Source organism: Notolepis coatsorum (assembly GCF_963971535.1).
Source record: "Notolepis coatsorum genome assembly, chromosome: 19".
NCBI lineage: Eukaryota > Metazoa > Chordata > Actinopteri > Aulopiformes > Paralepididae > Notolepis > Notolepis coatsorum.
The window spans coordinates 77,413,774-77,485,862 of NC_140183.1; the positions used below are offsets into that span (position 1 = coordinate 77,413,774).

General features: G+C 42.3%; 2 protein-coding genes across 3 annotated transcripts; both read right to left on the minus strand.

The window, feature by feature from the left end:
- Nucleotides 1-5,080: 5,080 nt before the first annotated feature.
- Nucleotides 5,081-50,080, minus strand: LOC311246082 (casein kinase II subunit alpha-like). 2 transcript variants are annotated; one of them, XM_084336155.1, is made up of 15 exons: nt 50,025-50,080; nt 48,937-49,028; nt 48,535-48,611; nt 47,832-47,958; nt 46,975-47,086; nt 45,422-45,523; nt 42,695-42,745; nt 42,531-42,590; nt 39,245-39,328; nt 32,383-32,493; nt 32,022-32,123; nt 9,046-9,146; nt 8,176-8,324; nt 7,198-7,287; nt 5,081-5,973 (listed from the first exon to the last, which is right to left on the minus strand). In XM_084336155.1, exons 4-15 carry the CDS (start codon nt 47,930-47,932, stop codon nt 5,858-5,860), a joined length of 1,179 nt encoding a protein of 392 aa, XP_084192281.1. In that variant the 5' UTR covers nt 47,933-47,958; nt 48,535-48,611; nt 48,937-49,028; nt 50,025-50,080; the 3' UTR covers nt 5,081-5,857. The 2 variants fall into 2 exon arrangements, with proteins under 2 accessions (XP_084192281.1, XP_084192282.1); XM_084336156.1 differs by lacking the exon at nt 50,025-50,080 and having other exon boundaries at nt 48,963-49,006.
- A 9,743-nt stretch (nt 50,081-59,823) lies between these two features.
- tyrobp (transmembrane immune signaling adaptor TYROBP) lies at nt 59,824-62,221 on the minus strand. Its single transcript, XM_084336919.1, has 5 exons — nt 62,121-62,221; nt 61,171-61,191; nt 60,903-61,046; nt 60,509-60,594; nt 59,824-60,407 (listed from the first exon to the last, which is right to left on the minus strand). The coding sequence occupies exons 1-5, from the start codon at nt 62,155-62,157 to the stop codon at nt 60,351-60,353; spliced, it is 345 nt and encodes a 114-aa protein (XP_084193045.1). The 5' UTR covers nt 62,158-62,221; the 3' UTR covers nt 59,824-60,350.
- Nucleotides 62,222-72,089: the final 9,868 nt, after the last annotated feature.

Sequence of the window (72,089 nt, forward strand, 5' to 3'; positions counted from 1 at the left end):
ACCCCCACCAATGTACAGTAAATGTCCTAACCCAATAATACACGAGACCCTCTTCTTGGGACGGACCAAGTAAGGTTTAGTCGATAATCCGATGTACAGTTACCCGCCTACCCAACCCCCTCCCCCCACGTCCAATCTACAGTTCCCCCTCCACCCCACATACCCAACCTCCTCCAATGTACAGTTTCTTCGTCAAATGTATATACTCTTTTTTAGACTCTTTTTGTATCACAAACAATACTGTATTTGTAAATCTGGTATGTCATAAATGTATAGATGTAGCAGTATTGTCTATTGGTATGTCATATATGTTATGATGAATTGAAAATGGGGGACCCTGATGTAAACAAGACGAAAGTCTTTCTCTGGTCTGCATCCCATTAACAATTGTGTGTATTGAGCCGTACTATATTGTACCCATTCTGCAATCTGTTAATACAATTTTCAATCAATCAATCAATCAATACAGATATACAGTACTGTTACATCCAGACATTTATGACATACAAGATATACAAATATACAGTACTGTTTATTAACAGACAGAGTTTCTAAAAGAGAATATATACATTTGAGGGGGAAGAAACTGTACATTGGAGGGGGTTGGGACATTTACCAGGTTCAGTTTCGAATTGCAGCCTCCCGTAGGTGCTCTTTGAGAGCGGTTTTGAAGGTGGGTAGGGATTCACATTATTTTACGGCTGTGGGTAGGGCGTTCCACATTGTTGTGGCATAATTGCAAAGCGCGTTTAGTCCCTTGTTTGAGCCGGCCGAATCTGGGTTTAACATGATTTGTGGAGCTCCCTCTGGTGTTGTGATCGTGGTATTCACTGACCTTTGGGAAGTATTTCGACATGTACATTTAGTGGTGTAGTGTATCTGGTAGACCAGACCCATTGCAAGTTGCTGTACTCTGTCGTCTACTCTAAGCCATCAGGTTGTCAAAATGGGCGGGGTGAGGTGGGTTCTAGGGGTAAGGTCAAGCAGTAGTCTGACCAGTTTGTTTTGTGATGTTTGTAATCTTGTTTTTAGTGCCTTTGATGTGCTTTTGTACCATGAGGTGCAAGCATAGTCATAGTACCCTTGAATGAGTGCTCCTGTTAGAGTCTTCAGGGTATTCTTGTTTAACAGAGAGGAGATCCGGTACAAGAATCTTGTTCGTTGGTTGACTTTTTTGATTACATTGGATGCCATCTTGTCACAGGAAAGATTTGCCTCTAGGATGGAACCCAGGTATGTAATTTCGTCTTTCCTTGTGACAAGGAAAGCATACTAGGACCGCTACTGTTCCTAATTTATGCAAATGACATGTCATCAGCTTGTGACTGCAACTTGTTCCTGTTTGCGGACGACTCAGCCCTGCTGGTCTCTGACAAGAACAAGTTGCAGGTTGAAAAAACCCTCAGCTCGGAACTAGGCAAAATCTGCATATGGCTCGCTGATAACAAACTATCATTACACATGGGCAAAACAGAGTCCATTCTCTTCGGTTCAAATAACAAACTCAGCAAGACCGACGGCTTCTCATTTACAGTGGGTGAAAATATTGTCACAAGGAAAGATGAAATTACCTACCTGGGTTCCATCCTAGAGGCAAATCTTTCCTGTGACAAAATGGCATCCAATGTAATAAATAAAGTCAACCAACGAACTAGATTCTTGTACCGGATCTCCTCTCTGTCTCTGGTAAACAAGAACACCCTGAAGACTCTGGCAGGAGCACTCATTCAAGGGTACTATGACTATGCTTGCACCTCATGGTACCAAAGCACCTCAAAGGCGCTAAAAACAAGATTACAAACATCACAAAATAAACTGGTCAGACTACTACTTGACCTTACCCCTAGAACCCACCTCACCCCTGCCCACTTTGACAACCTAGGATGGCTTAGAGTAGACGACAGAGTACAGCAACTTGCAATGGGCCTGGTCTACAAGATACACTATACGACTAAGGTACCCATGTACATGTCAAAATACTTCCCAAAGGTCAGTGAATACCACGACCACAACACCAGAGGAAGCTCAACAAATCATGTTAAACCCAGATTCGGCTCAAACAAGGGACTAAACACGTTTCGCAATTATGCCACATCAATGTGGAACGCCCTACCCAAAGCTGTAAAGGAATGTGAATCCCTACCCACATTCAAAACCGCTCTTAAAGAGCACCTACGGGAGGCTGCAATTCAAAACTGGCCACCGTAAATGTCCAAACCCCCCACCCCCTCCTAATAGACAGTCTCCTCCCCGCCGTATGTATATTTCTCTCCCACCCACCCCCTCCAAATGTACAGTCTCCTCCCCACCGTATGTATATTTCTCTCCCACCCACCCCCTCCTAATGTACAGTCCCCTCCCCATCATATGTATATACTCTGTCAGGATCTATGAGTAACAGTACTGTATATTTGAATACCGTTTATGTCACAAATGTATCAGTACTAAATACCTGTATGTCCCTATGCCATAAATGTCATGTATGTTGTGTATGTCATAAATGTCAATATGAATTGAAAATGGGGGACCCTGATGTAAACAAGACAAACGTCTTTCTCTGGTCTGCATCCCCTTAACAATTGTGTGTATTGAGTCGTACTGTATTGTACCCATTCTGCAATCTGTTAAATAAAGTTTTCATTCATTCACAATATTGTCACCCACTGTAACAGAGAAGCTGTTGGCTTTGCTGAGTTTGTTATTTGATCCAAAGAGAATGGACTGTTTTACCCAGGTCACGTGTAAAGATAGTCTGTTATCAGCGAGCCAGATGCAGATTCTGCCGAGTTCAGGGCTGAGGGCTTTTTCAACCTGCAACTTGTCCATGTCAGAGACCAGCAGGGCTGAGTCATCTGCGAACAGGAACAAGTTGCAGTCAAAAGCTGATGATAAGTTAGGAACAGTAACGGTCCTAGTATGCTTCCTTGTGGAACACCACAGCTCACTGGAAGGGGGTAGTGTACTGTTTACCTCCACCATCTGTTCTCTCCCCTCCAGGTAGGATTGCATCCAGCTCACTGATGAACTATCAAAACCAATGGCTTTTAGCTTGTCAATCAGAAAAATCCCACAATTAACTCTGTCTTGCTTTTCTCTATCAAAACGCTCGTCGTACAAGTATCGCAGAGACATTTCAAAGGTACTCACAGTTGCACAAGGGTTTCGGACAGACAAACGCTAGGGTTTGAAAGCTTGGCGTTGCTAATAAAGATTTTAAATAATTTTTATAAACTGGTCAACACGGCTCAAAACGGATTTATTTCCGGCTTTGGGTGCCTGATGCGCCTGCTCTGTGCTCTGGCGTGTTGACCTGTCCGAAACCCTCATGCAACTGTGAGTACCTTTGACTACACTGCTCAGACATTTGACAAGTTGGTATGCAGTGGCGTATACGAGAACACTGCGGTGAATGGTGGCTTACAGTAAACTGATGTTGCGTTCGAAGTAGGGAAAAGCAGACACATTAAATGTGTCTGGATCACTGCAGCGAGTGTGGGCATACAGTGGCGGGTAGTTTCGCCTGGGCAAGGCAAGGTTGGGACAGTGGCTGTCCCAATCCATTCAAGCGCTAGTCATGGATGACAAAACCATCGACACGCCCATGGTGGGTTAGGGCTCGGCAAGCAGGCGAGCTAGTCATCTGTGACGCCAAGGGAGTCGTCCGAGCCTGCTTCCCACCAATAGTGGGTTAGTAAATGCTCGTGACTTACACTCCGTCTCGACAGCAGAGTATAAAATGGCCAAAGGGCCGCGTCTATACTTTTACCAACCATTTCCAATTCCGCGATCTGATTGGCCACTGATGTTTCTGGTCATGTCACGTGACATGTGCGCCAATCGCGTGAGGCCTTTTTCTGCGCCTATTTCCGCCTCGAACAGCCTGCAAACTACCTAATGCCTAGTTTATCACTGGTTAAGCTTAGGTGACTCTTTCGAAGTTGGTTAAGGTTAGAATCAGGGCTGGTGTTCTATCCCCCTGCTCTAAGACAAACTCTAACCAACTTCGAAAGAGTGCCTAAGCTTAACCGGTGATAGAAACGTCAGTGGCCAATCAGATCGCAGAACTGGAAATGGCCACTGCATGCTAGGCAGGGGAGTGGTGCAAATAATCGAAGCTGGCTTAAATATCAACCCCGTACGGAAATGGTCCCACGTGGGGAGACTTAAAGGTCTCCCCCGTACGGATACCATCCCAGTGGCGGCTGGACCATAGAGGGCGCTCGGGCGCCGCCCCCTGGTGGAGAGAGAAGAACGTTTTTTTTTATATTTGATTTTGGACCCCTAAAATTATAATAAACATGTTTAATATAAATAATAATTACTCATTTTAAGTATATTTGTGTTTAAAAGAGCCCACCCCCCCTTTCCCCTCCTACTTCACATGTCACCGGTCGTCACTGGCCTCCGGTTATGTCTCACAAGGGAAATGGTCCGACGCAGGGTGGCTAAATGTCAGCCCCGTCCGGATACGGTCCCATGCGGGGCAACCGCCCTTGGCGGTCACCTAAGGGGGGGATTTAAAAAAAAATAATAATAATTTAAATAAAAACTGCACTTCCGCGTTACATGGAGCTCGTGAAGGTGAGGGGGGGGGAAGAGAATGCGGGGGGGGATCAAATTAATGAAGATTAGAGCTCAACATACCGTAAGTGTTGCGCACGCTTAAAAGTCACACCCACTTAAGACAACTGTTTGAGATAATGCAGTTATCTTCCTTTAGAGCGTTTGGTGATCATAATAACCTAAGTTATCAGAGTTGATGTTTCCCGCACAAACACATTATGCATTCTATACACGTTGGACATTCCAACCGCCTACTAGGAACAGCACTACGTGGGAGAGCAGCGACATATCTGAAACAGCAGATGTACCCATATCACCAAAAAATACTCTTACAGCACCGTCTGCAAGTCATTCTCAATGGAGGTGTAACCTACACCAGTGCCATCACAATACATTCCCATTCATCATACCAACATACATTTATAACCTTTTGGCTTTTGGAGGGCAACCTCCTAAGAACCAAATGAATGAAGCCACAATTTAGTTCGTCATCATCAGTAATAACACGTCCAGGATATACCTCTTTAAATTGTTTATTTTTGAAGTTGTTTTTTGCAAGTGATAAGACTCCTCCCAACATAAAAACGAAAGGTTACAAAATCTTCTATGTAATCAAAATCATGTGTAAGAGACTTGATAAAAAAACAAACATGAACACATACATACACGTACAGAAGTGAAAGTAACGTAAAATTGGCAAACTATTGACCCTGTGATACTCAGCATTGGGTGCATGCAACCTGACAGTAACTGTAGAATATCTACAAAAGTCCAATTAAAGAATGATAGCGTCTAACAACTTCAAAACACCAATGACTCCTGCACATGACAGTAGTGTGTGTGTGCAACCATCAATCACTGCTAAGTGGGGAACATCTTAGTACTGTCTCGTTTTTGTGAAGTCGTGTAAAGGTTCACAGTGTAATACAACAGCAGGATCCCCCAACAAACAGTTTCAAGCAAGACTGTATATTTGGAACATACAAAATAAAGTTTTTATTATCCATTCTCTTCATGTCTACATTGTATTAGAATTTCTAGACACTTGGCATTATGAAGTAACACCCAAAATTAATTCTAATAATCCCGACAGGTGCGACGATACATTTCTGTCAAGTCCAGATTTCAAAATATAACCGAACGTGAAAAGCAATTCAATTCGTCATGTTCTTTGTTATCTTTCAACGTAATAAAAAGGAGAACCCCGGCCCCGGCCGTCACAGAGAGCTGGGTAGGGCGTGGCCGCGGGCACACACAAACACAGAGTGAGGAAGTGCCACAAGGAGGCGGGGCTTCAGGGTTGGGCCCCAGTGGCTGCTGGGACTTGTGCGGCCAGAGCGTTGGGGGTAGAGATGACGGGCGATCCAGCGATGTTAGCCAGTGGCTGTGTGGAGGACATGGAGGTGATGCCTGCGGGATGACGGAGGGAAGTAATCCATCAATTCCAAAGAATTATGTATAATTGCACATCACACAAGACCGGTTGTGGACCAGTAGTAGAAGGGGGAAAAGTCTGCATTAGAGCTGAACAATTAATCAAAGTTTTATCGAAATGTGGCTACCTAGTGCGGTATCCATTTTATTGCACTGCATCATTTTACTCTGTCTATTCTATTTGACTGTATTTTAAAACTGAATCAAAGCGAAACAGAGGCCTATTGGGATGTTAGATCCTAATGTGAAAAACTATGTGATTTGCCTTACCATGGCTTATGCATTGATCTGCCAATTTTGTGCACATTTTATGCCACTTTTTTTTTTTTTTTTTTTTTACTGCTGTGAAGCACTTTGAGCTGCAATTCTTGTGCAGTATCCAAATCGCAGGCGGTGCAATATTAGTTAAAAGGGTGAAACGTGTGTCAAATGACCATTCTAAACAGAGTACTGTGGCGCTGCAGTGATGTCCTGGGCCTACTATTCATATCCTAAATACTTAAGAAAACATCTTTGTTTGAGACAGAATTCTGCTAAATCCATGCCATCATCATTTTAATATGTTTTTCATTGAAAACTATTCCCTCTAACATACATATTGAATCATATTACAATATCAGTAAAAATAATCAATTTTAGATATTTCCCCCCAAATTGTTCATCCCTAGTCTGCATACTGTAAAATTCCTATTCAATTCCTTTATTTTAGCATCAAGTGATATTTCATGCATAAATCGCACTTCTTCAGACTTAATACAGTATTAATAATAAAATATAATTAATACAGTGCTCAAAACTTCACTTCATGCAAAAATAAAGGAATTGAACGGGAAATCCACAGTCAGCAGCCTTTTCTCTACAACCAAATGTATAATTTGGCACATCATCAATATCTCAATTTGAAGAATGAAAGCTTTTTCACTATAAGGCTGGCTTTACATGGTTCAATTCCAATGCAACCTTCCTTTCAACCAAGCAAAAGTGGTGAAAACAGCCAATGGAAATATGGAATTTATATAATCATTCGAAATATTCAGGATGAGTTCAGCGTCACGGCAAGAATAAACATTCCATTTCTAACCGGCAAATAACGGCACAAAAGGTTGCATTGTCTAAAAAGCCAACCAAGACAGTGGTTAGACCTTTAATAGGATCATGTGAAATTCCCTTAAATCAATGAGGATCATACAGAGTACAGACCTGCCATCATACTCGAGGAGCTGACCGGTGTGGAGCTGACAGCCATTCCTCCGGGGGTGGCTCCCCTGCCCTGGTCTTTAACGATGGGGTCTGAGAACAGAAGAAGAACAATTGAACATCTCGGACAAACAGGTAGACAACGAGTTAACACCATCATCCACTGGGGACTAATCATTAAAGGAACACGCAAACATTTGGGGAAATTAGCTTACAGTCTTCTCCAGAGAGAGACAAGAAGATAGATACCAGTTTCCTCTCTGTGCGTTTAGAGAAAGCCATCTGGCTGCATGTTAGCCTAGCTTAGCACAATGAATGGAAGCGGACATGACCGGTTAGCCTAGGCATTGTCCAACTAACACCTCTCCCGAAGGCTAACCGGTCATGTCCGCTTCCATTCATTGTGCTAAGCTAGGCTAACATGCAGCCAGATTGTGTGTTGTAAACACAGAGAGGAAACTGGTATCTATCTCGTCTCTCTGGAGAAGAAGATAAGCTAATTTCCCAAAATGTTGGCGTGCTCTTTTAAGACACATTTCCCTTCGAATTCAATCATGGGTTAAGAGAGTAGGGATGGGCGCGAGTAATCGATTACTTGAGTACTCGCCATTTCAACTGAACTAGAGTAGTTTTTGAGGGCGTTTAAAAATTGTATTTAATTAATTAATGTTTTATATATATACTAAATACGTTTGTACCAATGAAATCCCGCTCTGAAATCCTGCGAAGCGTGAGCTGTTGCAGGAAGCTGGGGAGCATGGATAGTCAGTCCACTTAATATTGCCACAGAAAGTTTGTTAGCGTTATCTAAAAGATGTGTTCTAAAAATGTATTTCCCTAAAGGCCTAAACAATTGCTTGTGTAATTCAAGAGTGTGCTCCATCTGGGAAAACATTACTTGTGTCCATCCCTGGTTAAGATACATCCAAGTTAACAAGAGAAATGAATATAAAGAAAATGTAAAGTGAAAGGTGCACTCACAGAAGTATGGATGCTCCATGGCCTCTCGAGCTGTGAGGCGGGCTTGGTGGTCGTAACGTAGGAGCTTGTCCAGGAAGTCCAGAGCCTCCGTACTGACCAGGTGCTGGTTCTCACTGTGCACAAACCGCTCCCACCGCTTACGAGAGTGTCTAAAAGACGGCGCAGGAGATGTCAATATGTATCACAACTAGGGATGCTCGATATTGGCTTTTTTACCGATACCGATATTCCGATATTGTCCAACTCTTAATTTCCGATACCGATATCAACCGATATATGCAGGGTTTCCCCCCCCCCCAAAAACTGAATAATTTCAGGTAACTAATAATTTCACTGGATATATATATAACAAATATTGTTATTGTTTTTTTCTTTTTTTAAACAGATACCGATATTTTCCGATATCACATTTTACTGCCGACATCGGCCGATAATATCGGACATCCCTAATCACAACTCAAGATACTACATGGGGTAGGATTTAGCATTTCGGTTTTTTATCATTATATATTAGATTCGATTATATATTGTAACTATATTTATTGTAGGGCAAAATAACAGATGGCTACATACCCTCATCTCGCACCTTGTTGCCCATGTCCAGAGTTAATTATACTGTATAGTTTACACTGCCTTTTTATTCTATTTTTATTTGTACTTTACTACTGTACTATAATTCTGTGACCTGTAACTGTAGGTCTTCTACTACCTGTACCCCCGCCCCCCCCCCCCCCCCCCCCCCCCCCCCCATGCTGCTATGATACCTGAATTTCCCCAAGGGGATCAATAAAGGAATATCTTATCTTATAGAGAGGCAGAAATGTTAAATTCTACTTTCCCGAGATCAAAACAGTGTTCGGATATCCTTACCTGCCCAGGATGTCATTGAATCGTGGATCTAATTCAATGTTGTACTTGTCAATGTAGTCGTACAGGTCTTCTGTGCCAAGAACCTTTGCGATTCGCACAAGCTGCAAAATGGGAGGGAGAGACAAGAGTCAGAGGGCGCACAAGGGAATGGAGTAACCTTTTTGCCAGGAAAACTGTAGATCTGGTTTAGCCTAGTCGTCTGCCATGGAAATTAGGGATGTGTATCCCTTTCCCTCTCAGAGAATACACGTATTGATACATAGTCTGAGATACCATACAAAAGCAATACATTTTTTTTTTTTTTTTTATATTGGTCTTTCCCCCTCCATTTTCCTCCGATTTTCTCCCATCCCAATGTTAGTCGTATGCCAATTCCCAGTCCCTTCCTGGTCGCTGCGCTTTACCCCCCACAGTCAGATCATTTTGGGAGAGTGGAGGCTACCACGTGCTTCCTCCGACACACGTCCAGCCAATCACCGCTTCTTTTCACCTGGCAGCGCGGATTCTCATTGAGAGGGCGTAGCGTGTGGGAGGACCACACTATCCCCCTCACGTCCAATCCGCGCTTAGCAGGCGCCCCGACCGAATTGTAGGAGTCGCTGTTTACAACGACCCGGACCCACCCCGCCAGCTTCTCCCACCCTCTGATACAGCCAATTGTATCAGTGCAGACGGCCAGCCAAGCTGGTGACAACCCCGGAGCTGTGAGCTGGATTCGAACAGGCGAACCAAGCTCACAGCTCCGGGGCTGGTGACGAACGCAATCTCCGCTCGACCACCTAACCGCCCTAAAAGCAATACAGTTTTAACATTTAACAAAACAACTTCATACTGCACTGATTCTTTACACTTTGTTACAGGTAAGCTTGAGATTTGATTCACCTCTGACTCGATATGATTCCGTTTACAGGGTATCTGCAGGCTTCAACAAATTAAATGTACAGGTAAGACTTTTCTTTTAATACCACTTAGACCAAAATCGTATACCAATCAATTACACAACCATACTAGCAGCACACAAAAAAAACACAACACATAGAGACACTGAACTGGCGGTTGCACTTGCCAATTTAAATCCAGCATAAACAATAACTGACCTTTGCACCAATCATGAATCATTCATTTAGATATAATAATGTATTTTAATTATTAATCACATTACAAAAATAAAATAAAATAAATTTTAATTTGATATCTTATTGAAACAGAGGTAGAGTTGTTGAGGCAAACGCATGTGCTACTCCTCGCCAAACAGCTGAATATTGCACAATAATGCCAATTCTCGTCTGGTCATTTCTATATTTCTGACATTTGTGCAACATATATTTCTGTCTGCGCTGTGTCTGGCGACTGTCCCGTCATTGCAGTTGTTAAATCATTTGAGACAAGAAGCTCCTCAAGCAAACACCTGCTTCCTCTTAACACATTAACTGCCACGGAGTTTGATCAGCTTATACCATTCTCTGCCAGCACTGTAAGTCTATGGAGATGTTCACCTTCTTTGCAGGGCTATAACTTTTTAAATTGTATTGCTAAATTGACATTACTATGGCCCATTCAACATCGATTATCTATCGCTCAGGATGTAGGAACGTTTTACTTTTTCATTCACACATTCATACGAAAATACCGTCTAGAGTATAAATATGTTTTTATAGTTTTCTGCAGTAATTCCTAGAACGTGAGATATAGGCATAAATGCATATATAGATTATCAAATGCTGTTTGGTTCCGATCCACCCTATATACAAAATTTCAACTGTACATGGTCCTAAACGTTATGACTGATCATGGGCGGGTGAACGGGGGGGGGGGCGTTTATAATTCTGTGATCGTCGTTAAATGCTTCATGTAGTATGGGTGAAATATAGATCAGAGCAGTTTGTATGGATAATAATAAGCACTCACGCTGAAAATAACGTCAGCCTCCTCTTACCGTTGGGCGATGACACTGGAGCAAAAAGATCCCAGTTATTTGATGGGGATCGAGTAGATCCATTTCCAGTTTGTATAATACTAATACACGCCCAAATCATGTCGATTATTGAGTTATGGCAGCGATCCATATCCACGGTGTGTGTCTCGAGTCCCGCGACGATATGCGAGTGGCCGGACGGATTTAGGAGACGCACCGATATCCAATCAGCCACTTCCGGTTTGGCAACTCGCCGCTCATCCACCAGGTGGCAGTATTGAAGCGTTGCAGAGTTGTGCCGAGTCCCACAGCATCAGACACGGCTCCGTGAGGGTAATATGAATACCATAGCGAAAATATGAAATATTATCAAAATAACGTTGTACGCCGTGATCTGGCAGAATTCGTATGAACTTGAAACCCGTTGTACGACGTTTTTGGCGCAGGAAGTGTTAATGCACTTGTTGTAACAAACACCCCTGGCTACAGACTGCAGCCACCCTGAAGTTCACACCAGCAGGAATACATCATTATGTTGCTCTGCAATAAAAAAAAAAAGAAAAAAAGAGAAGGAGGTCAAAGCTCCATTTCAGCATCTATTTCGAGTACCCAGGTAATCATGCCCATCCCTAATAACGGGACCTGAAACAGAGTACCCTCGTCGTTTGGATTCTTAATTAATAACTGTCCTACGTCGACTTGTAATTAATTGCCTTCTCTGATGTGATATTGCAGGTGAGCCGTATTTATTTCCGACTGTTTTATTGCGTGTATTTTGTAATCTCATATGCCATGTACACTCATTGATGATTGAAATTAAATAAATAAAAATAAGGCGGAAAACTAGACCGTTTTAGTAAAAGCTGAATCCGAAATGTAGCCTAACCATCAGCAAGCAAACGTTAGATGAGTTAGATAAAGATGCTGGAGCACCTTTTATCGCTATAGCCAGCCAAATGCTTTCCTTTTCAACAGAGCTACCAATAGCTATGCCAAAAGTACAGCAGAGCTCTATGGAGAAACCATGACACTCCCCTGACTAAAAGTTGTTTAAAACAAAAACGGCTGGATGTCATTTAGCCAAATCAGCTGAGAGTGTGAGTCTTTCACATTTTACATATCTAGCTTTATATTGTAGTCTGCCCCGTTGTTCTGACCAGGATTACGTTCCTTTCTGCTTCGGTCTGCTCGCGCATATTTGGCATGACGTCGTCGGCGAACAGGTCTATAGACTGCAGCTTGGTCTCCGGCATATGGTACAAAACAATTATCAGACATATTTTAATACCACATGCACATATTTTTGTGACTCTTGTCGTGGCTCGTTAGTAGGGCTGCCCATCTTGTTAATTGGTAGCTTTGGTCTTATTATCTTAGTCGACCAAGACTGTTAATTGATTATTAATTTTTTTATAAACCTGGACTCTAATCTTCTCTCATTTGTAGTCAGACTGACAGAACGTCCACCAAAATAACTAACTTTTGGCACAAACAGGCTTAGACTGTTATAATAGGAGTGTAAAGAATTTCTTTTTTTTATCCACTTTTTCTCCTCTTTAAATTTTTTCCTCCCATCCCAATTTGCCGTTTCCAATTCTCCCCTCCCCTGTCTTGAACGTTGCTCGCATATCTGGTCGGTTGTAGGGAGGTTGTAGGGAGGGAGGAGGGAGGATAGAAGCCTTGCATCACATGTCCCCTCCGATACATGTGGAGGCAGCCTGTCGCATCTTTTCACCTGCCAGCGCGGACTCTCATTGGCGAGGTGTAACGTGTGGGAGGCTCACACTAGGGCTGGACGGTATGGTCTAAAATTTATATCACGGTATAATTTGAAGCATAGACGGTAACGGTATATATCACGGTATATTAACTTATCTTAAAATGTCTATATAAATGCTTCTGAAGGGGTAAAACACTGGTATGGCAGCTATTACTGTACTCTTGTATTACTAGGACATATTTCACATAGTACAGAGGTATTTTAAGAAAATGTATTGTGCAAAACTGCAATAGAAAAATGCAAAACCTTTTCTCAAGTGTCTGCAGGCAGGTAACGTAACGCGTAACGTAAATAATCAAAAATAATACAATTATTCTGTTACAGCTGCTGAGCTATACTATAGCTAATGAATGGCAATCAATATCTTCCTTTTTAATGAAATAGGTTTAAGAATCGAATCAGGATTGTTAGCAGAGAGAGAGAGAGAGAGAGAGAGAGAGAGAGAGGGGGATGGGGGAGAGGTAGGGAGGGGGCTGCTGCTAGAGTGGAGCTAACGTTGGCTTGCTGAATCTACATCAACAGGCTGCTAGGAGTGGAGCTAACGTTAGTTTTCTGAAGGCTACACCAACAGTTAACATTACCTAAGGTTTTAGCGCGACGTAGGCATTCCATAATAGCGAGGATGCAAAGCATGTTAGACGATTGGACCCGTCGCAGAGTTTACATTACACATAGAAACTGCGCGACTCGTGAGAGAAGTTGTCACACAGCTGTGTACAACGCAGGGCTAGTTCGCTTCTAGAATTGAAGGTCCGCTCTGTTCTGTGTCTATTATGAGATGACAATTGCGCGTTGACACGCCCACTACGCAAAGCCTCTGTGCTCCTAAATAATTTTTCCAGTTGGCACATATCTATTTTGCGAATGAAATAGTCACTGTAGAGCCCTGCCTCAGCAAGCTAACGTTAGCTACACTTAGCAGCCCCCTCCCTCCACACTGTGGTTACGTCATTGCCACTTTAGAGTTGCTCTACCGGTCACAAGGTATAGTCAAAATCCATATCGTAGCGCAAATTCATACCGTTTATACCGTATATACCGTCCACCCCTAGCTCACACTACCCCGCCATTTCCTTTCTCTGCTGTGCACGCGTCCCCCAACCGACCTGTAGGAGTCGCTGTCCACAACGTCCAGATTACCACCCATCGACTTCCACCCGCTAACTCTGCCAATGAGTTAGTATGACGGCCGGGCCAAGCCGGAGGCAACGCAGACAGCCGGAGTCGAACCTGGTGTCTCTTGCGTTGGTGACAAGCGCAATGTCCGCTGCGCCACCCAGCCACCCTACGGTATTCTACTTAGTAGTTGTAGTCTATCGTGCGATTAAAGACCATTTCCCCGTCTGCGTAGGAACACCAACACAAAATCCCATAATTCCTAGCAAACAATCTAAATGAAACTCTGTGAAGTGAAGATGAAAATTAATGTGGCCTATTGCATCGCCAAAGAAGAACTTCCTTTCAATAAGTTTAAGCTCCTAATTTTGCTCTGCAAGAAGAACGGAGCGGATATCAGTCCATCTTATGACAACCACGTCCGATGTGGAGAGATGATAGAGAGCATAGCTGATGAAATTAAGTCGGACCTGGCAGTGATGATCGACGGGGACACAGACACTTCTAACAAATAATGTGAAATGGCCTACGTTCGAATCATTATAATGAGCTTGTTCGTTGGCTTTCCATTTAAAATGTATTTATAAATGGAAAGCCAACGAACAAGCTGATGGGTAGGGCTGTACCGAATGTCATTTTTTTTTAAATTCGAAGCTTCTATTGAAGTATTCAAACGAAGCTTTGAATGTCTAAAAGATAATAATAATTACTTCATAATCTTTTTTAATTTAAAATAAAAAATTAGAATGTTGATTTAGAATTAGAATGTCAACATTATGATCGAAGCTTCGAAGCATTCGGTACAGCCCTACTGATCGGGCAACAGGAACTAGAGCACAGCCATGCATAGGTGAGTAGCCCACTATTTAGGACGTTTTTCAATACTTACTGGCTACTTAAATTTCCCTCCGGGGATCAATAAAGTATCAATCTATCTAATAATAATGAGACTATATGCAAATAAGGTAATACTAATACTCTTCTAGAAACAATCAAAGTCCCACCGTAAGAGCTATGGCCTCATACGGGTCCATTAAACCTTTTTGATAGCGTCTTTAGGGCTGCACGATTTTGGGAAATAATCTAAGGGTGCTTTCACATATAGTTTTGGTGGACTCGGTGCGGTTCTGGTGGTGAAGTTGCAACATTGTTGCATTCGTCATTTGGTTCGTCTGCATTCACATTGGAATTTGTCAAGCGCACCAAACTTTCTGAACAATGTCACACGGTCGAAAAGGGCGCTCGTCTATTGGACACAATGGAGAGTGGAAATCCCTCCCCTTCAGGAAGTGAAATCCGCGAAAACAGAAACAGCGCAAGAAGCGTGATAGTAGCAGAGACGTGGCATTGATCCATCGTTCGATTATAACCCATTACCGCCATCCTCTCGCTAAACAACTTGTACACCTCGTTGTTTTTGTGAGTGCCCACAAGCAGTGTTTTATTTGGTCTTCTGCCCATATGTCGATCAGGGCTTTCACTTCATTCGCCCAAGTCTGTCCACGAGACATGTTTACAGTGTGCTTGTTTTGCAGTGAATGCCGCGCGCCGCGGTAATAATAATAATAATAAGCCGCTGTGTTTTTTCTTCCTTCTACCCAAGATGCAGTTTATCAGGAGACATGTTTACAGTGTGCTTGTTTTGCAGTGAATGCCACGCACCGCGGTAATAATAATAATAAGCCGCTGTGTTTTTTTCTTCCTTCTATTCAAGATGCAGTTTATCAGGTGACTTCCTATTATTTGGTCCGTGTTTGGTCCGATGAAGCGAACCAAGACCTATGTTTTTTGGCGGACCAGAGTTTGCGTGTTTGGTCCGCACTAGAGTTCGACTGCGCATTCACACAAACCCAAAAAAGCAGACTATCGAATTCTGGTCCGATAATCCGGACCAAACAGCTCCGGTGTGAAAGCGACCTAATTGCGATTTTTCTGACAGATATTGCGATTGCGATAAAATTTGCGATTATAATAATTTGTTTTAAGCAGCCCCACAGAGGTTTATTGTAAAATGCGGCTTGCATCTGGCCTACGCAGTGGGTCTTTTCGGGACACCGAGCCTGAAAATGTTTCTTTTTACCTGGGAATCGATACCGGTACCCAACGGTACATTTTTTTCTGTACTTTACTCTCCCTCTCTGAAGTCTAAACTTCACAACACACAATCTAAAACCCCTTACCTCCCTCTCCCAAACCGATCTTGTATCTCAACGGGACTTCCTGGTTAAAAAAAAATTATAATTGCATCATTCCAAATCGCGATTTCGATTAAATCGATTAATCGTGCAGCCCTAGCGTCTTTCCTTCGAGCTAAGTTGAACCGAACATTTCACTGTCAAAAGCACAAACGTAAACACGGTTGCGTCGCAACACGGTTTTCAAAATAAAGGTCACATATACACATACCGTAGTAGGCCTCTATCAATTTTTTTTTATCCACTTTTTCTCCTTATTTTTCTCCCATCCCAATTTTCATGTATCCAATTCTCCCCTCCCCTGTCTTGAACGTTGCTCAACTATGCCCCCCACTGGTCGGTTGTAGAGAGGATAGAAGCCTTGTATCACTTGTTCCCTCCGGCACACGAGGAGGCAGCCTGTCACATATTTTCGTCTGCCAGCGCGGACTCTCATTGGCGAGGTCTAACGCATGGGAGGCTCACACTACCCTCGCCACTTCCTGTCTCTGCTGTGCAGGCGTCTCCCAACCGACCTGTAGGGGTCGCTGTCCACAACGGCCAATCCCCACCCATTGACTTCCACCCGCTGACTCTGCCAAATGAGCCAGTACGACGGCCGGCCCAAGCCGAAGGCAATGCTGAGACTGGGATTCGATACCGGAGTCTCTTGCATTGGTGACGAGCACAATCTCCGCTACGCCACCCAGCCGCCTGGCCTCTATCAATTCTTATAATAAAAGTCCCGGATATTAGGGGTGGGAATCACCAGAGGCCTCACGATACGATACTATCACGATACTTGAGTCACGATACAATAGTAATGCGATACTAAATATATTGCGATATGCTGAGTATTGCGATATTAATATTGCGATTTATTACCTTTTTTCAACTGCAAAGTAAAACGTTGTCAACATGTTTTATCTAATAAAATAAAGTTCAGTCTGTTCATCTCATTTCAATCATTTTTATTGCAGAACATGGTATTTTCTCAAGCAGACATGTAAACACAGTAATCTGTGTTGCATGTACCTGACAAACTGAACTGTTTGTATTACAGTCATATTCCAACTTAACTGAATGCACATGTGTGCGGACTACTGTACTATTACAGGTATTGAAATGAACAATGCAACTTCCTTATACAATTTTTTTTTTTTTTAATAATTTTTTTTAATATCGATACTCGCCGTCCCTGTATCGATACAGCAAAGTATCACGATACTACTACTAGGGCTGACCTTCGATTTTCTTTTTGGCAATCGAAGCTTCGGGCCCGAGCTTCGATTTTAATTCGAAGCTTCGAATAATTTTTTTTTTTTTTTTAATCTTATGTTGTGGGACTTGTACAGCACTTGGTAAACTTTGTTGTTTTTAAATGTGCTCTATAAATAAAGTGGATTGGATTAATGAATTAAGTAGCCCCTTTCGTGACTGTGACGGTGTGACGCAGCCAACACAGTGTGATTTAATTCAAGGTGGATCACTGTTGTCGTTTGAACAACTTCAGATTTCATGGGAACTACCAATCCCCCAAATCAAGAATGTTTAAGATGAATGAAGTAAGATTTCGATTATTTGAAATATGGCCTGTGTAGACTAAACTATGCACAGAATTATGTCAGTCTACAAGGTCCGGATTCTACATGGTCCGGCAATGTAGACCTTGTAGACTCCACTACAGACCAATTATCAGTGAATGTTCATGCATTTTTAAGAAGGGCTACTTCCACAAAAAAACAAAGAACTCACCAAAACATCTCAGTAGCACCTTATCTAAATGTTCTATTTCATATATGAAGATTCATATTTATTTATGTATTGCATGCATTTCTACATTTTATTTCCTATTTTGTTTATTCATCCCAGTATCTTTCTTTCTTATGTGTGGAATTCTACAATGCATTTACATTCACATTTACATTTAGTCATTTAGCTGACGCTTTTATCCAAAGCGACTTACAAGTTCTGTACGACAGGTCATCAGGAAGGATACAACTCTTATCAGCTGAGTAACAATATTCATCAAAGTGTTGCGTGTTACAGTGTAGGTTCGTTTATTAGGACAAGTGCATGACAGTAAGGTTAGTTAGGGTTAGATTTTTTATTTTTTTGTTTTTTTAATTTTATTTCAGATAATGGTGCGTCTTTAGTCGACGGCGAAAGATTGGATGGGATTCGGCTGTCCTAACTGGGGTGGGTAGTTCATTCCACCATTGTGGGGCAAGGACTGAGAATAGGCGTGTAGGTGGTGTATATGTGTTTGAGGATGATATCCTTAAAACAGGCAAGTTTGTTTGTTTGTTTTGTTTGTTTATTAACACAGTTAAACAGAAGTAAAAACAATACATAATAAGTTATAACGATTGTGAAGGAGAAGTTAGAAGCCTAGAGGCTTATCAAGAACGTCCCCCGTTTTATAAAATCAAACATACAAAAATATGCATATTATAAAATACCAGAATACATTAAAAGATTTGTGTTAATACAAACATACATACACACAGTACATACATGCATATACTGTGTACATAATAATATATAACAACCCACCCACCTGCCTACAAACCTACCCACCCACATAACCAAATACATACCTACATGTATGACCTGTTATCTATCTACTACTTTTGGATGAGAATTTTTTTGTAGTTTGCTTTAAAAATAAGCAGAGATGGAGATTTCCTCAGCATAGGATCAGCTGCATTCCAAAGATTGGCCCCACCCAATGGCCCCATGCACACACACACACACCGAAGTAAAAATAAAATCTTTGATTTTTTTTTTTTAACTTTGATTTTTTTTTTATGTTCGAAGCTTGTGCCATCGAACGAAGCTTCGAAGTATTTAAGACAGCCCTAACTACTACGCATCGATTTTTCCCCCCACCCCTACCGGATATACATAAACATTAATTGGCATAGATCTATATAAACCGCCCAACACATTGATCACTTTAGGCACACACTGAAACCAGTAACACTGGTGGACTTCAGGAGGTCGGGGGTCAAGGACTACAGCCCCCTCAGCATCGACGGGGCACCGGTTGAGAGAGTCAACAGCTTTAAGTACCTCGGAGCCTACATATCCGAGGACTTGACATGGACCACACACATTGACAGTGTTGTGAAGAAGGCACGACAACGCCTCTACTTCCTCAGGCGCCTAAGGAAGTTCCAAGTCAGCCAGAAGATCCTTAAGAACTTCTACTCATGTACAATAGAGAGCATCTTGACCGGCAACATCACCTCCTGGTTTGGGAATAGCACTGCACAAGACCGAAGCAGACTACAAAGAGTGACACGTTCAGCCGAACGCACAATTGGAGGGGGGCTCCCCACCCTCCAGAACATTTACTACAAGCGTTGCAAGGGCAAGGCTAAGAGAATCATTAAAGACTCCAGTCACCCGAACAACTGCCTCTTTGAACTGCTGCGGTCAGGCAAGCGATACCGGAGTCTCAAGGCGAGCACAGAAAGACTCAGAAGAAGCTTCTATCCCCAGGCCATCAGGCTGCTAAACGAACAATGAATGAACACTACACAACAACAACCACCAAACGCACATAGCACACACATCCACACGCACACACTCACTTTAAACAAACACACTGTAGCACCCACTCCACACACTTTATAGCACACACCCACTTTAAACAAACACACTGTAGCACCCACTCCCCACACTTTATATTTATGGATGAAGGATTGCACTACAACTCGTACACCTTACTGTAAATTGTACCTAAAATTGTACCTCATCCCATTTCTGCTTTGCACTAGATAGTACTGTACATTAGTACACTGCATAGTATTGTGTATTGTATATTATATGGTAACTCAGAACATTGTACATATGTCTATACCGAACACTGACCTCATTTTTCTTCTTCTAAATTCATGCTATATTATGTTATTATGTTATTTGATACTATCTTGTCTAGCACAGTCTCTGGAGCGTAACAGTAAGAAGCATTTTGTATGAAAGTATTCTGTACTTCTGTATGACAACTATTAAAGAACTTGAACTTGAACATCACAAATATGAAGCAGGTAATTACCCATAACAATAATAAACCTTTCATGGGGTTATTTACAATAATAATAATTACTTTGATTTATAAAGCACTTTTCATTGTGAAACAAAGGTATGCTGAGTGACTCCTGATTAATGCAATGGTGTGTGTGTGATGATCTCATTCAAGGAGTACTACAAGCGCACACACAACCTATGTTGTTTTTGTGCCGTTAGTGATTTACACACTCAATAAAAAATCATGACAAATTTAAACAGATTTGCACTGCTAATTTGAAGCGTAACATATTGATGTCTTGTATAGTTGTTATGTCCCTGCAATTTACCATTATGGATAAATAAAGGGAAAATGTTTGTCAGGGCTGTACAGTGCTACGAGGGCGTCGCATATTGGCCCTAAAAATAGCCTGTGCTAGTAGAAAAATAAATTTGGGGGCACCCTTGCTAGTACTGATTTCAACCCTTTCATTCGCATTTCACTCCTTTTTTTCAAGGAGTTTAAACGTTGCGAACTAATCTTGTTGGCCGTTTTCTATATCTCTCCTCCCTCGGTCTCGCTCCGTCTGCCAGAGAAGCGGGGCTGTTACTTACACACTCGCGCGACTGACACTCACTCACACATGCACATACGGGTACTTGAGGTGCTGTCCATGCTGAAGCAGAGCAGAGCTCATCATAGCGGAGAGAACGAAACGTTCGAAAAAAGCATGCATAGCGCGACGTGTGTAACATTAAGTTACACTGCTATCGTTAGCAAGCTAAGCATGCATAGCGCGACGTGTGTAATATTAAGTTACACTGCTATCGTTAGCAAGCTAAGCATGCATAGCGCGACCCGTCTAACGCTAAGTAACTTGTGTTCCGCAGGGAAAGACCGGCCATCACTGCATACAACTTGGTTTAATCCAAATATCCATTCAGAAACTTTGTATTATGAAATAATTCTGGGATGTCTGACTATTTCCCTATGCCTTGTTTGGTGCGAGTTCAGCTGACACTGTTGACATGCCCACTACGCAAAGCGTGCGCTCTCACACACAAACACACACTGCTCCGGTCATGCATCCACTCAACTCATGGAAAATACAGCATCAGGCTATTGTTCTAAAAGTATCTCCACTAATAAAATATAGTATTGAACCGATTTATTTTTTTATTGATCTTTTTCCCCCTCCTTTTTCCTCTGATTTTCTCCCATCCCAATGTTAGTCGTTATGCCAATTCCCAATCCCCTTCCTGGTCGCTGCGCACTTACCCCCCACAGTCGGTCTGGGAGAGTGGAGGCTATCACGTGCTTCCTCCGACACACGTCTAGCCAATCAACCGCTTCTTTTCACCTGGCAATGCGGACTCTCACTGAGAGGGTGTAACGTGTGGAAGGATCACACTACCCCCCTTAGATCCTATCCGCGCTGAGCAGGCGCCCCGACCGAACTGTAGGAGTCGCTGTTTACAACGACCCGGACCCACCCCTCCAGCTTTCCCACCCTCTAATACTGCCAATTGTATTAGTGTGAACGGCCAGCCAAGCTGGTGACAACGCCGGGAGCTGGATTCGAACAGGCGAATCCAGCGTCTCCGGCGTTGGTGACGAACGCAATCTCCGCTACGCCACCTGACCGCCTGTATTGAACCGATTTATTTTTTTATTGATCTTTTTCCCCCTCCTTTTTCCTCTGATTTTCTCCCATCCCAATGTTAGTCGTTATGCCAATTCCCAATCCCCTTCCTGGTCGCTGCGCACTTACCCCCCACAGTCGGTCTGGGAGAGTGGAGGCTATCACGTGCTTCCTCCGACACACGTCTAGCCAATCAACCGCTTCTTTTCACCTGGCAATGCGGACTCTCACTGAGAGGGTGTAACGTGTGGAAGGATCACACTACCCCCCTTAGATCCTATCCGCGCTGAGCAGGCGCCCCGACCGAACTGTAGGAGTCGCTGTTTACAACGACCCGGACCCACCCCTCCAGCTTTCCCACCCTCTAATACAATACTGCCAATTGTATTAGTGTGAACGGCCAGCCAAGCTGGTGACAACGCCGGGAGCTGGATTCGAACAGGCGAATCCAGCGTCTCCGGCGTTGGTGACGAACGCAATCTCCGCTACGCCACCTGACCGCCTGTAGTGAACCGATTTTAACAGCTGGGTATTAGGGCTGTCGCGGTATGACATTTTCTCACCGCGGTTGTGTGTGTGGCTAATCACCGCAGGATGCGGTGGTACCGCACTTCTATTAAAAAAATAAATAAATGGGTTCTCATTTTCTTATTATTATAATTTCTTTTTAAACCTGTATATATATTATTTTTTATTATTAAGACATGCGAGTTTACCCGCGATCGTGATTAGAAAAAAATCTAAGGTCCCGAACCTGATAACAGTAGATTAGGGTGTTGCCTGCTCCTTTAACACATTGGGTGCCATGCGTTGGTTGCCAATAACGAGATTTCTCGTTATTTCTTTTATTAGCAATATCCATTAATTTTTCATCCGTCCAGCCTGACATTTTCATTGGGAATGGCTCGGAGCTTAAAAAGGGCAAATACCGCCCCCTATCGTCTCCCGGATGGTAATGCACATCATTGGATTGGAGTCGATGGGAAAATGCATCAGAAAAAAACTCCGCCCCAGGGTTTCCCCACCTCTGGAAAGCAGTGTCGTGTTACCAGATACACTGGCGAGGCTGGAAACCTTTTTATTATTATTTTTTTTTTATCTTATGTTGTGGGACTTGTACAGCACTTTGGTAAACGTTGTTGTTTTAAAATGTGCTCTATAAATAAAGTGGATTGGATTAATTAATTAAGTAGCCCCTTTCGTGACTGTGACGCAGCCAACAAGGTTTCACTCGGCTGCGCTGCCTGGGTGCAGTGGGGCTGCTCTCACAGCCAACGACATGACATAATTATGTTGCAACCTTCGTCTATCAAGCAAACAATTATATTATATTTAATTTATAATTTATAATTATATCAGACAATGCACCTACAAAAGCAGATGATTACAATTAAATTAGCCAACTTGGTAACACATTAGTCATAGCAGCATAGGCATAGCCTTATTAATGTTTTGTGTGGCGTCGCCGTCGTGTACAACGATACTTAAAGGGGCTATGTACTGCTATTCCTAGCACTATTTGGGCAACTTTACACAATTCCTGTTAGTCTATTGAAGACATCTGTAAGGTTTTTTTCCAAAAAATGCATTGTTTTATATTTCTAATCAAGTACTCAAAACTAGGCTTGGGCGGTATTACGATATACCGGGGTATTTAGAAATACCGACGGTATTGAAAATCAATACCGTCCGTCACCGTCAAAATCACAGATGCGCTTCAGCTTCTATTACAGTGAAACAGAGTTTTGAGTGTAGTGCACACACGGAGTGTAGTGCACACACGCGCCAGCAGAGGGCGAGACCAGTCTAGTGGAGAGAGTGGGTCACAACGGTGTTCACGTTTTACGGTAATGTTGCGACAGTGCTGTGAAAATACCGTAAAGCGTTGTGACGAGAGTTGGTGTGTTGTTGTGGAGTGGTGCACTGGTGGAGCAAGCAAATAATCCGTCTCTTATTATATATGAACTAAAGAGTACAAGGTTTACACAACAGCCCCCACCCGCCTTTTTATTGTATTTGTATCGTCCTGTACTATCCGCTGTCAGCTGTTTATCTCTCTCTGTGAGCTACTGAGCTTGATTAGCTAGCGTTAGCTCACGCTAACTAGTGTTAGCTCTGCGGCTAATCTTAGATTACCCTGAACTAAATCAATGACTAGGCTATAAAGCATTCGAGTAGTTTTCACTGCACATAGAAGTAGCCAAACAACGGGAGCATTTCGGGAGCATTTCGGGAGCATTTCGGGAGCCCCCCCCCCCCCCAGTGCTCCCTCCCTCTCTCTCTCTGTCTGTCTCCCTCTCTCTCTCTTTATCTCTCTCTCTCCCTCCAAAGTATGCAGAGGTGTCGGGTTTCATACTGCCTCGCAGTATGAGGAAGTAGGCGGGCATTAGCTCCAACCACAGAGCCCCAGCGTCCGAATGACGTGACTCAGACGTTCAAATCAAAATGGCCTGATTTACTGGAGGAGGAAAGGGGCTGAGCTGAATCAGAGCAATCCGCCAATATGGTATTTAGACACTAAAACACATTGATACAAACTCCTATTACTATAATACAATGCTAGAGACTGAAAAATGACATTTATAGTACATGTCACCTTTAAGTTTTTTAGGTGATTTGACAAAGTTGTTGTCGAGTTGTGATATGCCATTTTCTTCTGGCATATCTGGCACTCGGCTTTTTGGGCATTGTCTTTGCATATTTTAAAGTGTAACCACACGTCTGATGACTTCTTTGTCGACATGTCTGCTGCACATGTCCTTGTTGTTTTCAACAGATAATCTCCACGTGCTTGTTGTAGAGAGGTGGAGTCGAGGCGCCGCTTACTTTCGTTTCATTGGAATGGAGGCGCAAGATTTGAGGCAAAAAAATTATATATATATATTTTTTTTTTACTTTGATTTTTTTTATGTTCAAAGCTTGTGCCATCGAACGAAGCTTCAAAGTATTTAAGACAGCCCTAGTGTTTTGTGTATTCCAGTAAAGCGCTATTTTCGCGGATTTTTCTGGAATCACTAGAAATCTTCAAAACTATACTCTTATTCAAAACGGTATAAAACGGAAATGTACTGATGAAAAAACAATCCGTTTCGTATATGTTGACTGCAAGCAAGTCATTGATAAGCGACAGGTGTATTAGACAGCCATAATTTAAGATAGTTTAATCGCTCGCAAATGTGCTCGTCCTCCCATTGATTAACGTGCTGGCATCCAAGCGATAAATCATCATATACGGCTGGCAACCAATGTGTTAAGAGGGATGCATTGTGGGATATATGCCTGTCTCAAACTTAAAACTAACGTTATTTGAGTGAACATTTAACGTTATTATAACACTATTTTAACGTTAGTGAATTTGAATGCACATACATAGCTAGTTAAATATCACAACTTGTGTCATCATTGTTCATCATTGGGGGAAACTAAGTGCTGCCTCTCTCCGCCACACTCGAGACCACACCAACGCCACAGATAGCCAGCCCACAGCCAACGTCGGGACCACACCAACGCCACAGATAGCCAGCCCACAGCCAACGTCGGGACCACACCAACGCCACAGATTATCTATAACGTTGGTGTGGTCCCGACGCTAGCCACAGGCTAGCCATCTACAATAGATAGCTAGCCTATAGCTAACGTCGGGACCACACCAACGCTACAGATAGCTAGCCCATAGCTAACGTCGGGACCACACCAACGCTACAGATAGCTAGCCCATAGCTAACGTCGGGACTAGGGCTGCAACTAATGACTAATTTGGTAGTCTACTAATCTGTCGATTATTTTTTCGATTAGTCGACTAATCGAAAACCAATTATGTAAAAAAAAAAGAAAAAAAAAAAGGATTTTTTTATTTTTTTAATAAACTACCTATCTTTGTGAAAGTGGCTTCTCAGCTCTGGTCCAGCTAAAGACAGAGCAGAGGAACAGATTGGACATTGAGCATGACCTCAGAGTTGCTTGTCTACCATCACCCCAGACTTTGAGACTCTTGTCAGGACCAAACAATAACATCATAACATGATGATCCCATAGCAAATTAAAATAATGACTCATGAAACATTTGAATTTGGATCTTAAGCCACTTTAAATGAAAATGTATTTGAAGAACAATACAGCAATCCGTGTTTGCTGTGTGTGAGAGGAGTCCGTGTGTGTGTGTATGTGTGTGTGTCTTACTCTGATCGCTGTGTGAGTGAGAGGAGTGTGTGTACTGTGTAATTTGTGTGTGTGTCTTACTCTGATCGCTGTGTGAGTGAGAAGTGTGTACTGTGTAATTTGTGTATGTGTGTGTATCTTACTCTGATCGCTGTGTGTGAGTGAGAGGAGTGTGAATGTGTGTGTGTCTTACTCTGATCGCTGTGTGAGTGAGAGGAGTGTGTGTACTGTGTAATTTGTGTGCGTGTCTTACTCTGATCGCTGTGTGAGTGAGAAGTGTGTACTGTGTAATTTGTGTATGTGTGTGTATCTTACTCTGATCGCTGTGTGTGAGTGAGAGGAGTGTGAATGTGTGTGTGTCTTACTCTGATCGCTGTGTGTGAGTGAGAGGAGTGTGTATGTGTGTGTCTTACTCTGATCGCTGTGTGTGAGTGAGAGGAGTGCGTGTGTAATGTATTGTGTGTCTAGTCTGATCATCATCTCCTGCAGGGGAACAATGTTTTCAATGTCCAAAATTTGCTATGGGATCATCATGTTATGATGTTGTCTGGAACCCTGAGAAGCCACTCTCACAAAGATAGGTAGTGCACAAAAAAAAAAAAAAAAATTATTAAATACATTTTTTTTTTTTTTTTAATGACTAATCGACGCAACAATTTCTCGTCAACGATTTTTTAATAATAGACATCGTCGATTATGTCGACTAATCGTTGCAGCCCTAGTCGGGACCACACCAACGCTACAGATAGCTAGCCCATAGCTAACATCGGGACCACACCAACGCTACAGATAGCTAGCCCATAGCTAACGTGTACTCCCCTGTACTCTACTACGGTTCAGATTAATACAGGAAAAGGTATAAATTGGGGGCTCGAGTCCGGGATATGAAAATAAATCCTGATTTCATCTGTGCGTTGTAAACTGTATGGAAACGTGAAGTTAGGTCATGCTACTGGAAAATAAAAGTGCGACGTTTATAGCAGCGGAAAACGTTTATTTTGTACATTATCTAACGTTAACACGAACCTAAACTAACGTTACAACTAACCTAAAGTTAGTTTAGGTTCGTGTTAACGTTAGATAATGTACAAAATAAACGTTTTCCGCTGCTATAAACGTTGCACTTTTATTTTGAAAACCCCAGAAAGGAAGTCATTATATTTGCTTTACCATCCTGTTCTGTGTTAGCTCCGGTTAGCTCCGAGCGTCCAGTAGTTAGTAGTATATTATCAATACCAGCCATTGGATTACTGTTTTCTAAATTGGGGAGGCTTTTAATCGTCAAGGTAAGAGGATTTTAAGTCATGGAATCCATAAACTTCAATCGGTTCGGATCCTTTGAAGGAATGAGAAAATCAACAAACCTGTAGGGAAAGTCAGGCTACTGTCCTGCCTCACTTCCAGTGATGAAGCTAAGCTATGCTAACGGAGCGGCTGTTCCCAAAGCTAAATGCACGCACAGAGACAAAAAAGGTATGCATCTTCTTGTCTAACTCCAGGGAAGATGTTAAATAAGCTAATTTCCCAAAATGTTGGAGTGTTCCTTTAAATGAAGTTAAAAATGATGACGCCCCTTTTATTTGACCCGCGGTTGTCGCAGTTGTCTGTTCTACACCCGCGGGTGCCTTGACACACCGCGGGATTGCGGTGATGCGGTTACCGCGACAGCCCTAGGTGGGACATTCTGAATTAAGAACTTTCTAAATAAAATAAAGTCCCAAAATAGTTTGACTGCTTGTATTAATTGATCAAAAAGTAGCCATGTGCAGTAATAGTTATATAAAAGAATAATAAAGCAATGTCGATTATGTTCTTAACCCATTCTCCGCCGATGACGTGTTAACACGTCATTCTCCGCCATGCGTAATCTGCCAATGGCGTCTTTGAGATCAATATTTCATATTTTCGTCATGGTATTCACATTTCACCCACGGAGTCTTGGCTGGTGCTGTAGGACTCCGCTCAACTCTGCAACGCTTCAATACCGCCACCTCGTGGCCGATCGACGAGTTGCCAAACCGGAAGTGGCCGGAAGTGCTTGGTCCGTCCCCTATTTTCGTCCGGCCACTCGGTGATCGTCCCGGGGCTCAATACAGACACCGTGGATATGGATCTTTGCCATAACTCAATAATCAACATTATTTGGACGTGTATTAGTAATATACAACCCGGCAATGGATCGTATCGATCAACATCCCATAATAGCGATCTTTTTGCTCCACTCTCATCACCCAACGCTACGAGGAGACTGGGGTGAGTTTCAGCGTTTTTCTTTACCATTTTCGATACAAACTGCTCTGATCAATATATCACCCATACTACATGAATCATTTAACGTCGGTCACGGAATTATAAACGTTAAAAAGTTATAGCCCTGCAAAGAAGGTGAACATCTCCATAGACAAATAGAGCTGGCAGAGGATGGTTTAGGATGGGTACAATGCCCGGCGGAGAATGGGTTAATAAAAATAAAAAAGATTCTTGCAAAATAATCAAAAAGAACCGATAAGAGTATCGATAAAGTACCGAACCGTTAAGCAGTATCGAATCGATAAGTAGTAGTATCGATCAAATCCTAACGATCCTAACCCAGTAACCCATCCCTAATGAACACTGTTAATACACTGTTATCAATGAAAGAAGAAATGTTTGCAGCTGTGGTAATACTTCAGTTGGTTAATTATAAAAGATACAAACCTGAAAACAAAAGCACTTAAATGTTAAATAAAAGGACCACAGTAATGAGGCAGGAACAACATATTTTTTTGCACTATAATGGTCAAATTGTTATTTAAAAAAGTGCCCCTAAGTTGTTCATTTAGGGGCACCTGTGTGCCCCTAGTGAAAAAGCTTAGTGTACAGCCCTGTTTGTCTGAAAACATTTCTTGTTAAGGTTTGGATTTTGTGTGCCCTGTAAGCAAGATGCAGGTCCTTTGCCAGTCACATACCTATTTAAGTGATGAACTGCACTACGTATACGTGTGGTTGTTTTTAAGAGATTTCAGAGACGTTTTATACTTGTGCTACAAGATTTTGGCCTGTGCTACAAAACTATCAACCTCTGTGTAGTAGGGATGGCACCGATCCGATAATCAGTATCTGTAACGGTCCAATACTGGTCAAATTCATGGGATCGGATATCGGAAAAACAGGAAGTATTTTCCGATCCGATACATGCCATAAAGCGTGCCATCACGTTAACAGTACTAGCGCGACAACAACGTTAGCGTTAGCACCGCAGTCATGTCAGCTGTGTGGAGTTATTTTAAGCTCAAAGAAGAAAAAGGCAAAACAGCCTGTGTATGCGTGCTAATATGACAAAGTAGGGCTGGGCGATATAACGATAACGATAAATATCGCGATATATTTTAATAATCGATATCGAATATCGAAAAAAAAAAAAAAAAAAAAAACGAAAAATCGTTTTTTTTTTTTTTTTTACCTGCAACAGGGCAGTTTTAAAACCAGAGACAGTGGACAGACTTGTCTTTCTTGCAACTTAAAGTAATGGCTTTGCTTGTCCAAATGACAATACTGACCAAATTCAGATTTCTTTTTCTCTTGTCCATTTATTTTGTTTGCTTTCTAATTTAAAATACATTTTGAAACCGTCTGTACACAGTAGGCTATGTGTGCTAGCAGAACTAGACTCCAGTCACGAGTCAGTGCACATGTGCGGTGGTTTGTCCACCAAAAAAGCGCCAAAAGATCGAAAATAAACTAGCAGAGCCAGAACTGTTCAACTCCTCTGGAGCCACAGCCAGCAGAGAAGCCGGTTTACTTTAGCTTTTAAACCAGCTGCAGCCTGAGAACTGGAGTGTGAGGGGATGTAACACTAAAGATGGCGGCAATGACAAAGAATTGCTGCAAAATAAACATACATCTGTTGTTAAATTTTTTTTAATTTTTTTTATACTTATAACAATTCGATAATTATCGATATCGAGAAATAAAATAAAATTATCATATCGTTATCGCGATATGATTTTTTTCCATATCGCCCAGCCCTATGACAAAGTACAGGCCACTGTACTGGGGTCACGGACAGGTAGACTAGGAGAGGATAATGGTGGAGCTACAGAGCTAACAGCTAACAATAAAGACACTCACAAATACAGGACTCACGTGTATGTGGAATAACACGACACAGCCAAGTGTAATATCTGCAACGGAAGTATTTCTAGGGATGGCAGCAACACTGGGAACTTCAACACCACAGACTTAATTAAACACTTGGACTAACGTTACATCATTGAAATGGAGTATGCCGAATTTATATGTGCAACGAAGGAATGTCAAGAGGAAATGTTTTACCGCAACTAACTTCGCTGGAAACCATTCAGAAGTGCGAGAAACTCCATACAGATGGTAACAAAGCAAAGCTGATAACTAACAGAGAAAATAACCGAATGTATTGTGCAGGACAACCAGCCCCTTTGTAGGAAATGTAACGTTGCCTCCCTTCATAGGGCTGGGCGATATGGCCAAAAACGTTATTGCGATAAAATAATAAAATCATTTTCATATCACTCAATATCGATAATTATCGTCGATATACATGAAATAATTATTTCTGTCAAGTTTAATTAACTTCTTATGCCCGGCACCGGACTAACTTTTTTTGCTGCGGTAGAACGAAGACGTCACTATGAGACGAGTTGGAGAGACGTCACGTGTCGAGCCAACCCTTTGAGAAGCTTTGTGGTCCCGGCTTGAATTCTGCATGAATGTGTCCATATAAATCCATTTTGTTAGATCCAACTGTACTGTCTGAATGAATGTTTCTTGTGATTATGGGTGATTTCCGACCGCCAAAACAACTGAATGTCTCGTCTCGAGTTGATGTCGTCATCAGTCCGCGCACCTTCTTCTAACACAGTAACCGCCCCGGGCCCAGTGCATAGATTATTATATTCCACCAGGGGGCAACCTACCGCCACTGGATCATATGCATTATAAGAATGGAACTGTGTAGATTTAATTCACGGACGGTTCTTGCTGCATCCAAATAAAAGCAGATACTAGCGTTTGTTGCTGCGAGGTACTTGCATAGGTAGTTGCATCAGTTCCAGGCGCAGCACAAACTTCAATGGTTCTTGTTCGTGGCTGTCGGCTAACGCCACCACTCTTTTCCGACTGAATGCATTTGCATTCAGTGTACTCTAATGAGTGAACTTTTAGGTGATAGAACATGTTTGTTGTGTTCCCCGTTTTTGTTAGCACCGGTCGTCGACAGTTTGCAGCGAACGCTGCTCTGATTTTTTGACAAAGCCAAAAAGTGTCCATACTGCCGACGTCGAAACACCTTTCTTATTAACAATTTCCTCTACATTTGAGGCGCTAAGGCTTGCGGTGGCCGTAGGGTTGTCATCTCCTTCGCTGTCGCCATCTCCTTCACTGGAATTTTCATGCATTTTCCTAACTAAAGTTGCTAAACTAATCTCCTCGGAAATCGAAACCAAAACAGTAGCACATCTGGAGCTGTGGTGCGTAAGCGCGTCATCACGTAACGTAGCTCTATTCCTGATTGGTTGTTAGTGCGTGTGCTGATATCCAAGCTTGGAAAATCGATATATCGAAACTTTGTGACCACGTTTCATGTTTATTTCGAGGAAATAATTTATTGCGATAATTATCGTTATAGTTTTATCGCCCAGCCCTATCCCTTCATGTTGGCAAACCAGCATTTCATCTCCGACACGGCTATCCTAAATAAGTACAATGTTGTGTTTCTTTTTCAAATGTAGCCAAGATTAAAGATCATAACCCTATCAAAACAGCAATCAAAGTGTATATTTTCAGCACTACGTTTGTTTACCAATGATTTTAAAATATCCGAGCATTGCACTGGAAAAGAGGGACGAGGACAGGAAGCAGTCATGAAATCGCTGTAGTCTTATTAAAGATTTTAACTAAATAAAAAGCAGCAGCACTATTGCATAATTGAGTAATGTATTATTATTTTAGGGGAGTAGGATGTTTTATAGATGGCTAGGTTAAACACAGGTTTTTGTTTTTAAGAGGGGGGGTAGGATCGGATCGGTATCGGCCGATACTCAAGGCTGTGATATTGGTATCGGACATGAAAAAGTGGTATCGTGCCATCCCAGTGCTATGTGCAAAAAAAGTGTACGTACAGCCCTGCACAAGAACACGCCATGCATGATTCTTCTTACCTGATCGTAGTTGTCGTGTCCGTGGAAGAAAGGCTCCTTCCTGAAGATCATGCTGGCCAGCATGCACCCCAAACTCCACATGTCCAAGCTGTAGTCATACATCTATGATAACGAGAAAAAATAAAGAAACATGAATAGGTTGTATCCTTCCCATGACTGGACTATTTGACAAGTTTGTGGAGTAGTGCGTGGACGACGGGATCCAGTGAAGCAGCTTGGCCAGCAGTGGACATGAACTGACCCGACACACAGATCCTTCCGAGCGCTGAATAAATGCGATTAAGATAATACCAAGGCTGGTTACAATTTGAGCATTCGGTTGACTGACATAACAAAAATTATTTAAAGGTAGGACCCTCACCTGGTAGTCTACCAGCAGTTCAGGTCCTTTGAAGTATCTGGATGCAACTCTCACATTGTACTCTTGGTTTGGGTGGTAAAACTCTGCCAAACCCCAGTCAATCAGGCGGAGCTGAAAGTGAAGAAAATGCACAGGTCAGTGTATTTCATAGATTAAACACATTGGTCGCCAAAAACGCTTTCCAGCGTTATTGCCCGCCATGCGTTGACCGCCAACATCGCTGTACAGCGTTTTTGAGATCAATATTTCATTTTTTCGCCATGGCATTCATAATTCATCCACCCACCCCCGGTGCTGCAGAGGGACCCTAAATGGCACTGCAACGGCTCAATACCGCCGCCTGGTGGATGGTCGGGTGAGGAAATTCCTCCAGCAGTCACATCTCGCTACGGGACTCCTGACAAACACTATAGTACATTTGGATCGCTGCCATAACGCAATAATCGATATGATTTTGGCATTTATTGCGCCATACAAACCGGAAATGGATCTAGGCGATCGCCGTCGAATAATTGGGATCTTTCTCCGCCAGTCTCATTGGCCCACGGTAAGAGAACAGTTGTTAAGTTGCAAATAAGACAACCGTTATTTCATTCATGTTTATTTCACGCTCTCCACAGCGTAGTGGCCACAGCCTTCCTCCAGTCCCAAACAAGACACGCCCAACAACAGCGCCCATTCCCCTTTTTACAGATTACCGTAAAGGCTGCAGTAGAAGTGAACTTAACAATCTCACTCTTTTTTTTAAACAAATAATACACTGCAAGGATATTTCAAGAAAACAAAAAAAAAATAAACTCAGTCATCATAACCAGTTATTCAGTCATCTAGCTTCCACTGTCCATCCTTCAGTGCTTTAAGCAGTACAAGGGAAGATGCTCCCTTTTTGGTCAGACAGTTTGCCAGCTGGTCCTTCGTAGTAGACCACAGAATCCGTTGGATCCTTTTGTTCTGGATAAGTTCTTTGATTCCACTTATTTCCAGTCTCAGTCGTTTCTCAGTCACTGACTTGGTGGATTTGATAGCCTCCACAAGGGAGAAGTTGTCTGTAACACACATCACAGGTAGGGTGCGCTGTTTGACCATACCTGTGGTAAGTTCAGAGTAGAGGGAGGACAAAAATATGGCATTATCAATACCATCAGCCAGCTAGTGTCTCTCCTGCCAGCGTGCTCCGAACCACTCTTCTGATCCTTTTTGATTTCCAGCAGATTGGAGAGAATCGTCCTTTCTCACCCATCAGAACGATGAGATGCCCTCCTTGTGTTCCCCCATCTGGGAGGTTTCCCATGGATGCGTCGCTGAAAACAACAAGCTTCAAAGAGTCCTCCTTTCCTAAGTTGTGAAACTTCAGGGTGACATGTTCTGATTTCAGTTTTCGTACTACCTTATTTGCGTCATGCATAGTTTGCACAGTAGCATGTTTTAGATTGGTTGCAAGGACACATGTATCGAACATGATATCTGGCCTACTCTGTCTAGCCACCCACAAGAGTTGTCCTATTTTTGACCTTAGGTTGTCAGTCTCACACTCTGTGAGAAGAGCATCACGGTGCAACGCTCTCGATGGGTCTATGAGAATGGGCTGAAGGTTCTTTATGTAGATCTCCTGTTGCACAAGCACTTCTCCACCTACTGTAGAGACTAGAGTTCCATCCCCACGTAGCGAAAGTTGTCTTGTTCCTCACGTCCCACCTGGAAAACTGTTTTGAGGTGGGGGATGGTCGTCGTGGCAAATGCGTGTGAGCCACCCCAGATGAAATCATCCACATGACGGGCAAGAACACCAGTCACAATACAGTTTTCATCAAGCCAGTAGAATACAGCAGGATCAACTTGTGACATAGTGGCCCCTGTTCTGATCATCGTTGCTTTTACTCTGTTGTACCAGTAGAGTAGGGCTGGGCGATATGGCCTAAATATGATATCACGATATTTTCTGACCTTTCGGCGATACACGATACACATCACGATGTTTTTCTTTTTTACCCCAAACAATTCATTATGAGGCTTACCAAGACAGTATTTGAGTTTGCAAGCTAACATTAAAGACAAAATAAAATACCCATGCATTTAGCATTTTTATATTAGATTTAGATTATTAGATTATATATTGCATATGAGATATTATATATGATTTAGATATGAAATATGATGAATTGAAAATGGGGGACCCTGATGTAAACAAGACTAAAGTCTCTCTGGTCTGCATCCCCTTAACAATTGTATTGAGCTGTACTGTACCCATTCTGCAATATGTTAAAGTTTTAAATCAATCAATCAATAAATAGCATTTTAATGAAACTACTGTATATATGTATGTCTCTAAATGTTTTGATGAAATGAAAATGGAGGACCCTTATGTAAAAAAGCCGAAAGTCTTTTTCTGGTCTTCATCCTCCTGTACTGTATTGTACCCATTCTGCAACCTTTTAATACAGTTTTCATTTCATTCTGACGGAAACATAATCATTTTGATTGACAGTCGAGTCTGCCAATGACGTCACACCGCTTGCACCCGCCCTGCTGTTCTTAGCACCAATCGGCAAGCGTTATTAGTTTTTGACTTCCTGAATGTCCCGTGTGCTGAACATCAACAAAGCTACTAACGTTAGCTCCCCGCGGCCGTCGAGTAGGAGACCAGTGCTTCACAGGATGACTAAATGAGGCATAATGATTTTACTACAACGAATGTTATAATAAAAGCCTTTCCATACATCTGTCTGATTGAAAACTTTATTAACAGACCGCGGAATGGGCATATCTCAGCACAGGCTGAGATATGAACAAGTAACGTGTGGACAGATTGACGCGACACAATCCTCTTGGGCAAAACATCACGATATCCACGATACGTTGAAAAAGTGTATCGTAAAATGAACTGTACCCGATATTTATATAATATCGTCGTATCGCCCAGCCCTACAGTAGAGAGAGGCATCAGCAAGTCCATAGACACACTTCTTCAGCTTCCACAGTGTCCCGTCACTTTTAGCCTCAGGAGGAGGGCGGATGTGTATATCCCGAGACAGCTCCATTCCTTGAAGAAAAGCTGACTTTATGTCCATAGAGTTCAATGTCCATTTTTTCGGACACAGAACTGATATGAGTAATCTAAGGGACTCTGATGAGCATGTAGGCGAGTCCTTCTGTAGATCTTGAGTGTTAAATTCTTCAAAACCCCTAGCCACTAGCCGTGCTTTGGGTATGATACCATCAGGGGTTTCTTTAAGCGTACACACCCATCTCGTTGACACCCGTCTTTGACCCACATTTTTCACCTCCTCAAACACCTCATTTTTCCTCCAGTTACTGATTTCATCTTGTTTAGCCTTATCAAATGATACACCCTCTGTTACTAATACATCATTTTCCTGCATATCAGAGCATAGTTCTACACCATCTAGTTCTACACCATCTAGTGGCTTAACCTGAAGATTGTCTACTTTAGTAAGATCAACTGACCCCATAGTACCGGTGTACCAGTTGCTGTGTTTTCCTGTAGCCTTTCCTGCTCGTCCCATCACTTTAGCTGTGTGAGGAACACCCGTTACATTATCCACAAAGCTGATTGTCTGACCGGTTTTTACCTTTATACCGGTTTTTACCTTTATGCCGTGATAATCGTCTTGATTGATCCCATGAGGGTTATCTATATCCTGGTTTGCTACACCCGCTGCCTCTACGTCATTATTCATGTCACCATTTATATCACCATCAGTAACGGGCATGTCCCCACTGTTACTATTCATATCATTGTCAGTAACAGGCACATTACTATCACTAACAGATACATCGATATTGCCCACAGTATTACTTTCCCCAGGGTGCACTTTTCGCAGCCTAGATTGATGAACCCTGACATATGTCCCACCATGACGTACAAAAATCACCACCCCATCTTGCCCTATCACAGCCCCAGGGCCTTTCCATTCAACACAGTCTGTCCTTTTGTAGAACACTTTGTCTCCCGTTTCATACTTCTCATCTGTTGGACGAAGCTGCTTTCGAAGAGCTCGTCTGATTCTCTGAGCATTCTGCCTCCGTGAAAGCTTTCCTTGCTGCATGTAATGCTGTTATGTGCTTTCCCACCCATGCGCTCATTGTAGTTCCCTCCAAAGCAGGTGGCTGGTCAACAAACACAGAGGGAAGGTTTCGGGTTCTGTCCAAACACCAGCTGATGTGGACTGTAGCCATGCACGTTCTGCATTGTGTTCTTTGCCATGAGTGCCCAATCAAGAGCCGTTTTCCAGTCAAGTCCTTTGTCAAGTTTTACCTTCAGTAGTATCTCTGTAAGGGATTGATTGTGGCGTTCCAGCAAACCATTGCTCCATGGACTGTAGCCAGCAGTCGTCTTGATCTCGATGTTGAAGTTCAACGCCATGTCTCTTATTTCCTCATTATTGAACTCTCCACCGTTGTCACTGAAGAGACGCTCAGGTGGACCATGGACACTGATCCAGGAATGTACAAAGTTGTTCACTATCACACTTGGCTTCTTTGAGGTCACGATGCTACCCGCACTAAAGCGAGTGAAGTGATCGATAATGTGTAGGTAGGTACCACACATTTGGTTCTAGCTCATGTAGATCAACTGCCACAGTCTCGTTGTACCTGGAGGCCATGGGCAGACCAACAGCAGGCTTGGGCTTAGCCTTGCTGTACTTGACATATCTACATATATACCTACTATTTCCCCTAGAATAGCAGTGCATTCATCATCCGTGTTTCCAGCATTTGTCAGCAGCTTCTTTAGTCTATCAACTGATGCATGTCCAAATTGCTTGTGAAGTTTAAGTAAAGCTTTGTGTTTTTCCACATTGGTCATATTATCTGTGATGGCCAGGACCACATTCTCATATGCTTCACTTGGGGACTCTTTATCCAGTATGTTCAGACAGTAGTGTCCAGATGAAGTCAACTCCAGAGCTACTGGTTTCTGAAACATTATAGCTGTATCGTTTTCCAGGTTCAACACAGCTCCTGCTCTCTTTAGCGACGTTTTACTGAGCAGTAAAGGAATGTCAGATGAGACTACCTCTGTTTCAATACAACATTTTGTGTCTCCTATCTTGGCTGGTATCTTGACCTTTTTTGTAGAATGTACAACTCGCCCATCCCCAAACTTAAAAGGTTTGCTACTCTCTGTGCTAACCAACCCTTTGACTCGTTTCTCATTTAGTCCTGCAACATAGTTATCCAGCCATTTTTCACCACATACAGTCCTTGTGCATGCCGTATCAATGACAGCCGTTCCCAGAGCCTCAACCATGAATATTTCTGCATCTGATTCCTTAGAAAAAAGTGTTATATTACACTCATCTGGTTCTTCATTTTCTTCCGTCACCTTTACATATTCTTTTTTGTTTGGGCAATCTTTCACCCAGTGGAATGTGCTCTGACAAATCCCACACTTCGTTCATCTTCCAAATTTATCAAGCGGATTTGTGCCTGCGAATGGCCCTCTAACTTGTCCACTTTGAGATCGCGGCTGCTCCCGCCTCTGCTGCTCTCGTCTCTGATCTGTGTAGAAAGCTGCATCTTGCTTCACAGTAATGCCCCCTGCCTTTTTCTCAGTTTTTTCTCCAAATATACGTTTCAGTCCTGACTTCATATCAACAAAGGTGTGCTTACCACAGGCAGTCAATGCCAGTTGTTTGTCTTTGATGTCGAGGCCTGCTGTATCCAGCAGTTTGAATGCCAAAACAGCGTCAGGTAGAACCATATCGAATTTCTTGATCCGGTTGTACTTCTGTTCAAAATCAACAATATAGTCCACCATAGAGACGCCGTCTCCTCGCGAAATCTGATCAAACTCCGAATAGGCTTCGTAAGCCCGGTCCTTCTCTTCTCTCAAAAACACATTGTCAAGTTCCCGAATCAAAGTTGCCATTTCATCATCCTTATTTAGATCATCGACAGGTATTTCCAACGCAGTATCCCTCGCCCTACCCGTCAACGATAGAGCAACAGCCAACGCTTGTTTCTTCTTGACTAAATCAGTCACCCGACTCCACATTTCCACTTCATTCTTCCACTTCTCAAAAGACGTCTTTTCGTCCAGTCCAGGCGGCTGCCTGTAGTTAGTAACGTTAGAGGCCGACATCCTCTGCTACCATGTAAAGTTGCAAATAAGACAACCGTTATCTTTCATTCATGTTTATTTCACGCTCTCCACAGAGTAGTGGCCACAGCCTTCCTCCAGTCCCAAACAAGACACGCCCAACAACAGCGCCCATTCCCCTTTTTACAGATTACCGTAAAGGCTGCAGTAGAAGTGAACTTAACACAGTAACGTTATTTTCAACCCGATTGTGCATTTCCTTGTTTGCAAACAGTCTCATCCATACTACATAAAGCCGTTACTGATGATCAAGGAATTATAAACGACCCCCCCCCCCTTTCCTCCACGCATGATGAAGCATAATGTATACCGATCATATACATTTGAATTTTTTAATATAGCGTGTATGGGAAAGAAACGCCAATCGATAATCTATCATATGCGTCAGGGCCTATAACTACTGTTTTTGGAATTACAGCAGAAAAGATTAAAAACATATTTATATTCTAGAAGGTATTAACACAATGTATGAATGAAAAAGTATAGCGTTCCCACATCCTGAACGATAGATAATCGATGTTGAATGGGCCATAGTAATGTCAATATAGCAATACAATTTAAAAGGTTATAGCCCTGCAAAGAAGGTAAACATCTCCATAGGCTTTTAACGGTGGCAGAGTGGTATAAGATGGGCACAATGCCCGGCTGTCAATGTGTTAATGGAGCCATCTCAAACCCGCCCTCTTTTCTTGATCCTCCAATCGCAACTATTGCTTTCCTCCAAGGGTTTAAACATACCTTTCTGTGTTCGTGGTCAATCATTACGTTGTGTGGCTTGACATCTCTGTGCATGATACCCATACTGTGGCAGTAATCCAGAGCCTAAGCGAGTTAAGTGACAGAAGTAGGCAGGTTAGAGTAGAGGCAAGTATACGCCATCAAAACTTTGGTTTCAACTAGTTAAATGTAAGACTTTTTAACACCACTTGGAGCTAAATGTAATACCGATTTCACGACCATAGTAGCAAAAAAACACAAAAAAATAAAACACAGCGAGACTGAACTGGCAGCTGCACTTGCACGCCAATTTAAATTATTCCACACAAGTAGGGCTGACCTTCGATTTTTTGGAATTCGAAGCTTCGGGGACGAGATTCGATTTTAATTCGAAGCTTCGAAATAAAAATATTAAATCTTTTTTAAATTAAATTTCTTTTTTTATAATTAATTTTTATTATTTTTTTTTTTTTTTATGTTGTGGGACTTGTACAGCACTTTGTTCAACTTTGTCAGTGCTGTAAAGTTTAAACCTTTTTAAATCTTAGACAAACTAAACACTTTGCTTTCATGAAATATTGTAAGCCGTCATTTGAGGCTTTATAAAAGAAGCACAATGAACACAAATCTGTTAGTGCCGAGTCCGACCTCATCTATAACAAACAGCATTGCTTGTTGTAATTAACAAAGAGAGGCAGAGTTGATTTTGCAACAATTTTTATTTTTTTTTTATTTCTCTTTTTAACATAATCGAAATTTATTTTGATATTAGAATCCCATGCCCATTGGGCGGTTAGGTGGCCGAGCGGAGATTGCGTTAGTCACCAACCCCGGAGCTGTGAGCTGGATTCGCCTGTTCGAATCCAGCTCACAGCTCCGGGGTTGTCACCAGCTTGGCTGGCCGTTCACACTAATACAATTGGCTGTATTAGAGGGTGGGAGAAGCTGGCGGGGTGGGTCCGGGTCGTTGTAAACAGCGACTCCTACAGTTCGGTCGGGGCGCCTGCTAAGCGCGGATAGGACCTGAGGGGGATAGTGTGGTCCTCCCACACGCTACGCCCTCTCAATGAGAATCCGTGCTGCCAGGTGAAAAGAAGCGGTGATTGGCTGGACGTGTGTCGGAGGAAGCACGTGGTAGCCTCCACTCTCCCAGATGATCTGACTGTGGGGGGTAAGTGCGCAGCGACCAGGAAGGGACTGGGAATTGGCATACGACTAACATTGGGATGGGAGAAAATCGGAGGAAAAATGGAGGGGGAAAAAGAATAAAAAAAATACAAAAAATCCCATGCCCATCGAACAAAGCTTCGAAGTATTATATAATATATAATATATAAGACAGCCCTACACACAAGTTCATGGTACATGTTCCGTTACATAACCGAGAATACTACAAGAGAATAAAGCAGATTTGAATATAAAAAGGAAAAGGTTCTCTGGGTCCACAAAATCAGTCTCCCATTCATCGTCAATGGAGCTTCTCCAGTCATCACAAGTTTGATTCTTACTTCTCTGGTTTCTGGCTTTGGGAGAGTCACTTGTGTTCACAGTAAGGCTGTCAAAGTAATCGCGTTATTAACGAGTTAACGCAGTATTTTAACAAGACAAATTTTTTTTACGCACGATTAACGGGCTGTGATGTTTGAACCTCGGGCCACTCCGTAGTTTGGGAAACCAGGAAGCAATGCACTGACATAGATGCCGCAAGTAAACAAGCCCCTGTGAGCACTAGTATACTATTTTGAATGGCAAGTTCAGCTTCAAAGCCATGCCTGATCGCTCTCTCGACAGGACAAAAGTCATTTGTATTTACTGTCGATGTGAATTTACATTTAGTCATTTAGCTGATGCTTTTATCCAAAGCGACTTACAAGTTCTGTACGACAATTCATCAGGAAGGGCACAACTCTAACAGCTGAGTAACAATGTTCATCAAAGTGTTGAGTGCTACAGTGTAGGTTATTTAAAAATATATATATATTTCAGATAGTGGTTGAAGAAGTGCGTCTTTAGTCGACGGCGAAAAAGATTGGACAGGTGACGGGTTTCGGCTGTCCTAAATGGGGTGGGGTAGTTCATTCCACCATTGTGGGGCAAGGACTGAGAAAAGGCAGGTTCTCCTTGCGGACCCTCCCGGAGCTCGGATAGGAGTGGGTCTGAGACGGCCAGAAGATGCAGAGCGTAGGAGTCTTGAGGGTGCGTAGTTAGAGACCATTGACCGGAGGTAGGCGGGAGCGGTTCCCTTTGCCGCACGGTATGCCAGGTCGAGGGCCTTGAAGCGGATTCGTGCAGCAATGGGGAGCCAATTTAGTTACCACCGGAGTACATCTAGACTCAAATATTACTTTCGTCGACCAAGCACACCGCTGATGCAAACCACGCTGGATAATTTGCAGGGGAGACAGCAGGACAGCGCTACAAGCTGCAAACAGCGGTAGCCAAATGGGTGATTAACATTGTGGAGGATGACGGTCTGCATGAAATAATACGCATCTCATCCAAGACGAGAGAGCCAAAGTGGCGGAGGCGTTGAGGCAGACAAGCACAGTTGCGCTCAGAGTCACCGGAGACTATTGGACTTCACTCGGGTGAATTATCAGAGCTGGGAGAGTGTGTGTGAGAGAGATAGAGGGGGGGGGGGTGCAAGTCCTCAGCCCTTGTGTGGATGAATGTAACAAGTTTCTAACTTTTTCTTTCCCCTATTATTCATGCACACTTTATTCATCGTTTTAAATTATTATTTTCTTTTAAGTTATTTTGTGCATCACTCCGTTTTGAATTTGATGCAAATTTGCAATGCACGAGGGTCATCCTTTTGTGTTAAATGGCTGCTTAAACAAAAGAAACTGGGAAGAATAGTTCAAGTGTAAAGTTCAACACACTACTGTTAGTAATCATTACTATGTAATGTTACAGTTAGTAAATTGGTATGCACATCTGGATTTTATTAAATTGTTTCATGATTTCAGCATTTTGTTTTACAATGCAATTTGCACAACTTAGTTACTTGAAGATTCTGGACAGTATTTCTCATTGTGGCAATAAATAAACATGATTTTTTTTGCATAAAGCAAGCATTTGTCTACTTGAAAACTTGAAAAATATCCATTTAAGGTAGATTTAGAACAGATACAAAATATGTCATTAATTTGCTATTAATCACAATTAACTATGTACAATCATGCGATTAATCAGATTAAATATTTTAATAGATTTGACAGCCTTAGTTCACAGATATTGATTTAACCTTCTTAGGCCATGGAAATAACATTTTAATTTTAAATGTTTTCATTAAAATGTTTCTTACCTTCAAAATTTCATACATGTAGAACCGTATGTCAAAGTCAGATAGAGTTTGATACAATTGCTGAAAGAAAAACACATTTGCCGTTTCGTTATTTTTTCTCTCCTTGCATATCAGATATACTGTAATTCAAAAGGTCACATACAAAAATAAGTATTTATCCCAACCTTGAAGTCTGTGTTGTTAACATGTTCGAAGACCAGAGCAGGGGTTCGGGACTGGAAGGAAGCAACAGAGTGTGTTTTTATGAGTGTTCACGCGTGGTGGACATGCCTTTATTTACTCATAGACTTGTTACGACAAGTACAGACAAGTCGACAACAGGGCAGCCCACATGCCCACATAGGCCGCATTCACCATTTTACAATCCAAAACTACTTTTAGAATAGAGATGAGACGGAATAATGCTTAACTACCTGCATACAGACCATCATATGCACCTTTGTTTACAGTTTATTTTTCCTCATGTCTTTGTATTAACTCATTCCCCGCAAACGACGAGTATACTTGTTATTGGGCGTCAATCGTTGAATGTCAACAACGAGTATACTCGTTATTTCTTTTATTCGATATTTCTATTAATTACAGGCGCACGGACTCGGGGTTAACATGGGGAATCCTCATGAGAATGTAAAAGTGCAATACCGGCCGAATCACGCTAGACGGCGGTATAGAGCACCCTTTCTACCCTTGTATCTTTCTGTGGGACGGCCCCAGGTCTCCGGTTTCACTTTTCCTTGTCGGCCGAGTGGAGCGGTTCTCCCGGTTCCATTGAAGCGCGTCAAATATCTCCGATCCATATGTTGTGGTGAATTATGCTGTCGACGAAATGGACATTGGATACACCAGATGGCGATCAAACAATTGGAATATTATTTTTGGAATACTCCCGGCCACAGGTAAGGGCGATTTGACGCCAATTTTAGCTTGATCCTGCAATGCTTTCATACCGATCGGGCTGATAACCGTTACTGACAATCAAATAATCAGAAACGCCCCGCCCCCCTTCATGCATTCATGATGGAACATAATAGCTATGATGTATATTTGATTTCGGGATAATGGCGTATACAGGCAAGACATGGCAACGTCTATAGTGGAATCGACGTATAGGGCTTTAACTCAGGATTTCATGAATTACCCTAGACCGCTCTAAAAGCATACTTATATTCACCATGATATAACACGGGAACGTATGGATTAGGGCTGGGCGATAAAACGATAACGATAACTATCGCGATAAATTATTTCCTCGAAATAAACATGAAACGTGGTCGCAAAGTTTCGATATATCGATTTTCCAAGCTTGGCTCCGTTCAGCCTCGGCTCAGCACACTCACTAACAACAACCAACCTTACGTGATGACGTGCTACGCACAACAGCTAACAACCAATCAGTGAAGGAGATGGCCGAGATCGACGGAGACCCGGAAGGAGACCCAGAGCGGTAGGACTCACTCAACAACAAGGCTTGCTAGGCTAACTAGCTTGCACGGCGCTGTTTTATATATTTACGTGCCGAGTATGTGTGTGTGGTGAATTCTGAGGCCACGTTTATAGTAGTGGGGGTATACAGTGGTAGTCGTTTCAATATATTGTGGCGGAAGAGAGTATTTTAGTGTGATATTTAGCACATTGTCATGGAATACACCGCGTAGAAGCAACAGGCTGGCTAGGTTAACTAGCTTGCACGGCACTGTTTTATATATTTACGTGCCGAGTATGTGTGTGTTTTGAATTCTGAGGCCACGTTTATAGTAGTGTGGGAGTGGACGTCGTTTCAATATATTGTGGCGGAAGAGAGTATTTTAGTGTCATATTTATTGTCATGAGATACTCCGCTTGTCGGCTAACTGCTAACGTGCGAGGACTGATGACGACATCAACTCGACTTGAGACATTCGCAGCAGCATATTAGAAGTTAATTAAACTTGACAGACATTATATCGACGATAATTATCGATATCGAATTATATGAAAATAATTTTATCGCAATAACGTTTTTGGTCATATCGCCCAGCCCTAGTATGGATGGAAAAATTTAATCTTTCTCACATACTGAACGATAGATAGGTGATGCCAAATGGGCCATAGTATTGTATCCATAGCTATAATATAGAATATAGTTATAGCTCTACAAACAAGGTGACTCAGTCCTATATTTTAACGTGTGGCAATGCGACCACAGGGCCCCGACTAATCCCTGGCGCTGAATGAGTTAAGAGTTAATTATATTGTTTACACGGTTTATTTTTATATTCAGATCTAATCTTTTATTGCCCATTTGTGTATTTCTACCATTAGCCAGCACATACCTGTACCTCCCCCCTCCCCCATGCTGCTACAACATCCGAATTTCCCGAAGGGGATCAATAAAGGAATATCTTGTCTTAAAAGTGGCTGGTGGAGTAGGGCTTAAGATAAGATAAGATATTCCTTTATTAATCCCCTTGGGGAAATTCCAGTGACACACACATACAGCTCATCGTCTCATTAATAACATCATTCATATCACAATCATTACATTTTTACACTAACAACGGCACAACATAAATTCACACAGACATGTACATTTGTTGACACATGTCATCTGCAGAATGCCTGAGACGCCATATGCGATAGTCGGCTGCAACAACAACAACAAAGTGTCTGAAACAAAGTGTCGTCGCGCCAGGTGGCGGGAGGGAGGGCGGAAAAGATTGTCCAGAGGGAGGGGGCATGGACTGGGGGATAGGAATTTGGTGATGAAACAGTCTTAGGGCCCCCCTCCAGCATGCGTACTAGTCGGCTGCCGTCACCATCACGTGGGAGTGGCGCCGGGCGTACACGCGGGAGGGGGGACTAACCATTAGATAGTTGACTAGTTAATCTCCCACCACTGAGAACTAACTCACCACAGGATCTTTGACGATATCCAACAGTGAGATGATATTTGGACCACCCCTCAAGTTCTCCAAGATCTTGATTTCTCTCTTGATTTTCTTTTTTTTGACTGGCTGTGGGGAAAAAAAGAAGAGATAAATAGTGTGAAAAAATACAGAGTCAAATAGGACTGGCTAGTGTCTCAAATTACATTTGTGTGTTGCTATATATATATATATATATATATATATATATATATATATATATATATATAATTACAAGTTTAAATCCCTTTTTTTTCTTCAGGGAAAGCTCAGGGTCAGCTTTGAAACAGACGCATCATTGTCCAATACTTGATTGCTTTGTCCTCTTTGTTCCACTATGTGTGTGTGTGTGTGCATGCGTGTGTTTTTGCGTTAAACATTACACCATTGTGCTACCTTATACACTGTACATAACATTTTTAAGTTTCTAGAGCAAATGGATTACTTTATTGCAAACGTTTTGACTCCTGAATGAGGAGGCATAGCGCCCCTCCGGACCACCCCCTAGTTGAAACTCAGCATTAGCTTGTTTGAAGATCCTGGGGAAAGCCCCGTGTAGGGTAGTGTATGTTTGGATGTGGATGTGGGTATAGGTGCATCAGGGACACTAAACCCTATTTTTGAGTGTCGTGGGCCTAATTCAACAAAACGTCTGTGAATGACAGAATGACAGCACACTGTACTGCTCCCACACACAGTCTTGTACATCTAAACTAAGTTTCAAGGTATGTATGTACCGCAGGGTTCCTGCAGGTTTCAACAAGGTCAATTTAAGACATTTTAAAGATCTTTATAATACCACTTAGAGCTACATTTTATACCAATTTAGCAACACGATCATACTAGCAAAAAAAAAAAACAATCTCCCGGTAGCCCCGCAAAAAACAATGAATACAAAAACATTGCATATATTTTAGTCAGGCTGCCCCGCATTTTTTTCTTTTCTTTCTTTTGTGCAAATAACATTTAAGACTTTGTAATATCTTTTAAGGCCTTAAATTGTGAATTTGATCATTTTAAACGTTTTAATACCCCGCAGACCTATATGAAATAGCCATACTGGCCAAAGAAAGTATGAAAGAATAAATAAATCCCAGAATTACTTAACTTTGACTGATGCTAGCTCAGACTTGGCTGCTAGGTGCAGTTGCTAGCTGGGTTCTCAACAGGGGCACCAAGTTAGCGATTATTGGTTCCATATGAATGGGGGGGGGGCTGAGTATTGCTATTACCGTACTGCAGTCCATACATTTCCCCCAAATACATTTAAACGCGAGACAGAGCGGTTATGGCAACAGAGACGTAACTTCCTAATCCAATACATTTTTAAGACCTAGCAAAATCATACTTTGAAAGGCCTAACATTCTCATTATTAAATGTAAGATTGTAAGACCCTAGGGGGAGCCCTGATACCAACACTCGTCTATGGCAAAAGGCCTAATAAAAAAATCTGGTGTATATTGGTAAATGTTGAGTGTTGCAAGTAAGCATTTCAACCACACTGTAAAATGTATTGGATATTAAACAGTAATTTCAATACCTTCAGTATCTTCACGACCACTTTTTCATTGTTTGTGATGTTTATGGCTTCAAACACTTCGCTATATTTGCCTCTGCCTAATTTTCTCACGAGTTGATAGTCGTCTTGGTTCCTGAAAAAGAAGAAAACCGTGGATAAACGCTGTTGAGCGGTCGTAACCGACCAGAGTAAAACCGAGCCACACCGTATGTAACCGACACCCAAACAAGATGACAATTGACCATATTCACACACAGCTGTCCCTTTTTACTCTCATGTTGTGCTCAGGTTGGGTTCCATCCCACCCACCCTACCATGGAAAGGAACTAGGGATGTCCGATATTATCGGCCGACCGATATTATCGGCCGATATCGGCAGTAAAATGTGATATCGGAAAATATCGCTATCGGTAAAAAAAAAAAAAAAAAAATAACAATTTTTTTTTTTTTTTACATTTATTTAACCTTTATTTACCCAGGCAAGCAAGTAAGAACCAATTCTTATTTTATTTATTGTCAAAAGTATGCATGTTGGTTTAAAATGTTCATTTTTACTTTTTTAATTATCATATTTTGCACAGATAATGCTTACATTTAGAAAGCCTTTTGAATGCATCCAGTGAAATTATTAGTTACCTGAAATTATTCAGTTTTTTTGGGGGGAAACCCTGCATATATCGGTATCGGTTGATATCGGTATCGGTATCGGTATCGGAAATTGGAGTTGGACAATATCGGAATATCGGTATCGGTAAAAAAGCCAATATCGAGCATCCCTAGTTCCATCCCACCCTACCATGGAAAGGAACCCAACCTGAGCATGACAGAAGAGCAAAATGGCCACGTGTAAACCCACGGTCAATCCTCCTTGACCTTACCCCCATTCTACTACATGGGACTCGTAGTCCCAGTACTCCCGAGGCCTCTGCGTGTTGACATCAGGGTAAACTCGAGAGCGGCTTGGAACAGGGCCGGACATATTCTACACAGGATCTTCTCTATTGCCTGGGACGACACAAATTATATCAAACAAAAAAGGTGTCATTCGAGGTTAGACGAGTACAAATTACTTGGAAGTATTTGCGAAGACACTGAAATCCTGTGACAACTAATTTTTTAGGCGATTCTATAAGTAGCTTAATATAAGATTAGATTAAAATTCATTGGCATTAAACGGCACAAGTACAGTACAACTAAAAATAAGTTTGGCATCCAACCAGAGTCCAAATGTAACAGTAAAGTGCAATAGTCATATATAATGTACAGGTGATTAAACTGGGTATAATATATATAAATGAGTACTACTGAGTGTAGTAGTGCTAATCAGATGTATGTACAGAGTTGTAGTGTTAATATGTACAGTGATACAGGTATAAAGACACTATGGTAGTAGCCTCATACTGGCCAGCAGCGTAACTACTAAGTACGAGTAAGTACAGATATAGTATCTACTGATATGTAAAAAGATTATGTGCAGGTAAGTAGACAGATGTGGATACTAAATATACAGTAAGAATAAAAATACATATAGACGGTATATAAAGCATTATTGACAAGACTAATAATAATAAGATAGACTACCTTGGAGGATCCCTCCAGGATGGTGATGATAGATGGGTTCGAACAGGGGCGGTTGAGATGCCTTTGTGGTCAGCAAACTAAACGCAAAACAGACAACTAGTTAGGCACAGTTAAGGCCCACTATAGTTTAATAATCTCCATTAGTTTAATGATTACTGAACTGATCAAAGTCTAGAAGACACAAACATGTTTGCAGACGTAAATGGAATATAGCTATGATGCAGACTGGGACTGAAGAAGTGGCAAATTCAAAAGGACCAAAGACAGAACAACAAAAAAACTGAAATGCATATCATCACCACGTGAATGGGCTAGCCAGACTTGTACTAATAATGGGGGATTTTCATTTTGGCAGACTTTAATAAAATGTTGATAAGGTTTACAATGCAAGAGTGCAGGAACCTGAATGTTAAAAGGGGACATCCAACCAGTCTAATCAGGGGGCACAGGATTCAATAGAGTCATCACTGGGGTCCACACCAAGGCAATGTGTCCTGATAATTAAAAAAGAAAAAAGAAGAAAAGAAAAAGGATGAGTATCTGCACTGCCAATTAAGTTAATTTCAAAAGATTTAAAAGCACTTAAGAGTGATTATTCCTGTTGTGGATGAAAATTCTGATTGTTTCCTTTCAAAAGAGACCAGAGTCATGCATGTGCTATAAGTATATAAAGTATAATAAATTGCAGATTACTTTGGGTATGCAATTTTCAGGCGTTTTCTGACAAATGTGCCCATCAATTCATGCGAGCAACTGCAAATGATGTGTTAAGTCAACTCGCTAGCCTTAGCTAACTTGTTAGCTAACCCTACATGAATTGGCTAAAGTGACTTAATGACTGTTATGCATGTGTATAGAGGCCACACACTTGGTCGTTTAAATGTTGTTTATAAAAAAAAAAAAAAAAAAAAAAAAAAAAACACTTAATTCCCATTCTCCTGGAATTAATGCCAGTCTGCTTGCCCGCATGAAGCCCTGGCTGAGCGGCCCGAGGCCTGCAGGTAACAGCGCTAGCGCGGGGGCTACCTGCGAGGCTAGCTAACGTTAGCCACTTAGCCTTAGCTCGTCAACACCGGAGAAAAGCCGGGTGGAAAGTGACAGATTACTATCTAGCTAACCTACCCCACTGCTATATTCTGGTGCTATAAATGGGGGGGGGAGCACCAATCCATGACAACAACAGCCAGGCCAACGTTCTGATGGGTATAGACCGAGCTATATGAAAAAGAAAGCTTCCAAGTCATGTATTTCACAGGGCTGGGAAAGTGCTAAGCTAGCTAGCTAAGAGAGGGTGAATAGCTGGGCCCGGATCGCGAGGCTGCAACTGACTGACAACGCCTTTAGAAAACAGTCTACAAAACACTGTTACCGAGTCGTAGTGCGGCAGGGCCATTACGATACATATTTACAGTCATTTCGTGTATATGAAATATTCGATAGTGCTTCAAATCAATGGGGATTCCCCGGTAAAATAACCCAATGTATATTACCTCTCTCAACGTTGTTGGGATGTCAATATGGCGATGTTTGAAATCAAGAGCTTAGTTAGTGCAAAGGCCCTTTCCTGAGGAGGGCGCTCTTTTCTTCTTTTGCACTGGTGGGACATGGACCTGCTGCCACCAACAGGTCCATTCCAGGGTGAAACTTTCCTGAGGTGCATTTTTTTTCTTTTTTTTTTCTTTATTATTATTAAGATTTTCATTCGTATATTTACTTACTTTAGTCTAGATTGTTTTTATCCCTATGACTGCATTGCATCCCCATAGCTTGCATCCCCATAGCAGTCATAGTATATTTGCATATCGTATATGTCACAAATGTAACGGTACTAAATACCTGTATGTCATGTATGTCCCTATGCCATAAATGTCATGTATGTCATAGATGTCACTATGAATTGAAAATGCGGGACCCTGATGTAAACAAGACAAACGTCTTTCTCTGGTCTGCATCCCCTTAACAATTGTGTGTATTGAGCCGTACTGTATTGTACCCATTCTGCAATCTGTTAAATAAAGTATTCATTCATTCATTCATTCATTCATTCATTCATTCATTCATTCATTCATTCATTCATTCATTCATTCATTCATTCATTGTCTGTCTGACTGGAAGAATTGATCTCTGACACTGACAGGTGGGAATATAGGCTACTAGATAGAATGTCCTCCCCATCAGATAAAAAAAAAGCATTGCATTTGAAGGAGAAAAAAGGCATACACAGGAAAGTTGGACAATAGTGAAACGGACAGAAGTAGTATTGTTAAACCTTCACAATGCTATTTTGGCAACAGGAAATGCCAGAGGGATTTTCTCTGCACCACCAACCACCTGCAATCAATAAACAATAGAGACTGAAGAATGTAGCTTTCCAGTGACTTTTGTGTACAGGCTATTCAGGACATCTGTTTTCAAAATTAACCGATGTTGTGAATAGGCCTTTGTAAACTAATTAGCCTCTAATCATGCTAATTTGCCTGCTCATTCCCACATTCATGCACTGTTTAACCCACACAGAGCACAGAAGTAACCTAAAACTCATGTGCTATCTTATTCAAACCAATTGTATTGTTACAACCTATCAGAGGCAAGGAAGCACCAGCACAGTTATAAAAACCCTTGTAGTACCACTGGGCACTACGACACTGCTGATGACCTCAGTCTACGATGAAGATGTACGTTTTAACATTTTGTCATATTGACTTATAGATTTTCCCATCGAAAGTTTTATTTACAAGATAAAAAAAAAAAAAAAAAAGGCATATTGATACAATTAATGACTAAAAACATGTTCTTCCCCCTCTTGTTCATTGTAGCTTTTGGTGTTGTCTTTTGCTTCCTGCGGTTGTGACTGTTGTGGTAATGATGCCAATAAAAGGTAAACAAAGGACCAAACTATCTCAAATACGGTATAGATGTCCTAGCATTAGCTAATGTCTTCTCGAACAGGACTAGCTCACTGATCATTGTGTGTTTCTTTTTCTTATCCTCAAGACCAAAAGGAAAATGTGCTGAGCTTCCTGAATGGTGAGTCTTTTGTTCAAATTCATATTTTGAAGAAATATGCTCTTATTATGTAAAATGTGCTTTATGACCTACCGTTTCTCACATCTAAAGATCAATTGTGCTAAATAACAGTGCCTTTTTATCACTGGTTGCTATATATGCACTTGTCACAACTTATACTGAAAAAACCTTACCTGGAGATTTCATAGGTCTGTATTTCAAACGTCACTTTCAATAGGCTGTCATGACTTTGCTTATATTTATTTATATACAGTCAGTCTCTGTCCTGCTATAATACTACTACACTGTTAATATGTCCTTGTCCACACAGCTCATAGTTTTCATATTCTTCATACTGTACATACTGCACCACTCACTTTACTGCTGTTACCACTTTTGGTGCCGCCACTGCTGCTAATGTTGTTGCTACCTACTTACCTTGTACTATCTTGTATTTTGTACTTTTTATATTGTATCTTATAGTATATTATCAGACTGTGAAGCCCCCCCCCCCCCATGCTGCTTTTACACCTTTCCCCAAGGGGATTAATAAAGGATCATCTTATCTTATCTTAATATAATGTCAAAAAGATAAAATAAAGTAGGCCTAAATGCTTAATTACTATTTCTTATTAGATACTGAAAACATTGCATCCCCGAATATATAGGCATAAAAAAAAGCATACTGTGTACACACAGAGGGGGAAATAGAATGAGAGCATTGTTTTTATTTTTACATTGTTTTACATTTTATTGCTCAGATATTTTATAGAGTTAGGTGTCAGTACCATCTAACAGCACCTCTATCTCCATGCATTGTCTCTTTTGCACAGCAAATGAAAACCCTACAAATCCACCTGCACAGGAGAATCCAGAAGGTGTAGATTGTTGTAGATTGTTGTAAATTATTGTATCGTTACTCCAATGTCTATCTGATAGAGCTTATAGTTAGCACTAACAGCACCTCTATTTCCATGCATTGTTTCTTTTCCACAGCAAATGAAAACCCTACAAAACCACCTGCGGGGCCACAGGATGACTCAGCAGGTATAAATCGTGCCCCCCCCCCCCTATATTGACATCAAGATGCACGCATTGGTTGAGAGTGTCATTAGAAACAAGAACTACTTGAGTAAAGTTTGGTTTGTTTGTCTTCAGAGTCGCACGCTTCAAAAGTCACACTAGCAGCCACCGCGGACTCTGCCGATGTCACAGGTCAGTACGGCTGTAATCTGAGAGACAAAGGAAACTAAAAGAAGGAAGGGTCTTCACGTCACTGTGTAGCGCGTGAACGAACGCACATTGGGGCCAAGACTTTGGTGCCAGTTCTATTGAAGCATATATTGAAATTCAAAATATGCAAGGTATCCGAGGAAATATACATCAACTGATATATCAAACGTTAGCTAGTTAACAATGCAACACATTGCAGATGATTCTGACATCACCTTAACTGGCAGGTCATAAATAAGGAGACGGCTGATTCAACTCGATGTCGGCCGAATTGAACGTTTCCACACTTGGCACCAATGTGCATTCACATGCTACATGGTGATGTGATGACCCTTCCTTCTTTTATAGGTTCCTTGTCCAACATAATAGGAAATGTACTTTTTTGTTTTATAGCGGGTGTAATTTTTGGCATGGGTTCATAAAACCTTTGATATACCTACCTATACTTTATTCTTATTTATTCTTACCATCTATATATCTATCCACATCTGTCAGTACATACTGTCCTGCACATAATCCTTTTACATATCCATAGATAATATATCTATATCTGTACATATCCCTTACCTACTCTTACTAGTTATGCTGCTGGCCAATACAATTACTACCATAGTGTCTTTATACATGTATCACTGTACATATTAATACTACAACTCTGTACATACATCTGATTAGCACTATACTCAGTAGTACTAAATTAAATATATATATATAAATTATATTTTATACCCAGTTTAATCATCTGTACAGTGTACATTGTATATTACTATTGCACTTTACTGTTACATTTGCACTCTGGTTGGATGCCACAGTTATTTTCGTTGTACCATAGTTAGGGAATTTTAGCAAGATGTTTGGACCATCTGTGAAAAAATGTATTACCAATAGCTTTCTTCACCAAAGTGTTCCTATAGGTGTCTGGAATTCTGGAGAACCAATCAAAGTTAAGGAGCCCAGGGGGCTAGGGCGAAAAATATGAAACAAATTTAAATCAAATATTAACGTGTGGGGTGACTAACGAGGGGTTTTCAGGGGTGCTGAATCTATTCCAACCATTCGTTTTGAGTAAATTTGGCTCCCTGGTCATAAAATATTGGTATACCCAGAGGGCTTGGGTGAAAAATATGAAAAATCAAATATTAACTTGTGGGGTGTCTAACAAGTGTTTTTCAGGGCGCTGAATCTATTCCAACCATTAGTTTTTTAGTAAAAAAAACAAATTTTTGTCCATAAGAACATATATCTTTACTTTATTACAAGAGAAATGTAACGTTACATAGAATGGAATGGTATAGAAATGTGCATTATTGATACATGGTTTCAGTTTTTCTTTACTAAGCCAACTCCCCATCTTCCTCACTCCTTTTCTCGTCTGTCTGGTTTTTATGGCACTCTCCTTTACACTTGCCACCAGGGACGTGCACAGGACTTTAGAGGGGCAGGTGCTCAAAGGCTGAAAAGGGCACTACACTTGTGTGTATATATTAACCAAGCGCGCGTAGCGCGCGAGCGCCATTTTTAAGGGGCCCCCTTTTTATGCTTTTTGGGGGGTTATGGTGATCAAATATTGAATATTGAACTATAATAATCAGTGCAGGAGCTCACTTATCCTTCAAAGACGCTTTTATCACTGACTTAAAAGGCCCATACATCTCCATAAATGTTCAGGGGGGAGGGAATAAGTGCTTACCCTACAGACCCCAAGAAGTGCTGTATATTCTGTATTGTTTAATATAAATGCATTTTTTATTCCAATCCCGATTTGTATTTGAGATTCCCAAATCCCATCGGACTTGACTTCTTCGTGTCCCTCAATGAGTGAAATACCAGCATTCAACAGCGGTTTCTATCATCATCATCATCATCACCACCCACGCTATGCATAAAATATATAGGTCCGCGGAGAGGCACGCTGAGGAGGCCGTGCAAACTGCAATGGAATATGGGGCATCTCTCTCTCTTTACCTAATATTTTGATTATATCCTGAAATTTTTCAGTTGGAAGGGCAGTCCATTTGCTTAACGATAAAAAAAAAAAAAAAAAAATTATTTAATTTTTTTTCAAAAAGGGCACTTTTTTGATGAGGCTCAAAAAGGCAGGTGCTCAGGCACCCCTTGGCCTCTATGTGTGCACGTGCCTGCTTGCCACAAGCAGATATGCACTTGACCCCCTGTTTTTTACAGCAGCACCTGCGTGTACTGCAGTCTCCCTCACAGTTGCAGCTGATGAATTTCAGGAGATAGTCTGGGGCAATGGGGTCTGTGGTAGGGTCTGGTGCATAGCCTTCTTCTCCCAGTTTCCAGCCATAGTCCAGAACATCCAGTGATGGACTTTGTAGTAGAAGCCAGTCTCTGGTTTGGAGATATGCCCGGAGAGAATGTTGTGCTGCTGCTGCTGTAGTCGGGGGGGGGGGGGGGGGGGGGGGGGGCAGTTTCTCAGGGCTGATTTTCCCTGCTGCAGCCCGCTTGCTGAACATTTCAAATCTCAAGTCCCCCAAACCTTTGGGTGGTTTCCAAAGTCCAGCTGATCTTATAACCACTCTGATGCTAGCTATCTATCTAATAGCTGTAAGCAAACTTTAGCTAGGTGAATGGTTGTTTATTGTTAGCAATAAACTAGAGAAAATTGATAAAGTGCTACATTTACAGTTATCAAACCTTTTGCCAGCAGAGGAAAACCAATTACTCTCCCAAAGAGTAGTTAAACGATCATACCTTAAAATCGTTTTTGTTGTGCAGAAATATTTGCCATGATGCAGCACTCCTGCTCTCCTTCCCCACATGCAGACAGTGTAGCCTACTGAGCATGTGCACAGTAGGTGAACACTTATTAGTTTTTTGCAATATTTTCACATTTTATTTTCCAGAATAGAATCAAATCAACAACACCTCAGTCCCATACTGTTGATTATACCCTTTTTGCTGTACATTATAGCTTAAAATATATTATACTATATAATATACCAATATTTTATGGCCAGGGAGCCATTCTTACTCAAAACTAATGGTTGGAATAGATTCAGCACCCCTGAAAACCGCTAGTTAGTCACCCCACACGTTAATATTTGATTTTAATTTTATTCATATTTTTCGCCCAAGCCCCCTGGGCTCCTTAACTTTGATTGGCTCTCCAGAATTTTCCCAGAGGATTTGGGTTTGAATAAATTGAGAGGTGTTAGTAGACACCTATAGGAACACTTTGGTGAAGAAAGCTATTGGTAATACATTTTTTCACAGATGGTCCAAACATCTTGCTAAAATTCCCTAACTAATACTTGTGCTGTATATTGACAATTCATTTGAATCTAATCTAAAATTTTAATCTAATCTAACATTTTAATCTAATCTATACCGAATCCCCCGGATATTTTACCTTGGCGCCAAATTCCCTGTTAATTTCCTACCGGGATGAATATATGTTTTAGCTAGAATTCACCTCCACCCCAATTTGCAGATGTCTCAGAACCAAGGTCCAGGGGAGAGTGATTATTACTCCCGTGAGTTCACGGGGTGAGTGATCTCCAGTTTGAATCTCAAGTCGACAAGATATATTTGGTGCATAATGTGAACAGGGAACCCCCCCCCCTCCCCCACTCCATAGGGCTATCTGAAAAAAAAAACATGTGGATGAAAGCAGAGTTAGCTCATATAAAATCATATTACCTATACAAAGTTATAACTATACTCTGATAGTGTCATGCTCCCCCCCCCCCCCCCCCCCCCCCCCCCCCCCCACCCCACCTCCAGAGGATGACGATTATCGGAGCCTGAGAACAAGGACACAACTAACTGGCATGTTCATTTTTAATTATCTTTATTCATGTTTACATTTATATGCAATTACCCATCCATGAAAAGAAAAGTCTGCTTTACGGGGGAACCTACTGTTAGATACAGTACTACTAACTCCCCTGTAATCCCCAGCAGGGGTGTAGCTCCAGATTCTGGGCCCCATGAAAGAATGTATTTGTAGGCCCCCAGTGAATGCGAGCACGCGTAAGCGGAATTTTTTTGGCCATTTTTTTATTGATGAAAACGCATAATATGGTTTTTACCTATACATTCGGATCAGCAGTTCAGCACCTGCACTGTTGGTGGGTGAGCCTAGTAAAGGATGTCGCATCGCGTTCATCTTCAATGAATGGACCAATGCAATAGTCTACCAAAGCCCCCCCTCTCTCTATATATATCTCACACACACACACACACACACATACACTTCAGAAACAAACATAGTATCAATGAGAGCATCAATAATACACCTGAGTGATGTCTAGTAAAATAATTTTTTTTTTTTTTTTTGGGGCCCCCCCCAGTGCTGGGCCCTTGGAATCATCCTAAACTACCCCCCCCCCCCCAGCTACGCCCCTGATCCCCAGTAATGTAGTGGTGCTGGATAAGAATCACTCTGCAGGTGAGAGAAAATAAACATTTTCCACCCCAAAAAAGAAAAGATTTCGATGCTGCTGTGGACATGAAAGATAACCCTTGGGCTAATATTTGGCAGGTGGGGTGGAATGGAATGAGTGAACATTATTCAGCTCGCATTACCCACCCCATTACTTCCACCCTCTCAGAATCAGAAAGGTCTTTATTGCCATGTAGTTTTCACATACACGGGATTTTATTTGGTAGTTTTTGGTGCGACAGATAATAAAATAAAATAAAATGGAATATTTAAACTAAATTAAAATAGAAGCACAATAGAATATAACATAATTATACAATGAGAAAAAAATAGGCCAGGGCTGTACAACTAAAATAAAAAGGCGGGATACAATAAAATGGAATATAAACAACATTTAAATAGAAGCACAATAGAATAGAATATGAGTATAAAAAGAAATATATTAAATTTTTCCAGGTGCTTTGACAGACCTTGTTGACAGCCAAGAAGGAACTGCAATTCCTCCTGTGGTGGGGCGAGATGTGACAGCGCCAGAGAGGAGGGATGGCGTGGACAGGGACAACATGAAGGCCAACGAGACGGTCCTCCCAGTGGACACAGACGGAGCAAGCGGAGAGCGTCTCGATCGAAACAGTGTGGAGGGAGCAATAGTGGATGGCCAGGAGGTTGGCTATGTGTCCGGAAGAGAAGCCGCTATCAGAGCTAGTGGAGTCCAAGTGATGGAGAAGGCCAGCCGAGACATCGATTTCCAAAGTAACGAGGCCCGGGGAAGAGACCAGGTCCTGGGGAGGGTTGAATGGCTGAATGGTATGGATCCAGGGCGAAGCAGAGAACTGCTGGACCTGGACAGTTTTGAAGTTGTCAAGGCTAGACCTGCAGCTGGAGTTGTCCACCACAGCAGAGACAGGGACTATGATGGTAAGACTGGACTCTATATGGCTGAGGGACTGTTATGTCTGGGGACAGTGGTGGCATAGACTGAAGCGGGGCTTGTGACCAGAAGTTTGGCGGTTTTGAATTCCCAAATTGAGGATGTGTGTGTGTTTGTGTGTGTGTGTGTGCGTGCGTGCGGGTGGGGGTCTGCGTAATGCTCTCCCCTCCTTCAACAACTACCACTGAAGTGCCCTTGAGCAAGGCATTTAACCCCCGACCCACTCCCGCAGAGCTTCTGAGTGGTCAACACAGTATAGAGGTTGTACCGGCCAGTGCTCAGGTGTGTCGCAGGGCGTTGCTGTTAAAGAGTGTAGAAGCTCAGCCAAACCATCCCATGATAAAGTACTCAAGTTGCTTATTATCCTGTGGATAAATACATGTAAAACAAAAATAAAAGCAAAGAAAAGTCTGAAAAATAAACGTATTTCGATTTTCCCTACAGAAACCAGAGAATTGATCAGCGCAGAGAGGCCTTCAGCAGGTAAGGTTACGATTTGAATCGCTATTGGCGATGATGATGAATCATGGAAATAGGCTGTACAGCCACAAATGCATAATATTTAAGGGTGGGTTCAGCCAGGGGTGGGCCCCTATTTCCTAGCCTACTCATCGATGATGTTGTCGTAATGCAGAGTCCTTTCTCAGCGCAATCCATGCTGTACCCAGGTCCTCCATATAGGTAGCCACACAACGAAGGTAAAGTCAACGATTCTGTTGTATTAAAAAAATAAAAAAAACATACTCAAAATAACAGACTTTGCTTTGGAGTAGGTTTCAGCATTTATTTCAGGGCTTGACTGAAGCGGAGCCCCATTACTTTACATTTGTTTTGTGGCTAACTAGGCGGGGATATGGGGATATAGAATAGCTGTGAAGCCATAAAGAACAGCATTGTGCTGAGAATGGACTCTACCGATCAATTGGTAAACAGGGAATAGAATAGAATAAAAAAATCTGAACCAAACATTTCATCTAAATAATTCTTTCTTCTGTGTGTTTATAGCGCCCCCCAGAGGACATGGCCAGTAGCCTGTCTGTGCCAGAAGCAACAGGTAGAGCTGATCCAACTCTTCCCATAAGAGAAGACTGTGCTGACCTTGTATGTTATACAGGTTTCTCCTTTCCCTCAAACAGCCCAGGATGGACCTCTCTGACTTTATTACAAGATATAATACCGTAGATATCAGTTTCATGTGATCATCGATGTGTTTAGTGTGAACAATTTAATTTTGACCTTAGTGTGTTTATTAAATAAAACAGTTTCGTGTGTATTTTGCTTCATGGTATTCCTTCTGTTATAGTAGGTCAGCGGTTGAATAACAGTGACATTGCTTTTCAGGTTTAGCTCTTATTTCTGTCAACAGCAGCAATGCTATTCATTCACTGAGTCACGGGCTTCTTTTTGAGTCATAGGAAACAGACAGAATGGTCCAAAATATCTCCTGATGCCCGGGGCTTTTTCATCCCAGTTTAGATTACATGTGATCATGTCCAGCGATGAAAGAAAGAAAGAAAGAAAGAAAGAAAGAAAGAAAGAACGAACGAACGAAAGAAAGAAAGAAAGAAAGAAAGAAAGAAAGAAAGAAAGAAGGAGCATGTTCTGTCATTATGTGGAAACATCTTTTTAATAGTTAGGCAGTTAAACAGAACAACAAGTAAAGCCATGTTTGGCACAGATATAATTTAATGTTACAAAATCATTGAGCTTGCAAATGTATCAACCTCTAGACCTGATTTGGTACTTTTACTTTTTATTACCAAATGCACAACAATGGTAATCAGTTGATAGAATCACATTTGATATTACATTCAGATATTGCCATAGAATAGTTCTTAACATCTTAACAACAAGTGAAAATACACATTATCTTCTTTCCCAGATTATACAACATAAAAAAATAATGAATTATGTACAATTAATTAATGAAATACAACCACATATTTAAAGACACAAATAAAGTAGAAATATACACATTTAGTAGATACAAATAAACAAAAACCACATCAAATGTGTAGAAAACATTACATGACATAATAGTACAATTCAAGGTTTGAGTGAAAAGCCATCACATCAAATAATTTATCTTTTTGTTTTCTATAATTCTGTATAATAATATTGTACAATTGCCTATAGACAACAAACCAGCATATATATAGGAGGGTGTCTGTTATGAATGCACTGCAAAGCCATATTAAGTCCTTCTCAGGTTTCAAAATAATTAAAAATAATAATAACTCATTTCCTGAAGTGTCGGAGGTCACTGTACACATCAGATTGGACTCCCTGTAGCTCCTACAAGAAGTCAATTAAATTAGAACACATGTCGCATGTAGGTTACTCCATTTACCTTTAGTCTCTTGAGACCTAAATCACAAGTTCTATGATTACTGCACCTGATATGGAGATTCTGTGTCCTCTGCTGTCTTTCTGTCCTCCGCTGTCTTTCTCTTTGACAGTGTTGATGCTGGGTTTCCTCTACCTATCCAGATTTAGGAGAGGATACAAGGATAGATTCAAGTTCTGCATTATCCCCAACCCCTTCCCTTCCCTCCCCTCCCCTCCCCTCCCCAACACACACGCACGCACGCACGCACGCACGCACGCACGCACGCACGCACGCACGCACGCACGCACGCACGCACGCACGCACGCACGCACGCACGCACACACACACACACACACACACACACACACACACACACACACACACACACACACACACACACACACACACACACACACACACACACACACACACACACACACACACACACAGAGTCCTCTCACCATCACGAGAGTCCCGCCTACTCCTCTTCCTTACAAAGGTCACAAAGCAGAACACACAGAGGGTGATGAAGACGGTCAGGATGATGTCACAGGTAACGATGCCCACTACAGACCTCATGTCCATCTGGTAGCAGGGACCACACACTGTGGAAAGAAAGGGTGACATAGGACGAGAGAGTAAACAAAGAACATGAACTACGTAAAGGTGCTCAAACACTACACAGTGCTCGGTGAGCTTGGAAGATATTGTCATGAAATATACAACTACCTTGGCCGCCCTCTGCAGGACCTGGAAGTCACAAAGTAAACAAAACAAACATCATTAGTGATAATTATGAAGCACATACACTGACATGCTCCTTCTATACAAAGTGGAAATGGAAACTAAATGGAACAGGACCAAAGCTATATTGCAAATTCTCTAGTCAACTAATGCCTTCTAGAATATTGCAATCATCTACTACTGGTCCATTGAAGGTTCCAAACCACAGCCTAAAGATAATCGGGGACGCAGCCTTCGCAAACTATATGCACCAAAGTTATGTAACACACTACCTATGCTATGGACATTAGGGAAGCTAGATCTCTAAATAAAAAAAAAACTTACCTCTTCACTATAGCCTTTTAATACACTCCACTGCTGATTGTACTGTAGATTGCACTATTTTACTCTGTCCATTCTATTTAACTCTTTTATTACTTTTATTACAAGTTCTAATTCAGAACTATTTTATAGACTCTGTCTATTCTATTCTACTATTTTATTGCAATGCACTATTGCACTATTTTACTCTGTCTACTCTGTTTGACTCTTTTTACTATTATCTATATATATATATTTTTTTAAACTGCAATATAATCAAACCATAAACAAGGTGGCCTATTGGGAGACTTTTTTCTGTTGTGAAGCACTTTGAGCTGCAATCTTTGTATGAAAGGTGCTATACAAATAAAGTGTATTACAACAACAACAACAACAACAACAACAACAACAACAACAACAACAACAACAACAACAACAACAACAACAACAACGGTAATCATAATCATAATCACAAACCAATGTTAAAATGTCCAAGTCCTTTACAGGACTCAAAAACGAAAGCAGTATAGATCACAGACACAAAATTAATTAAAAGTAACAAATTACCAAACAATGCAAGGCGGTGCATTACAAACTAACAAATAATATCACATATCACAAGGTTGTCCACTCACCAAACAAAGAACCCACAATACAAAGGGAATTGGTCATCTTCTCCACGCTCCTGTAGGCCAGAGGAAGAAGAAAGGGGCGAGGAGGTGGTCAAGGGTCGCCGGTCCTGTTCCAGATAGGTACGGAGCCTGTGAACAGAGGAGCCAGCCCGGGGGCAGTAGAAACGGGACGGGATCAGGAGAGACAGCGGCAGTGCTGTGAGGACAGAGGGAGTCGGTGTGTGAGCTGCTCAGAGGAAGACGGACCGTTGTGAGAGAAGAGGAAGCCACTGTGTTTCTGTTTCCATGTGATATCATGTTCACATGAGTGTTTGCTGCTCTCTCTCTCTCTCTCTCTCTCTCTCTCTCTCTCTCTCTCTCTCTCTCTAATATTGTACATCTGCAGAATCTCTCAAATTCATGCGTTTTCATCACTGCTCTCAATTTGGATGTGGGTCTACTTATTGTTCAAGTACTTTAATAGTATATATTTTGTTTTGTTTTGTATAAGATAATATATTCCTTTATTGGTCCCCTTGGGGAAATATGGGCATTATAGCAGCATGGGGGAAGGGGGAGGGGAGGTACAGGTATGACGCGTATGGGTTGGGTAATAGTAGAATGACACAGATATAGGCAATACAATTGTATCAGAATATTATATTCTTTCTTTATAATAAACAGTGTAAACAATATAATTAAATCTGAATATAAAAATATGCGCAAAACTGTGTAAACAAAGGTGCAGATGAGGGTCTGTATGCCCGTTTGGTTATATTATAGTACAATATATGAGTTGTCATTGTTCTAACGGATGTAGCTGTACAGGGTATTCTAAATTCAACTTTTACAGAAAGAGAGGCCATCACCGTAATGGCCTGTGGTTAGCTGCTGTGGGGGTTGGTAGCAGTCAGCCTAACTCCAGCCAGGCCTTTTTTTTTTTAAACTTAAATTGTTTTATTAAACATTTATAGACAAACAACACGGCATATACAATAACATCAACAACACTATTAATCAGACATAAATAATAAATAAAAAAAATTTAATATCCAAAAGACGAAAAATAAAAAATACTGACTTAAGCAAATAAAAAACATAAAACAGTTGTCATACCTTAAACCAAAATGAAATTAGAAAACATTAAGTGTGTGACATGGGTTCAGAGACCCTCTTTGAACCTCTTTCCTCCTTTACCCTTCGCCCTCTTGTGGTGTATTTGGTTCTTCCTCTGTGATGTCGTTTTCATTCCCCTTGTAATCCTCCCACTTACCCCATCTTTCTCCAAATTTCTCTTCCTGTAACCTCAGCATGTGTGTTATCCTCTCCATATCCTGTATCTCCTCTACTATTCCGTCCCATTGTGCTATTGTCGGTGGGTCTTCCTTGTACCACAGTCTCGTTATTGCTTTTCTGGCCGCTATCAACATTATCTTTATTAAATATTTGTCCCCCCCTTGTATTCCCTCGTGTGTCAGGTTTCCTAAGTAAAGCACCAGTCCTGTTTGTGGTAATCCGTATCCTAATATTCTGATCATTGCCTCCCCTATCTCCTCCAAATACCCCTTCAGCTTCTGACATCCCCAGAATATGTGCGTGTGATTTGCCCCCTCCTTCCCACACATCCTCCAGCATGCTCTTTGTGTTGGTGTATATTTTCCCTTCAGCTCTGGGGTTATAAAGAATCTGATTATGTTTTTCCATCCAAACTCTTTCCATATCCTCGATCCTGTTGTTGAATGTTGCACCTCGCATATGTTCCCCCATTCCTTCCCTGTTATTTCTATCTCTAGCTCTCTCTCCCATTTCTCCCTTATGTAATCGGTCGTGTGTCCCTTGCTGTTCATTATAGCCCGGTATATTGCTGATATTACTCTTCCTTGCCCCCCTTCGTATGCCCATACTATCATCTTTATTATTCCATTCTGTTCTTCGTCTTTGGCCCCCCTTATTTCTTTGTTGTAGTAGTCTCTAACCTGTAGATATCTGAAGTGGTCCCTGTTTTCTAGTCCAAATTTCTCCTTTAATTTTTGTAGTGTCTGCATTTCCCCCTTCTCTATCATTTTGCATATCGCTGTTGCCCCCCCCCCCCCCCCCTCTCCCACCTTCTGAATCCATGGTCTAACCTCCCTGGTTTGAATCTCTTGTCATGTGCTACCCATCTCAGAACCCCTGACTGCTTCTCCAATTTGTGTGCTTTTACTACTCTGTTCCATATAGTCAAGGTGCATTTGGTGATTGGATCTAATAGTCCTTCTTTTTCTTTAAATAGTTCCCTATCTCCCACCAGAGCTTGTACCTTGTATCCCTCCCCTTCTTTTTCAATGTCTTTCCATCTTGCCTCATATCTGTTGTTACACCAGCACGTCACTGCTCTCAGTTGTGCTGCATAGTAATAATCTTGTAGGCTGGGTACTGCCATCCCTCCCTCTTCCTTTGGTAGTTGTAATGTTTTATATCTGACCCGTGGTCTTCTCCCCGCCCATATGAACCTCGATATCAGTCTGTCCCACTCCCTGAATTGATTCTGTGGTATTTGTATCGGTAGTGACTGGAATAGGTACAGTAACCTTGATAGTATGTTCATTTTAATGACCTCTATTCTTGAATTGAAGTCCAAGGGCACTACTGTCCATCTCTCTAAGTCTCTCTTGATGTTCTGATTTATCTGTGTATAGTTCGCCTCAAACAGTTTCTCCACCCCTCTCGTGATGTTCACCCCTAAGTATTTAATCTTGTCCATGTCCCATCTTATCCCGTACTGTTCTCTAATTTCCATCGTTGGGGTATAGTTCCATGCTAAGGTCTGTGTCTTTGTCACGTTTAGTTTGTATCCTGAGTAGTGGCCATATTCCTTCAGTAGATCCATCAGTGCCGGGAAGCTCTTGTCTGGTTGCCTCATGTATACTATCACGTCGTCCGCAAATAGGCCTAGTTTATATTCCGTTCCCTTTATCCTTACTCCCTTAATGTCCTCGGTCTGTCTGATCAGTTGTGCCAGTGGTTCTATGAAAACGGCGAAGAGCGTCGGTGAGAGACAACATCCCTGTCTGGTAGCCCTCTCTAATCTGATTCTATCCGTCAAGCTGCCATTCACCTTAACCCTCGCTGTCGGTTCTTGATATAGCGCCTTGATCATCTTCATCGCCCTCCCGTTCAGTCCGAACCTCATCAATGTTTTATATAAAAATGTCCAGCTCACACTGTCGAATGCTTTTTCTGCATCTAGGCTAATCAGTACCGCGCTACCACCTTGTTTTTGTATCTCCTCTACTATGTGTAATGTCTTTCTCACGTTGTCCTGTGTCTGTCTCCCTTTAATAAATCCAGTTTGATCTTCATCTATAATGTCTGGCATAAACGTCTCAAATCTCTTTGATATTATCGATGTATACTGAAACTACTACATAATTCCCTATCCTTCCCTTCCTTCGGTATCGTGGTGATTATGGCTTCCTTCCACAAGGGGGGGCATTTTTCCCTCTTCCATCGTGTGTCTGAACGCCGCCCCTAACATGGGTGCTAATTCAGTTCTAAATGTCTTGTAGAATTCCGATGGGAATCCGTCGCTCCCCGGAGACTTGTTGTTTTTAGCTCTACTAATTGCCTCTTCCAGTTCTCGTTCCGTAATTATTTTATTTAATTCTTCATTCTGTTCTTTCCCTATCGATGGTAACTCTAGCTTCTCCAGATATGCTTCTATTTCCTCTTCTCCCGCTGCTTTTGGCTGTGTGTATAGTTTCTCATAGTATTCTCTAAATGTCCTCTCTATTTCAGCTGGGTCTCTCAATATTTCATTAGTCTTTGTATCCCTTATTGTGTGTATCGTGTTCAACTTCTGTTGCGTCCTAATTCTCCTAGCCAACAGTCTGGTCGCTTTTGGTCCCCCTTCATAGTATGTTTGTTTCATGAACCTCGCTTTCTTTTCTATTTCCGTCAATAATTCCCTATTTATCCTGGCCTTTACTTCTTTGATTTCTCCGAGCGTTTCCTGTTCTTTTGATATCTGGTGTCTCCCCTCTAGCTTCTTCAGCTTCCCTATCAGATTGTGATATGTCTCCGTTCTGGCCTTCTTCAGCATTGCTGTCTTCTCCATCAATTTCCCCCTTATCACCACCTTCAGTGTGTCCCATAGAATGTTCGGATCTACCGCCCGTTGTCATTTTCTTCCTTATATCTGGCTATCTCCTCCTTGATCTGACTCACCACCCCCTTGTTATTTAATATTCCTACATTTAGTCTCCAGATCGTGTTCCTCCGTCTCCCTTCTAGATCTACTGTCAGATATATGGCACTGTGATCCGATATGTCCGCTACTCCTATTCTGCTCTCCCGTACCCTGTAACTGTCCCCCGTCGTCATCAAAAAGTAGTCTATTCTCGCATATGTCATGTGCGGGTGTGAGTAATGTGTGTATTCCCTGTCCAATGGCGTGCATCCCCCTCCAGACATCTGTAATTCCCATTTCCGTCATCTGAATATTCATATATCTACTGATTGGTGCCCGTCCTTTTCTAGTACTCGTGGTGTCTAGGTCGTGATTCAGTACTACATTAAAATCTCCCGCGCATATCAATATCCCTTCTAGTTCCATCACTATCATATCAAAAATGGTCTCATATAAATCCCTCTCACTCTCTGGGGGTGCATAAACATTCACTAACGTAACCATTTGGCCCTCCATTTTCCCCTTCACCAGAACAAACCTTCCCTCCTTGTCTCTTACTTCCTTGATCAATTCAAATTTGACTGTGTTTTTGATTAACGTGATTACTCCTCTCCTCAGGTTCCGTTTAAAGGAACTATAGTATGCATTTTCATATCCAAATCTCTTCAGTTTCTCATGATCCTGTGCTACCAAATGTGTCTCCTGCAGAAAAATCACTTCCATCTCACTTTTTTTACATTTCAACATCACTTTGCCCCTCTTTATCGCATTATTCATTCCATTAACGTTTAACGACATCATTTTTATACCTTTAACCATTGTCATCTTTCTTCTTCTTTCGTCTGTCAGTCCCCCCCATGTCACATTCATTCCCCCCTCCGGTTGTAGCCTCCGCTCTCTTCACCGAATACATATAATGATTAACATAAATAAAAAACATAAACTTTACATAAAGTGCTCCCAAGGCGTTCGGGGGGTCCCTGTGTCCCCCCCTGTCCCCTGCTGGTGGGTGAGGAGTAATTGCTCTCCTAGTGAGAGGCCTCCTCCTGACAGCTTGGGGGTTTGAAACCTTTGCCCCCAACCGCTCGTCATATTTGTCCAGCATTCTTACTGTTTTTACTGCTGTCGTGCTCCTGATCAAAAGCGCTCTGTCCTTCATTCTGATCAAAGACCCCCATTTCCTAGGTCCCCCTCAATGCGGCTCATATGTTCCAATGTCCCTCTTTCCTCCCAAACCCGTGTGTGGTGTCTTCTGTGTACCCCTTTTTATTTTATTTTCCTCCTCTCTATTTTCTATGTGATGTCCATTTATCCCCTTAATCCCTTCCAACTGTGTTACTCTCAGCGTGTGTCTATGTACTTGTTTCAATATGTTCTGTGTTCCGTCTATCATACCTAATTATATTTCCATTTATTTCCTCCGTCGGCCTGTGTATTATGTGTCCATGTATACGTTATGTTCGTTCCTATATCCTGCCTCTACCTGGGAATGTGTGTTTATGTATATGTTATTTCAGTTTCTATATTTTGTCTCTATTTGGATAGTTTTTCAATCTCTTGTGCGTGTACTCATCCGTTCGTCTCCTCCCGCCTCCTCTCCCCTCCTTCTCCGTCTCTGGCCTCCTCGTCCGTCTCCGCCTTCGGTCTGTCACGTCTCACCTCGGCCTTCTCCTCTCTCCTCCCTCCTCTCCCGGGCCTCGATCTCCCACTCTGGTCCATCTGCGTGCCCCCTCCAATCTCTGCTGCAGGCTCCGCGTCTGGCCCTCCTGTCTCCTTCCTTCTCCGTCCTCCGCCATCTGCATCCCCCGTCGCCTCATCTCCTCCGCCGCCTCCCGCGCCGTCGCGTATGTCACCGTCCCTTCCTTCCAGTGAATCCTTAGCGAGGTCATGGGTGACTGGAATTTCATTCCGTTTTCTTTCAGAATTCTCTTCAGTCCCGCGTAGGACCTGCGTGTTATTGCCACCGCTGTCGAGTAATCTTGATCAAACGACAGTCTTTTCCCCTCGATTTCTATCTTTTTTGTCCACGCGGTTCTGAGTATCAACTCCTTAATCTCAAACCTCAGAAAGTTAATAATCACCGCCCTCGGAGGTCTGTCCGGTTTCGGTCTCGGAGCCAACGCCCTGTGGGCCCTCTGTATCTCCATTTTTTCCAGTCCCGTCTCCTTCAGTTGTTCCTTGATAAGCTCTTCCACATATTGGATCACCGATTCCCCTTCGACTCCTTCTTTCAATCCCCATATTCTGATGTTATTTCTCCGTGACCTCCCCTCCATGTCCGATATCTTTGTCTCCATCTGTTCTTGCTTTTGAATCGCACACGTTAACACCTCGTGTATCTCTGTGCTCCATTCCTCCATCTGCACCGTTCTAGTCTGTACCTCTGTTACGCTACTGTCCTGTTCCGCCATCTTCTCATCCACCCTTTTGATTTCTGTATTCATTTCACCTCTGAAGTCCTCCTGTTCCTTCCTCAATTCCTCCAGTAACTTCCCAATATCATTTCTTATCATGTCCGAGTTCAGTTTCATGTTCGCCTGCATCGTGTCCGAGTTCAATTTCATGGTCGCCAATATCCCGGCCTGCATGAGCACGGCCCATCCTGGCATTTCCTTGTCTGTCTCAGCCGAGACTCCCCCTTCCTCCGCCTGCTCCTTCTCGATCTCGCCTCGGGGGTTCTGCTCCATCGAACTCTCCTCTTCCTGTGAGTTCTCCATTTCTCTTTCCTTCATATTTGTTTTCTCCTCCTTCCTTCTCGTTTGCATCTTAATTTTTAATCACTTTTCGTCACTTTTCGGGTCCTTATTTCTCCGTTTTTCGCTCTTTTGACCAGGAGCCTCACCGCATGCGTGCTACTCTTCCGCTCTCATACCGGAAGCCCCCTCCAGCCAGGCCTTTCAACCTGCATTTGCGGGGCGGGGGAGGGTCTGAGAATTGGGAGGAAGTGTGTCGGCGGCTGGACAAGAGGGTGCTGGCGCGGAGTTTGGAAGTTGATGGCAGAAAGTTATGCAGTGATGTGGAGGCGGCACCGGCGTGGAGGGTGGGATCCCGTTGTCGTGCGGTGTTTTCGGGGGACGGCAAGAGGTACCCGGGGGTTGTTTCCTGGATCGAAGGTAAAAAGTGCCGGGTCGAGTTTGACGGCTATAACGGTGACGAGGAGATGGATGTGGCCGCCTTGCTGATCCATGATGAACTGCTTTCGACGTTGGGAGCTGGGGCGGGTAGTGAGAGCGAGGGAGGTGTCGATAGGGACGGGGACGGTCGTGACAGGGGAAGGGAGTCAGATGGTGACAGTATGCAGGGGGGTGAGAGCGGGGGAGAAGGGTGGAGTAAGGTGGAGAAGAGGAGCAGGGACAGTGGGAAGGGGATAAAGAGGAAGAAGGGTAGGGGAGATAGCTCGAGTGGGTCAGAAGGCGAGGGTAGAGAGAATATTATTGCAGAAGTGATTCATATAGTGGTTAGGTTTGAGGGGGAGGGGGGAGTGCGGAAATTAGGGTTGTTCGAGTTGCCCAAACTTGTTGATGAGCAATTAGGTAAGGTTAAGTATGCAAGAGTTTTGGGGGATGGGAATCTGTCCGTAGGGTTTGTAAGTGTGGAGCAGATGGAGAGGGCTAGGAAGATGAGGAGCATTGGTGGAGTGGGTATAAGTAAGGTAGTGAGAGTAGGGGATAAGAGGGAGGGGGATGTAAGGGGGTGATAGCTGGGGTACCGGTCGAGGTTAGTGTAGAGCAGCTGGTGGAAGAATTAGGGAGGGACGAGCGTAATGGCATAGTTAAGAGTGCAGAAAGGATGAAGAGGGGAGCAGATAGGATAGAGACGGAGACAGTAGTGATTACGTTTGAGGGTGAGGTTGTTCCTAGTGAGGTGTTTGTAGGGCATAGGGTGTTTAGGGTTAGGGAATTTGTTCAGAGTCCTCTTAGGTGTTATAGGTGTCAGGAGTTTGGCCATATAGCTGTTTCATGTAGGATGGGACAGAGGTGTGCTAGGTGTGGCGGGGAGCATGACTATGGGAAGTGTGGAGAGGGAGTGAAGCTGAAGTGTTGTAGTTGTGGTGGGGAGCATAGTGTAGCGTTTAGGGGTTGTGAGGTGATGAAGAGGGAGGTTGTGGTTCAGAGAGTGAGAAGGGAGGGTAAGTTATCGTATGCAGAGGCGGCTAGGAAGGTAGGACAGGGAAGTCAAGATAGGGTGCAGGGGTTTGGAGAAGGGCATGTGGCAGAAAGGGTAGGGCAGGAGGATATTGAGTATTGTGGCCTTCGTGGCAGGGGTAGTTAATACTGCGGCTAAGATTGAGCGTAGAAATGATAGAGTAAAGATGATTGTTAGGATAGCGGTTCAACATTCTGAAATGGGAGGAGGTGGTTAGGTAATTAGATAGGGGGGCTGAGGGTGACCAAGGAGTCCAGAGTCAGCCAGCAGGGGGCAAGGAGTGTCTCGCAGAGGGGGGCTCAATCAGGAGGTAGCAGCATTAGCTGCACTCCATGGAGGTGATTGATTGATTGATTGAAAACTTTATTAACAGATTGCAGAATGGGTACAGTACAGTACAGCTCAATACATACAATTGTTAAGGGGATGCAGACCAGAGAAAGACTTTCGTCTTGTTTACATCAGGGTCCCCCATTTTCAATTCATCGTAACATATATGACATACATGACATACAGATAGACAGTACTGCTACATCTATATATTTATGACATACCATATTTGTAAATACAGTACTGTTTGTGATACAAAGAGAGCCCAGAAAAAAAAAGTATATACATTTGCCGTAGAAACTGTACATTGGATTGGGTAGGTGGGGGGGGGGGGGGACTGTACATTGGAGGTGGTTGGGTGGGTGGGAGGGGGGGGGGGTTGGGTAGGAGTGGGGGGGGGGGGGGGGGGGGGGTTGGGTAGGAGGGGTGGGTGGGGGACACTGTACACTGTACAACTGTACAAACAAAACTGTACATTGGAATATTGACAAGACCATACTTGGTAATTTACTGTACATTGGAGGGGGTTGTGTTAGGACATTTACAGGGGCCAGTTTCGAATTGCAGTCTCCCGTAGGTGTTTTTTGAGAGTGTTTTTGAAAGTGGGTAGTGATTCACATTATTTTACAGCTTTGGGTAGGGCGTTCCACATTGATGTGGCATAATTGCGAAACGTGTTTAGTCCCTTGTTTGAGCCGAATCTGGGTTTAACATGATTTGTGGAGCTCCCTCTGGTGTTGTGATCGTGGTATTCACTGACCTTTGGGAAGTATTTTGACATGTACATGGGTACCTTGGTCGTGTAGTGTATCTTGTAGACCAGGCCCATTGCAAGTTGCTGTACTCTGTCGTCTACTCTAAGCCATCCTAAGTTGTCAAAGTGGGCAGGGGTGAGGTGGGTTCTAGGAGTAAGGTCAAGCAGTAGTCTGACCAGTTTGTTTTGAGATGTTTGTAATTTTGTTTTTAGCGCCTTTGAGGTGCTTTGGTACCATGAGGTGCAAGCATAGTCGTAGTACCCTTGAATGAGTGCTCCTGCCAGAGTCTTCAGGGTATTCTTGTTTACCAGTGAGGAGATCCGGTACAAGAATCGAGTTCGTTGGTTGACTTTTTTTTATTACATTGGATGCCATTTTGTCACAGGAAAGATTTGCCTCTAGGATGGAACCCAGGTAGGTAATATCTTCTTTCCTCGTGACAATATTGTCACCCACTGTAACTGAGAAGCCGTCGGTCTTGCTGAGTTTTGTTATTTGAACCAAAGAGAATGGACTCTGTTTTGCCCATGTGTAATGATAGTTTGTTATCAGCGAGCCATATGCAGATTTTGCCTAGTTCTGAGCTGAGGGTTT

Excerpts from the sequence above, each read along its gene's own strand:
- LOC311246082 (XM_084336155.1), bottom strand. The coding sequence starts at position 47,932 with ATGTCCGGCCCTGTTCCAAGCCGCTCTCGAGTTTACCCTGATGTCAAC. Across the intron at positions 42,746-45,421 it reads ATATCGTCAAAGATCCTGTG|TCCCGAACCCCTGCTCTGGT; the intron begins GTGAGTTAGTTC and ends GCTTCCTTCCAG. Across the intron at positions 32,124-32,382 it reads AACTGCTGGTAGACTACCAG|ATGTATGACTACAGCTTGGA; the intron begins GTGAGGGTCCTA and ends TCGTTATCATAG.
- tyrobp (XM_084336919.1), bottom strand. The coding sequence starts at position 62,157 with ATGACCAATTCCCTTTGTATTGTGGGTTCTTTGTTTG. Across the intron at positions 61,192-62,120 it reads TATTGTGGGTTCTTTGTTTG|GTCCTGCAGAGGGCGGCCAA; the intron begins GTGAGTGGACAA and ends TGTGACTTCCAG. Across the intron at positions 61,047-61,170 it reads TCCTGCAGAGGGCGGCCAAG|TGTGTGGTCCCTGCTACCAG; the intron begins GTAGTTGTATAT and ends TTCTTTCCACAG.